This window comes from Dioscorea cayenensis, chromosome 10, assembly GCF_009730915.1.
Source record: "Dioscorea cayenensis subsp. rotundata cultivar TDr96_F1 chromosome 10, TDr96_F1_v2_PseudoChromosome.rev07_lg8_w22 25.fasta, whole genome shotgun sequence".
Classification (NCBI taxonomy): domain Eukaryota; kingdom Viridiplantae; phylum Streptophyta; class Magnoliopsida; order Dioscoreales; family Dioscoreaceae; genus Dioscorea; species Dioscorea cayenensis.
In genome coordinates, this window is record NC_052480.1 from 5,665,538 (window position 1) to 5,736,346 (window position 70,809).

The following is a 70,809-nucleotide window of genomic DNA, read 5'->3' on the forward strand; positions in this document are numbered from 1 at the left end:
ATATTACTTGTTTAATAGAAAAAATAAATATTTTTTTAAATAAAAAAATTTACTCATCGGAAGTTTGACGGATCTCCGACGAGAGTTGTCAATGGATCATGGGAGATGGGAGGAGGAGACAAAGCTCTCACTGTTAGGGTTCAAGTTTTTTACCATTCATTCCCACCTTGTAATAAAATGGGATGTTAGGTCATTACAATATTGTAGTAAGGCCATTTTTGTTTTAAAAAAATATTAACCTCAATTGGGGGATTGAGAAGTGAAGGTAAAATTGAGTGTTTTCAACCAACCATTTACCTCCCAACCCCTTACTCTCTTAAACCCTCCTCAACCTTTCTCAACTTTTCACCCCAAGCAAAGCTTAAGGGTTCATTTGATTCGTATAAAGGTACAACACAAGTAGTATGCTATTATATGAATGGTAAAAGGGTGTTGTTCCATATTTACTATTCAATGAATAATACATAATATGACTGAAAAAAATAGTAAAATTATTATAATATCCTTTGTACTATTTTAATGGTTAGCTTGGGTTGGTGACTTATGGCCAACTAGCAATGATGGTGGGATGATGTTGGTGATGGGCTTGTGCTTGTCGATGGTGGCTAGTTGCAAAGAGCAAAGATAAATAGTAGTCAGCAAAGGTGGACAGCGGCTGAAATTTCAATGTAATTTTTTTTATTTTACTTAAGAGTAATAATGTCTTTAGTTGTTCTGTCTTCATTTGAATTCTTGTACCATGGTTATGGTGGGACAAAAATAAATAAATCAAATTGTGTTGTCTCTCAATACTTTTTTTTTTGTACTCAAACCCTATTTACAAATCAAACAAATCACAAAAAAAATTGTGGTGTACTGTCCTCCATTTTTTTTCACAAATCAAACGTATCCTAAAACTCTAGGTCTGATTTGGTTTGGATCCACTCACAACTTGATAAATGACTTTTTTTTTATGTTCTTATTTGCAGATGTAATATTATTTGAGTTTTTTTAACTTCATGATAAGATAGTGATAGCTTATGTTCTTCCAAATTAAAAAGGTTGAGAGTTCAACTCTCTTTCTCTCAATAGTTGATGGCTATGTTTGTCCATATTTATTAAAAAAATAGATAATTATTATTATTAATAATTTTTGACGAAAGTGACGAGCGCTGTATACATCAAGGGATTGCGCACACAACTGAAGAGCTTGCACTCACAACTGAAGAGCTTGCACCCACAACTAACGACCTATTACCATTATTGCTTCTAAAAAGTTTTGAACTCGAGACCTTTTGAATATCTCACCCTCGTTTTCCGCAATAAATGACAAGTTCCACTAAGGTATGAGTTATTTGGTTGGATAAATAATTTTAGATAATTATTTTTTACTAGTATTTATTTATTCACATAACACAATAAAAGTGGAACAAGTTATTTCTTGGACTAGATTCGGTTTGTTTTACAATAATTCTTTCGCTAAATCACTCATCTATTTGTTTCACAACAATTCTTTAACTAAATCACTTCCCCCATCTTTCACAAAGAGCTCATATCTCTTTATCACTCCAATAATTTAAAACTTAATAGAGAAACTACTAACTATAAATTAAGATAAACCGTTCATCTAAAAAATAAACTTAACATCTTCGCACAATGTTAGTTGTGCACCACCAACCTTGTGAAAGAATGCAACAAAGAAACAATGCTTCACTAAACAATCAATTAAGCTGCATAATGTAGCAATGAATAACAAGATTGCTGTCTACAAGCTTATTAATGAGAGGAATCGGCAAAACCATATTTGCACAAATATGGAGAGATAGAAAAAAAAATTAGAGACATTGTATGGTGGACGAAAAGTCTTGGAGATACTAAGTGATCTATTAGTATTTGGGTTTTCATTAGAACTATTTACAAGTAGTGAGAGTTTAAAACACAGGTGATCTTAGTATCTATATGTACGTGAGCCCCTACCCTTATTTACTCCGCCGAAGTTTACTGGAGTTTATGTATGACACTGTTTTTTTTAAGTTACCTAGTCACATATTTTTGAAAAAAAAAATACTAGAATGAAGATGAAGTGACCTAGCGGCTGATGTTGGCAAGGAAAAAAAAAGAAATGAAGATGCTAAGGAAGATGATGGATTATGGGAAGGTAAGGCCACTTGGATTTGATTGGTCAATGCACATCCAGAAGAAGAAACGAGATTAGAGGCTATGGAGGTGAGGCATTATCTGTGGGCACACTTAGTTTTATGAAAGAATATATCTCATTTAAGGTTGTCAATTAGTTGCAGATGTATGATATTTTTGCTTAGAGAAAAAGCTAGTAGCATTCATATAAGTAATTAGGTTTTTTTTCTACAAAACCTACTAATTTTAGTGCTTATTGTAAAAGTGCTTTGGAGACAAAAGAAGAAAAGAGAAAAACACATAAGAATCCTTTGTTTTAAAGAAACTACATTTTGTAATTTAATACTGATAAGCGCTTATGTAATAATTTGTCCAAATAATAGCTTTGTTTTAATTATAAAAATAAGCACCTATGTCAGAGGGTAGGGTTATAAATGAAACAATGCGTTCATTGAAAGCTTGGAGTCTCAACTCGCAATTCTCAAAACTAATTAGTGAGATTGTAATATAAACAAGCTAAGTCTAAACATCACCAAGCTCGGCTCGTTAAGTCTCATGATCAACTCGTTTATTGTATCGTTAACTTTTTATATGAATTATAAAAAGACTCGTTTATAGTATCATTTATAAGTTTATTTACAAAAATCATTAATAGAACCATTTACAAATTAAGGGCATGTTTTTTAAATGCTTTTCTTGTGGATGGTTGACATGGATGAATATGATGAATGGTTTATGCTACATGGATATAAAAAATTATGGATAATTGTATCCCTATATTTATTTTGTTATTATTGTTATTTGTTAACTTGCTTGATGAGGTTTTTAACGAGCTTGAACTCAAGCCAAGCCTTCAATGATTCTACAAACAAGTTTAAATAATTCTTTTACTAAAATTATCGTAAAGCTTAAGCCCAGTTAAAATAGTAATGATCCGAGCTTGAATATGGTGCTCAACTTTGCTCGGCTCGTTTACAACCCTACATAAGGCTTATAAAAAGCACGAATTAACATTTTTTCTTAAGTGAATCAAAATGGATCAATAAGAGATGGTAATATACATTTAACTCTATTTCAACTGTTTCATTTTTGTACTCATATAACAGTAATAAATTCACATTTATGGACAAAAATCACAATAATTTAAATTTATGCTAATGATAATACTTCAAATTGATGGATTGAGAGATGTCAACAACTCAAATAAATTAAGATTTATGTCAACAGCTTTATATGCAATTAAAATTATGGTTAACATATTATCATCATCATGTCATGATATGAAACTACTTTGCCAAAAAAAAAGCATGATATGAAACTAGATGTTCTCATATAATGAACTACATTTATAGGGTGTTTCGTTAGATGATAAAAGTCTAGATTAAGGATTTTTTTTTTCATATGGGGTGAGAAGCAAACCAAACTTGAATTTAATAAGTATTAATTAAAATTAAATATTTTAAGTTTACATATGTATATTTTTCTAATTAATATAGTCATTTAATTAATAGTGTTAATATTTTTTTTTAAAAAGAACATTAATATAAACATTGAAATAATTAATGTTATTAAAGAAAAAGTTGGTAGAATAATTTCATGGTGTTTAAAGTTGGCTGTTGAGAGTGTTTGGTTCTTGAACCTAATGCCCTTTTTAGTTTAATTTCCAAAATTCTTAGCGAAGTGCTTACATGTATACACAAGTCATTTAAATGAATATAAAGATGGAATTTTGGATCATTTGAAGGAATCCTTATATTTCACTTTCATCTTATTTGAAGGAATCCTTAATATATTTTTGTAATATTGAGAGTAATCTCAATCTTGTTTAATAAGCACTTAAAATTCCAAACAATTAATTTTTAAAAAAAGCTAACTTATAATTATTATAGCCGAGTAATTACTCTTACTATTATAAATGATAAGTTACCGTCATTATAGAGATATATTGAATTTTTTAGTATATACAGGAGAAAGTAATAATACATAGTCAACATGATTATAAATGTTATTATTTTTTTGTTTGCTTTTTTTAGACACTTTCAGTTCGTTATATTTTTTTACAAATTTTATTAACTAGTGAAAGTAATTTTCATCACTGCCTCCTAAAATTAGGAGTGTATTTAAAATTGAAAAAGCTTTTTAGGAAAAAAAAATATATAATTTCATAACTCAAATGCCTTAACATTTTATTACAATATTTTCATATTTTTTAAATACCTTTAATAAAAAAAGTCCAAAGATCACTTGTTCAATTTTTTCTCCCAAAAATCATGAATCATCAAGTAGCTGAAACAAATATCTAATTTTTCTATTTTATAAAACTCCATTATAATCTTTTTAATTTCTCATTATTTCTCCATTTAACTTAACTCCAGCTTTAAAAAAAAACATATAAACATTTTACGGCATGTTTAAATCAAGAAAAGATGTGATTTAATTATAGTGCTTATATTTTTTACTTTAAAAATTGTGTTTTTGGTTGTATAATTAAATTTAAAGTATAATTCTCTAAATAGTCATTCTATTTTTTTTTTTATTGTGCCTTTTAGGTTCCCTAAACTTAAAACTATAACATTTTAATTACAATATTGATTAAATTGAGCCATATTAATCTCTATAAAGATTATGATTTAGGGTTTTGAAGGACTAGCATGGCTCATTTTAAGCAATGAGACTAAAAAATTATAGTTTAAAATATAGAGATCCAAAAAACACGTTTGAAAAAGTAGATGAACTATTCAATTCAGAATAATCATAAATCCAAAAACATTCAAGGGCATTTTTACAATTCTGGGTATATTTGCAAATACTTATTATTGCAGGGGTTTTACTACAAAATTGCCCTTTCTAACCAAATATATTTGCAAATCACACACTCACTTCCATTCGCTTTCCTCGTTTTCCAAGTCTTCCCGAACTTCTTCAACGGTGACGGTTCCCCTTTTCCTCTCCGCCGCTCATCGGAAACCTATCCATCTCGCCGGAAAACCTTATTCCGGCACCGACAGTTCCAGTCTCCAATCCATCGCGGTTTCTTGACAAGAAGGGTTTCCGATCATTTGTCCAGGCGTTGATTCTTGCCGTACAAGAGACGGTTTGGATCCTGGGTCGGTTTCTTGGTTTTAGGGTAATGTGATTGCAGCTTTGGGGGAAGGTGCTGGGGATCATGTGGATATTTTGATTTGGTCGATGATTGAAGGATCACTTATCCGGGATCGGCATGAGATGGTGAGGTGTTTTTTCTCTCGTTTTATATGGAGGAAATTTCTTGAATTTTTCAGTGTTTTTTTTTTTCTTCGATTTTAATTGATGATGGCTTGTGAGAAATTTCTTTGAAGGTTTCGAAATTAGTATTGGATGAATTCTTGAAACATAAGGCAATATATGAACATAGCCTGCTTGATGTGTAGGGGTAGTGAAGGTGGAGGAATATGCATTGAATTTGGATATTGAATACATGATTGTTGCTTTTTAAATAGGATTGATGTATGTCTCAAAAATCTCATCTATGAAGTTTGGGGTAAAAAATTAAACCTACATATCCTGCAGGCCCCCATGCTATTTCATCTGTTCTAAACTATTTTAGATAAATTTTAAGTTTTGTAAAAGATTTCAATGTCACTCACTTTTTTCCTGATCATTTGTATAAATTTCAATTTTAGCAAGACTAGTTCAAAGTTTTGATTTTTTATCACCTTTTGCTTTATATATTTGTAAAATAATATGTTGATGACAATTTTTGTTAATCATTTTGGAATTATTTTTTCCAAAGCTATTATGCCTATATGTCTAAAGCACTTAGCCACATGTTTTGAATTTATCTTAGCATGATTTTATGGCACAAATTTGATTTATGATGCTAATGCCACTTCATCTATTCAATATGCAGCCACATTCCTAATTGAAGGGTATTAGAATATTGTTTTTCAAATGATTATTTGAGTGCTAGAAACCATTAGACTTTTTCTCTATTGGGATAACCTATTTTTTTCCCATTTCTTTAAGTTTCACTGAAATTCATTTTTCTAAATTTTTCAAAAAAAAAAAAATTGAGATTCTCTTTCTGTCCTTTCTATTTAGTGTAGTAAATGATCTCGAAGGAAATTTTAGATTCTCAATAACATCTGAATAAGAATTAAGATCTTTCTCTCCATGTGTGGTTGTAACACTAAACACTGTAACCACAGGCTGCACAGTCTTCTAGCACACACAGTGCAACGTAGATAGCTGCCCCATAGTATTTGTACTTGGGGGATATGATGTCAGGCGGGATCGAGACGGGCCTTCTCTTTGAGAAGGCCAAGGAATTGGACCAGCTCAGGAAGGATCAGGAGGAGGTCCTCCAAGACATCAACAAGATCCACAAGAAGCTCCAGTCATTAAGTTAGTTTTTTCATTATCATTTTATTTTTTTATTTTTTATTTTATTTTATTTTATTTTTTTGAAGCTCTATTGACTAACACCTATAGCAGTGATAATGCTTTCCATACTTGACTTTGTTAATATGATGCGCTCATGCACATGTTACTTGTATAATGCAATCTACAAAACAGGACATAGAAAAGTACAATGCTTATTTTGTTGAATTGTTGCACCTGTGATGTTTTATGATGGTTGCAGGGGTGGATGAACACAAAATTTTAGTGTCCAGAACACATGTGAATAGGCTTTCAAACACTAGTGCCTGTAAATATCTAGGTTGAAAATTAATATAGAGAGAACGTTGACTCTGACCAAGTTCTAACAACTCATGAAGTTTCCTTTAAAGAATTGAAGAACAATGCCAAAAATTTGAAAGAAAACATGCTATAAAGTAGTGACAAAAAATTACAGAAAATAATGAAAAACAAGTAACTTCATTCATCAATCTGATTTTTTACGGTAATATGTAGTCCTGTTTATAGGTCTAAGAGAAATCTTAAGCATCACAACTTCCTCATATAGGGAACCACTATTGTAGCATGATCCGAACTCTTACCTCAAATAAAACTAGCCTTAGACAACAATCTTCTTATTGAACTCTTACAAAGAATAATAATGTTCTATAATAGCAATGTGCCTAATTGGTGGGAATGATTTTGTATCCTAGTTTGGTCTCTTCCTCTTTTAGTAAGCCTTTATGAATTTAAGACAATCGTGATACTCCGAATAAGTTAAGATAGGAATGTACTTAATCAATGTTAAAGGTCCTATATCCCTATTTAGGGTTTCCTTCCCCTTGAGTAAGTCCTTTTCAATTTAATAGAAACATACTGCTTCAAATAAGATTTCAACCATGTCTTCGATATTGAAACTTCCCTTTTCCTGCACTTTGCAATTATGTATTCTGCTTCCTGTCAAATATGAAATTATGAAGGAAAATTCGACTTTCAACTGCAGAAAGTTAATTAGTCGGTAAGGCCACCATCAGGTTGAAGTTCTTAATTTGATCCTTCCTTCAACGATGATTGTCTCTTTTGGTAGTTATTTGAAAACCACATTGTGATGAAGCTCCAAACCTGAAAACTGTGACTCATACAAAAACATAGCATAATTGTAGTGCACACGTTAAAATTGTGGCTCACACATACAAGCTACTTATTTATTGTTCTTGCTTAGATTTTGTTAAAAACATGCAATTATTATTATTATTGGTGTTATAATAAGGTCCTAGATCTAGGGATTCTCTCTTCAAAGATAGGAAAAGAGTAATGAAGAAATAGAGAATGAGAATCAATTGGGAATAGACCAAATATTTATTTGACCTGTCCTCTAATGGCCTATGTTCTAAATGGTAAACACGTGTTCTTACTACAGCAATTTTTTAGATGGCATGATGTTAGGATTTAGCCAAAGGTGTCGGAAGAATTAGGTAGTGATTGCAGCTGTGTGAATATAGTTCATTACTGGATCTTTGACTACTAAGTCTGTAGTATGACACAGATGTGGGTGTCGAGTGTCCAAGTATTGCATAGTATCTGACACATGAATTTAATGAAAACGAGATACGTGGACATGGTGATGTGTATATACATGTAAATGTGCATATATAGTTAGACATGTAAATTTCGTTGGTTTTTTTAGAGGGGTGGAGAACATTTTAGTAAAACAAGTTTTTAGGTGTATGCATATAGACATATATATATATATATATATATATTGTGAATGATGAAATCATGAGAGTGATATTTGAAAGATAAGAAACAATTTATAAAGATATGATAAATATAAAAGGATGGAGTTTAAAAATAAGAAAAAGATGAGATAATTAAAAAGAAAAAAATATTATTGAGATTGAAAAGGTTTAAAAAAATTTAAGATCGACAGTGAAATGAAAAAGTGATGCTTGAAACTAGAACATTTTTTCAAGTAAATCAAGGAAAAATAGAACCATGTGGGGAACATGTGATTCAAATGTTTTCCCTACTTATGTACATAATTTTATATAATTTTTCCTTGGACATGCTAGGTAGCATTGGTCTAAAGATTCTAAACTTGATGATTTTTTTCTTAATGGATCTACACCTCCAAACCCAGCAAACCTCATTTTTACTTACCTTAAATCAAGCTAATTTGCACTTTATATTATTTATGGTGGTAAGAGGAGCCCTTCTCTTGGAAATATCTAACTTGTGGTTTTGGTAAGATTGATGTTGATGAAAATTAAATAAAACTTTGCTGCTAGTGAAAAGTATTAAAAGGATAGTGACTTTCAACAATAGCTCATGCTTGTGTGTTTTCCTAAAGTCCAAATACAACATTCTCAAAATTGCATAACCCATGGTTGTGATAAGAGGACCCATTCTATAATACTCTTGTTATGCAGTATGCTTGAGCTAAAAATATAAGGCACCATAACAATGCCTCAAAATTAAAATTGTTATAGTTGAAGCTCTCCCTACATACTTGAGCTTTTTAATGCAGAGAATGGAGAATGAATATGCATGTCACTTTTTTTTTCTTGAAGATTAGTTATGATTGATAGGCCATGATTAATATGTCTAGAGTTGAAAATGTATTTTTTATTCTTGGAGGCTAGCTATGTGTTTTACAAGCGATATTGCAGTTTATTACTGTTTTATGATTATTAGGAGGGAATAATCCTACTTGGGTACCTTTTAGAGGTGCAAGATAGGATCTGGATTTTCTCATAGTGTTTTTGGATGTGTATTTGTCATATTCTAATCATATGCTCATGTTTGATTAGTTTTTAGGCTCCGTTGGAGTCCTTAGCTTCTCTGGAACTAACTTTGTGTTGTATTATATTATGCCTTCCCTTTTAGCTTGAAAAGCTGCCTCCTCAACATAACTTGATAATTTCAATTATTTTTGGTAGTGATGCTAGTGCATACATAGCATGTGTCTTATCTTAGGAAGCCATCATCATTATTCATGTGTAATCCTTTGTTTCATAATTTGTGATCAGTATCTGTATCATGTACCATGACACTATGCTTCAGTCTCTTGCATGTTACTTGTCTCTATTCTTTTAAACTATTCTGGATCATTAGATGTTATGCTGCCTTGGATGCTGGTGAATTATCTAAGATATTTTTTGTTGTTGTGTTTATCACTCACAATATGTCATCTCAATTTAGCTCCTGAGCTAATTGAGAAATCAGGGGATAACATGTTATTTCGCCTTCGAAATCTATATAGTCAGGCAAAAGATCTTTCAGAAACTGAAGTGAGGTATGAATTGACAATTTGGATATGTCGTTGCTACCTTGTTTTGGTACTTCTATGCATATTATTAATGCACAAATGAAACACATTACTGTCTTCAAATGATGCATGTTGGACTTCATTTTATAAAATATTGCTGTGGGAATGCATTATACTGTTTTAAAATGCAATTTACTTTATTAAAGAAAATAAATAAATAAATAAGTATATCCATGGAATAACTTGTTAGAATGCTGTGCTCATTTTGGGAAAGTTTAGGCCATTATTTTATAGTACACAGCTACCAGCACAATCTCAGTTCTTTTTCTTCAATAAGTACGATCCATTTTCAAGAGGGAAACTGCACTTTTTGAAAAGCCTCATTGAAGTTTTCTTGCTTCTATTTTTGCTCTTATTTCAACTTTGTTGTCCTTGCTCTAGCTCCTAGAATACCTTTAATTTTGTATGAGCAGATTGCGCCTATATTTGAACTGCTGCCTATGCTCATTTGTGCTTTACCCAATTTTGGATGTTAGAAATTTCACATCCTTGCTAGTTTTGGTCTAATTTATAAACACATAGAAATACTTTAGATATGTATTTTCTTTCTTTTACATATCTATCTTATTTTTTCCATTCAAACAGACAGAAGAAAACAGTTTTCCTTTTTGGTTCGTTTTCTTTCCCTTAGTTCACTCATTGGCCCAAATCATAAGGGAATATCATGCATATGCAAGAGAATCACAAAGGAACCCCAACCTGTCTTCAATCAATGTAAACGATATATGTATTTCATATTAGATGTATAGGTTATGTATGTTTAGTAGTTCTACCTGTGAATATTCAGTGAACATGCTCTACTGGAAATAGCATCTATTTCCAGTAATTTAATATGGTTGTCTTAAAATCAAACAAAATTCATAATATACAGTTATTAATTATATCGCTATTATTACTTTGAGAACCCAATGGCATTTATCGAAATTTGTTACTTGTTCTCATCTCTAGTGTATCAACTGCGTTGTTGAGCTATTTGGATGCTTTACAACAATCTGGACTTTCAGCTGCACAACGGAAAAAGATAGGTGAATTTCTAATGCAAGCACCATGATACTTTAGTTTCTTTTTATGTAGTAGTTACTGTCTGGGAAACAAATTACATTGGTTGCTGAATTCAAGTAAATATTTTGTAGACAGTTTTGGAATCTATTTTTCTTATCTTGTTAGAGTCTTAGGCATCTGTTTGTTTGCAGAAGTTAGTGAGCAGAAGAAGAAGAGGTTGAAGCCTGATCCTGAGATTCCTAGATTCACTCCCAATAGATTACTTGATCATGCTAATTTAAAAGGAGAACAGGTAATTTTATGCCTACTGAAAAGCAATGGTCCATAAACATGTGAAACTCTCTCAATTTTTTGTTGTTATTAAGTATAAATTTTTGATTGTATTGTCTAAGTAATGATATTACATCTTTATGCATTCATCCTTTTGTTATTGTTGCTAAATATTTTTGTCTAGACTCTAGATTAAAATCTTCATAGTTTTCGTCGGCAAATTTTCTAATGATAGATACCTCATGGTATAGAGTGACTGGTGGAGGATGGAGATGGAGGTGGGGGAGAAAAAGGAAATAGAAAGAGATGAGAAGGAGGCCATAGATGAAGATAGAGGTGGAACAAGAGGAAGGAGAATGAGATGGAGGATGGAGAAAAGGTGTTGAGGAGGAAGGAGAAAGAGGTGGAGGAAAAAGAGGCCGTGGATAGAAGAAGGGGATGGATGGAGAGGAGGCCATAGATGGACATGGAGGTAGAGAAGGAAAAAGTTTTATGCTAAGATGGTGTGAAGAGAGTTATTGAAAAAAAAATAAAAGAAGTAAATTTTTAAAAATATTTTCCTTGTGGCCACCTTTGCCACATGGACCAAATATGTTAGCAACCACGTAAATCATTAATATCCACTTTAGCATGAATTAATTTCCAAAAACACAAATCCAGTGTGGTATTGCTAAGGGGATGCCATGTCAGCTATACGGGCCAATTTTAGCATTATACACCGTATAGGGACGAGAATGAACAGTTTTAAAGTAGGACCAAATGGAAAATATGGCCTAGTATAGGAACCAATAAAGCACTTAAGTCTTTGTAAAGAAAATGTTTTTACACAAAGAAAAACCCAATCCAAATGACCCTTATTGTTTCAAGATAACATTTTACATTCCAAATTTATGATATCACTTATGTTGTTTTGGGTGTTTCTTGATTTTCACTAAATATCCCTGCCATTACATTTCAACAGTTATTATAATGTTTTGGTTGTCAGGGGAAATATCCATAATGTTTCTAGCATAAGGCCTCTTTTGCTTGTCAGTAGAGATCTAGATGGGCAAAATCATTGAATGGCAAATCTTTAGCAAAATTATTATTAATTCTGACAATGAAAGAATTGAGTGCTTTATAGCTGCAGGTTTTTCATAAGATGAAATTCATTTTGTTCTTTATCATCATCATAATCATCATTATTATTATTTTTATTATTATTGAAGAAGCTATATTTGTCAAACCTTCTCTATTTCTTTTCTTGTGCTTTATCTTAACATAGAAACTTTCATTTTTTTTTTCTCTCTTTAATGTTCTTATATTAGGGCGAAGGTGATTGTTAGAGGCCCACAAGTTGCTTCCTTTTTGAATATGAAGAAATCAATACATTTGACTCTTCTTTGTTTTCTAAAGATATTTTTTGTTATCAGGTAGCAGGTAGGGTCAACCCAGATGAAGCTGACAAGGATGAGTGGTTTGTTGTGAAAGTAATCCATTTTGACAAGGATGCTAAAGAGTAAGCTTGCTCAGTTTTAATATTCACAAGTTAGCTTAGAACTATGTGTTATAAGTGGCCACAAAATTTTCCAATTTACTTGCAAGATTTTCGGAGAGGTCAAAGTGTTCCAAAAATTACATGCACAATATCTCATAATGGAGTTTGTTTATGGTATACAATGTAATTGTATTTTCTTTATCTCAGTTGAGACATCAAAATGTTGTTGTATTTGAAACTTCAATGATTGGTTATTCTGGCGGTTGCCATTGCATCATATTGCAATGATAAATTTTTGTACATTATTATTATTGTTGTTGTTGTTTATTTATTTATTTTTTTTAAAGTTCTGGTATCTTCTGAGTTTCACCTCAAATGTTGTTTTAACACTTCTAGTCCACTTAGATAAATTTAATCTTTTGTCTTTGAGATCATAGTCTAGTCCTTTGTTGTTGTTTGTTTATTTATTTATTTATTTTAAAGTTCTGGTATCTTCTGAAATCAGAGTGCAGTATTAACAATTATTGGATCACTTTATCTTGTATGATGTCTAACACATCTTTTAAAAAATTATAGGTTTGAAGTGCTGGATGAAGAACCTGGTGATGATGAAGAAAGCGTTCAAAATAGGTTTTATGCTAATTTACCATCTTTTTTTGCTTGTGTTAATTGTGAATTTCCACACATTCTTGGAGATAATTTTGCAGTGTTGTTTGTTCTGGGGAGATTTTCATCAGTTCAAGAGCATGAGCAAGAACACTATTTTCTCACTTTGATTGAATTAACAAAAGTCCATAGGTGCTATTGTGTATGTGGATTTTGCATTGACCAATTTACCTCTCTGGGAAATTACTCTTGGAAATGAGTGTTTGTGCATACATGTGTGCTTGTGGTTTAAATATGCATTTAAAGAGCAATTAATTTATGCAGTTAAAGAAGATTTCATACTATGCCTCCATCTTTTGTTTTCTTTGTGTTATATTTGGATTTTCAATGTTACCAATTTGTATGAAAATTTTTATTTTTTTAGTTTTGTAACTCATGGATAGCGCATATATGATTATGACCTATTCTTTTCATGTTTAACTTTCAGAAAGTACAAGCTTCCTTTGTCACGAGTTATCCCTTTCCCAAAGAAAAATGATCCTTCTAGCGCTCAAGACTTCCCCCCTGGAAAACATGTTTTGGCTGTGTATCCTGGAACCACAGCTTTATATAAAGCAACTGTTGTGAATTCTCACCGTAAGGTATTGCCAAATTTTTCTGTTTTCCTCTAGCATCATGCGCCCTATCAACAAAGAAGTTACCATCTGATGAGTAACAGTGAACTTCGAGGCATGTTTTAGGGATATTATATTTTTTAATGTTTTGTATTGGCAAGTGTGAGCAATGTGTGTTACTACATATAGGCCCATTTAGATAATGAGCAAGCGGTTTTTATTTTAAGTAAAAATATATTTATTTTTTTAATTTAGAATGTTTTTACTTGTGCACCGCTCAAAAATGGATAATTATTATTGTACATGTGTAAAAAAAAAGAATTTACTTGCTTATATACCCTTGTAAGTCATTGTTATTTGCTTTTATACCCTGTCTGACCGCAAGTTAACAAAAAAATTTTTATTAAAAAAATGGGACTACCCTTCGCTTGCTCATATTCATCCATCTTGGAAGAGGGGAAAGACTATAAGAGTCTGGGATAAACATGTCTTTTACAGGATTTTTTAGTTGGCGTTTATCCATAGGGGTATATAGGCAAATAGAAAGTTTTGTGGGGGTATATACGCCAATATGATTTTTTACAAGGGCACATTGGCAATTTACTTTTTTTTTAGGGGCATACAAGCAATTTTCTCTTCTGCTTATACTTATGTTAGTTATCTCTAGTAGTTGAAAAAAAAATCCAATTTTTATTAGGTAAAGAAATTGGGAATTAAGTGCTAAGCATTTGGCAGGTGTTTAGCAGTAAGGATTTTTAATATTATTTGAGAGTTAGCTGGTAAACAACAAACCCAGAGATAGGTAGGGAAAACAAATGATATATCGGCTCAGAGCAGTTCTTGTGTTTGGTGGAATGAGGATGACACGTGTTATTGGATGAAGGCAGCTGCCTCCTTTCCTGCTTTTTGATCTTGCTTTGTTCAGAAAAAATTAGTTTCTTAAAAATTAAAACTCAAGTAATCTGAACCATAGACAATTAGCCCTGCCAAATGCGGCTCATTATTTGAAAGGTAAGACTCTTAAATTGGGAAAGGGTACCAAGAGACTGTAGAATTGTCTAAAAGAATCGTTGCTGATGCAACATAGGTTTGAAATTATAGGTGTTCTGAATTTAATCATCCAGATATATAATAAAAATAGAGAACCATGTTTAAACATCTCTGCCAATATGACATAGATTGATAGTTTAAGATTCTGTTGACTAGGTGCACTCTATTCTGTTTTGGTTTTTGATCATTCAAATTTGACTCTTAAGTGGATTACACCCATAAGTTTGGTTTAGAATTCAGGAATGAGGACATTTTGTAATCCTTTCTTTACCTTTTCTTATTGTATTAAAAATGGTTAGATGAAGTGGGTAGATCATTATATCCTTCAGCTGGTGAAGGATACCCAGAATACTTTCAAGTTTACAATATCAAAGTGAATTTGATCTAAGAAAATAAGAGACATTTTATGGTAAACTGTGTGCCTATTCTTGCCCACAATATTCCTTATCAATGAGACAAGAGCTTGTTAATTTGTAAGGAAGAAGACTGTCTTAGTGCAATAGTTCAAGTGGGATAAGAAAGTGTTCTTTCAGTGGATGCAGAAGTTGATCTTAGTAGAACTCGAGTGAAATGGATTTAGATTATATCTTATGGCGGTGAAGAGGAACAAGATGATATGCTTCATGGATTAGAAGGCCAACCGTAGTTTATTGCCACAGTTGGTGTTCAAGGTGCAGTATTATGCAACTGTCTCTGAAAGATGTTTAGTGTTTTTGTGAATGGATTTACGGCTGAAGCTGAATCATAGACAAAATAAACCATATTACGTCAACACTGATGCATACTTGTTTTGTTGATATTAAAACCAATTCCATTCTTGGTGTCAAGATTGAACTTATGTTTAATTGCATTTCATTTTGCAGATCAATGCCGTTGATTACATGAGTTTTCACTTAGTTTAATAATTACTGTTTCACTGTCTTCACTATAGCTTTGTAAATTTGATGTACTATTGCCTGAACTGTGCTTGTATTGATAGTTCACATTGCAATTTCATTTAATTTTACTTCGATCATATAAAAAATGGCGTGGGATCTTGACCTCTTGCAAATTGAAGTGCTATGCTCCAATTGTTGCTTTTTAAAAGCTGGAATTTTTGTCCAATATTCAATCCAAGAATTGCAGTAGTTTGCGACTTCTTATAAATTTGAGATTTGTTGACAGAATTATAACTTGAATCTTATTCAAATGTCAAAATATGTGCCTTTTTCCTTTACCTCACAAAGATAAAACACTTGATTAATGAGGAATATCTGCAACAAATGGTACTAGCAATTTCTTTATAATGTTAAATAGTAATTTAGTCAATATGCCTATATAACTGGTAGCAGACTAAAGGTTTAGACGACTAGGAGTTTAGTACTAGGCAATGAGAAGTAATGTTAGTAATCTTATGATGGTTGCTTAGAAGCTTATGCTTAGGGGACATGGTATATAATGTACGGTGTCGAACATTACTCTAAAATCTTGTCGAGTTGCTTAGTTAGAAGCTCATGCTTAATCACTGTTTTTCCAGCGATCAAGTTGTCCATGAGCAGCTCGAGCTAGGCTTGAAATTTCGCGTTTTCGAATCAAGCTCGAGCTAGAAATTAATTTTAAGCGGAGCTTGAGCTGAGGCAGGCTCAATTGAGCTTAATTCAATATAGCTCGAAATATATAAATATATTACAAATCTATATATTTATGATAAATAACAGTATTGTATGATTTGTTCTTGTATTGAAAATATTATATGATTTGTATTGTTTATCTTTTATAATAAAATAAAGATATAAACAAGGTTTTAGTTTCAAACTAAATCTACTCTGATTTGAACTCTCAAAAATAAATCTATTAAATTTCAATTCCAAGCTAAATTGAGCCGAACTCAAGGTTTCAAAATTAAAATCTAGCTAAGCTCGAGCAAGCTTTTTTTGAGTTAACTTCAAGCTTGAGCTGAGCTTGAGCTGTGGCCAGCCTAATCAAGCTTGACCAGTTTACAGCCCTATGCTTAATGGACATGGTACAAAAAATAGGTGTCAAATATTAGTGGGAAATGTGTAAAATGCATACAATAAATGACTGATAACTAGTGTCATACTTGAATACCGAAGAAGAAACACATTTGAGGTTATTGGTTCCATTTCCCAAATCAACTTAATTTTTCAAAAGAGCAATGAAAATGGAAGTGCTCACCTTGATAGGCTTTTTGTTGATGCTTGACTGAGGGCTGCTGAGACTTTTTGCATGCTTACACTGCCTTTCAACTCCAGTCATTCTACTTATGGGTCTCTTCTCTTTAGCAGTGGCCATCGTGTTTTTTACAGCTAATCAAAGACTCACACAATTGTCAATGTATCTTTCATAATATATTTGAACTCAACTGCAGTTATAATAATCAGCTATACCCTTAAAATGGAACTTGGGATGGCATAAAATACAGAGTAGTAGAGGGACATGGTTCATAATTTGTGAAATGTAATTCATCTTTTAATAATTTAACATCTTTTAAATACAAACCTTTAGTTTATCATCCTATCATCTAATAAATTATCATGGGCAAGATTTGATGTGATTATCAATATAAATGGTTTAATCTTGCCTTTTACGAGCCAGTAACAATCTGTATGCACTTTTCATCTGTGATATGCTATGCTAGTAAAGTAGCTACAAGTTGCATTTTGCAGTTCTTGCAAACCTGGCATTCATGTTATTCTGCTAACAAGGATATCAGTTTGGTGGATGGAAACTGTGGTGACTCATTTGTTCTCTTCATATTCATTGACAATGGGCATTGACTTCTGTGCATTGAGATAGTTAAACCTAAATATTTATGAGCTAACTTAATGTTGGGTTTTCTTCTTGCATGATTATGATGATACTTTTATTTGTCTTTGCAAGCGTAAGTCTATGTTTCTAACGAATCTTTTTTCCTTCATGTGATGGTTGGTTGCATCAAATTGGTACCATATTTCAGAGGAAATCTGATGAGTAAGTTGTTGACCTTCTGCCATCTGTCTCACCTTTTCATTATCTTACAGTAAGTTGTATTTCCTGTTAATGCCAATTATGGTAAGCAATACTTGGATTGGCTTTTGTATGGAATCACTTATTCTCAAGAGGACATCAGCCTCAGTAGTCAAAACCACTTCTTAGAGAAAATGAACAAGCTTGTAGTAAAGATATACAAAAAAAAAAAACCTAAACTGGCATGACCTTTAATCCTGAAATACTTGGTATGTGACTGTACTAATTTAATTTGTATGTGGTTGATGGTGCTCTATGTATGTGTTTTTCTCAGTATTAAAATAATAATAATAATTATTGATTTATCATTATCTTTTTGTGAACAGCTATTTGCTTGAATTTGATGATGACGAAGAAGATGGATCGTTGCCACAGAGAACGGTTCCATTTTACAAGGTCGTCGCTCTCCCTGTAGGCCATCGTCAGTAAAATTAGCATATAGCTATTTCGCCGACCTCATATGTCGATGTTGGATAATGAAATCTCACATCACAGTGCAGAATGATTCGCATTATGTACAATCTTGTTGTAGTAGTTTCTGTTGTAAGCGTTGTATCATAACTGAATGTCATCATCTAGTTTTCTTCGATAGGGCGTTTATTCTATGATGGCCTACTAGCTTTCTTAACATCATCGTCGTCATCGTCTTTATTATGCATAACTAGAACTATTGAACTTAATACTAATTATCTAAATTGTGGGTGTTATTCTTGACTTCTTTTTCCTTATATTATGTATGGATTCTAGTTAATGAAATGTATAATGAATTTATCAGTCTTCCCCTGCTTAAGAGACCAATTGGCTTTGTATTGATTAACTTTTCATTAATGTTTTTGAAGAACCTCTCAACTAGAGAAGCTATTTATTGAAAGAAATAGAGCAAGAAGCAACTAAGTTACAAGATTCCCAAAAAGAGGAAACAAGAAACCAACTTAGAAACTAAAACCAAACTTCCGAAATGAATTCATCAGCCAAGAAGGGAGGTCTTTTCCAAACAAGAAAAGGTTGAGATGCTGGTGTTGGTATCCAAGAATAGCTAAGTTGACAGCCGGAGAGCTCCAACAGGAAGGAGTGATGTGTATCTGAGGATGGTCGCACATGTCCAATAAGAATTTCAGATTGTTAACTTGAGCTTCAAACCTCCAGGAAGAAACATGATCAGGGCATTGAAGAAGCTGGAGGATTGCATGTTGATCACTGATGATATGCTTGACAGGGATGTGCAAATCCAACGCAGTGTGAAGTGCCACTTCGACAGCAAGCAACGCATCAAAGGAGCTCTCCGAACGCAGTGTGAAGTGCCACTTCGACAGCAAGCAACGCATCAAAGGAGCTCTCCGAACAACTTTTCATTGATGTTGATCATAGTAGCTTGGCTGCAATTCTGTTATGTGACATGTCTATGACATAATTGGCTTATACCTCTAAAGATTTTATATATACAAAATATAGGAAAAATGCACTTTTATATATATATAAATAGGGAATTAACGTCCACAGGTGGGGAAAAAATTGAGATAGATATAGACACAAATTGGTGTAAGAACAGTGATACAAATAGTACTCGAATCAAATACTTTCATGAAGAGTGGATAGTTGGGTTTTTTGTTGGGTTTTTATGCATTTTTCGCAAAGGTGCTATTAGAAATCAAGTTGGATAGCTGTGATTGATTGAGTTACTGTTACGATCACAATTTGACGGTTCAGATCAAAATATTATATTTTTCATTGTGAAATTGTTTATAGTATTATACGTCTTATTTTATATTATTTATTGTATTGTTGAAGCTATTGTGTTTATATTATTTATTGTACTGTTGAAGCTATTGTGTTTGAGCCACTGTACACAATCACTATTTGTAAAAGATACGTTTATAACAATTGAATTAAAATCTAATGATTGTGCATGAATATCTGTAAAATTTAATTCTACTAATGTTAGTAAAAGATGCAGCCTCATATATATAGATTGTTCAATCACATTAAATAATCAAAAATATAATTTACCATATACTTGGATAAAACCAATAACAAATGAAAATTCTATAAAATTCTTATTAGGCATGAATTTTATTAAAAACCAAACAGGAGGAATATTTATTCAAGGAGAAAAGGTAATGCTATTTAATAAAGTAAATCATTTAGAAACAACAACAAAAATACAATCTTTAGCATATCTATCAGAAATTGAAATTCCATTAGATGAAGAAATTGAAGTAATAAATTATATTGAATTAAATCAGATAACTCCTTTAAAAGATAAAAGATAAGATCTGAAGAAAGATGGAACCATAGGAGAAAATCCAATTAAAAATATAGACAGAACAAATGATCCCACCATAGCAAGAACGCGAATGGACCTGCTGGTTTTTGCAGCCACAGTCTTACTATGCAGATGGACAAGTCTTTCGTGTTTAATTAATAGACAGAGCCAATTTTTTTAAAGAAAAAGAAAATCATAAAATTGAAATAGATAACCTATGCAATCAAGTAAAAAATATTCAATTAGGAACGAATCAAAAGATAAGAAAACAAATAACACCATTTAAAATCTGGACTAAAGAAGAATTATTAAAACCACCAGAATATAGATTAAAATATCCAAGAAACCATCCTTGAAACCACTCTTAAGGTCTCATCCCTTCCCTTGTATCCATCATCCCAAGCATAAATGAAATAAAGAAGTCCCTTCTTTAGAATACATCTCTTGTCTCTTGTCTCTCTTGTTTCTAGCTTTCATGCTCTCTTCTCTCTAACTCTTCTTAGCTTCCGCCCTAACTGTTATTTCACCCCGGATGACCCCCGGAGTAAGTTGAACGGCATCCCGAATATCCACGTCTACAGTACGACGCTGTGCGCTGTGGATCTAGAGGGACTTCTTTATTTCATTTATACTTGGGATGATGGATACAAGGGAAGGGATGAGACCTTAAGAGTGGTTTCAATGATGGTTTCTTGGATATTTTAATCTATATTCTGGTGGTTTTTTACTATATATATTCACTTGTTAATCTAAAATACTAAAACTAGATAAATAAAATTTAAAATAAATCAATATATACATTACACATGTCTTTTAATCAATCAACACTCAACAGTCTAAATCAAACATTTTTATTAATTTTCTTTTCAAAATCCAAAAAATAAATATATGGATACAATCAACATAGAACTCTGCAAAACCACCAACAATGTTCTCACAATGCTTGCCTTCTCATCAATTTGGGGTTGTAAATGGGCCATGTAGCCTTCTCTTCCTACATAACAAACCCACCCACACCAATACCTTCTCAATTCCACTCTTTATTATTAACTCGTCCCCCAAATCCAATGGACCAAAATCCACCGCGCCAACCCTTCTTCATCCCCAAATCCAGATAAGATCAAGAACCCCTTCACCTTCTCTTCACTCTCTCCCTCTATCTCCACTCTCTTCTCCACTCCTCCCATCATGGCCTCCATCACCACGGCCTCCCTCCTACCTTCCCCCTCTCTCTCCTCCAAACCTAAGCCTCGTCTCCTCTCCTCTCTAGCCGCCTCCTCTTCCAACTCCTCCCCCACTCTCAACCTCTCCCGCGTCGCTGCCGGAGCTGGATCCCAGACCTTGCTGAAGAAGCGCGGCGGACTCTTCGTCGTGCGTGCGGCGCGCGGCAAGTTCGAGCGGAAGAAGCCCCACGTGAACATCGGCACCATCGGCCATGTCGACCATGGCAAGACGACACTGACCGCCGCGCTGACCATGGCCCTTTCCTCCATGGGCAACAGCGCCCCTAAGAGATACGATGAGATTGATGCAGCCCCGGAGGAACGCGCTCGCGGTATCACCATTAACACTGCCACCGTTGAGTATGAGACTGAGTCTCGCCACTACGCCCATGTTGATTGCCCTGGCCATGCTGACTACGTGAAGAATATGATCACTGGTGCTGCTCAGATGGATGGTGCTATCCTTGTTGTTTCCGGCGCTGATGGTCCTATGCCTCAGACGAAGGAACACATCCTTCTCGCCAAGCAGGTCGGGGTTCCTAACATGGTTGTGTTTCTCAATAAGCAGGACCAGGTTGATGATGAGGAGCTGCTCCAGCTTGTGGATCTTGAGGTTCGTGAGCTTCTCTCCTCCTATGAGTTCCCCGGTGATGACATCCCCATCATCTCCGGCTCTGCTTTGCTCGCTCTTGAGGCTCTGATGGCCAATCCCAGCATCAAACGCGGTGAGGACCCTTGGGTGGACAAAATTTATGAGCTCATGGACGCTGTGGATTCCTACATTCCTATCCCGCAGCGCCAGACTGATCTCCCTTTCCTGCTCGCTGTGGAAGATGTTTTCTCCATCACAGGGCGTGGTACTGTCGCCACTGGACGTGTTGAGCGTGGCACGGTCAAGGTTGGTGAGACTTTGGAAATTGTCGGCCTTCGTGAGACCAGAAACACCATTGTCACTGGTGTCGAGATGTTTCAGAAGATTCTGGATGAAGCCATTGCTGGTGACAATGTAGGCCTTCTTCTCAGAGGCATGCAGAAGGCTGACATTCAGCGTGGGATGGTCCTTGCTAAACCGGGGACAATCACTCCTCACACAAAGTTTACTGCTGTTGTGTATGTGCTCAAGAAGGAGGAAGGCGGCCGGCATTCGCCTTTCTTTGCTGGCTACAGACCTCAGTTTTATATGCGAACTACTGATGTCACCGGGAAGGTTACTTCCATCATGAACGATAAGGATGAGGAGTCGAAGATGGTGATGCCCGGTGACCGTGTTAAGATGGTTGTTGAGCTTATTGTGCCGATTGCTTGTGAACAGGGAATGCGTTTTGCCATCAGAGAGGGTGGCAAGACTGTTGGAGCTGGTGTCATCCAATCCATCATTGAATAGAAATGGGTTAATTCTTTCGAATTTCATCAATGACTGTGGCATGTAGTAAGTTGTGCCCACTAAAGTTTTCCTGGTTGCATTTCAGTGTCCGAAAGACAACTAAAATTGCAATGCCATATAATTTTTCAGTTTTTTTTTTCCCTTCTTCCTTTGTAGTGATGATCCAATTGTGTTTGGGTAGGTGGTTCTTTAATGCATTTTATAATGTTCTTCTCATTGTGATTCTAGAACTCTGCTTTAGTTGTGATAGTTTCTATATGGATAGCAAATGATTAATTTTACTGATTCTGAATTATTCAACACTGACGTAATGGTTGTCAGAGACTCAGAGCAGGCAGGCTTGTTAGTTATTTTTTCCTTTGATGCCATTGAAAAGTATTTTTGTTGAAAAGTATTTTTGTTGGCTTGTCTGCAGGTGTTGTTTACTGGATCCTTTTCTTTATTTTTCATTTTTTTTTTAATGTTATGCCCTTTCGATTTCATACATACATTTCACGTACTTCTTTATTTCATATCCTTGTCTTTGTATTCAACATGTTTAACTATAGTACGTGCAACATTTTGTTCTTAATCATCTACTCATGCTTATTGTTTTCAATACTACTCTCTTTTTTGAGTACAAGTTATATTCTTCTTTATCGATGACTGTTTATCCTGTTATTAGTCATAAATTCTTTGACTACTAACAAATGGTTATGCTGCATATATAGATTATAAATTTTTACCATGTGTGCATGTTAGAACTTTTTTTTTGGTCGTAAATTTAGAGGCTTTTGTGCTTAACTTTTATCCATGCTGAAGACTATAGCCTCTTTTATTTGTTTCTAATATTAGTTTGTAATGTTTGTGTTTAATCTGTCTAGTTTTCATCATATTGTCTTTATCTGGTGTTGTATTGTCATTCGTTATTGCATGGCAACTGCTAAGCAAACCATGCCCCCATTTAATTCGTCCTGTTAAATATTTGGCTTATTGTAGCCAAAAATCTTATTATTTGAGACTAATGAGATTCGTAATGTGAAATTCACTAACTGAGCTAAACGTAATCCAATTATATTTCGTTTAAGACTTTTCAATGCTTTCTGGTTACATCAAATTCTTTTGCATTAAATGACAATCTCTCTAGCTAATTTTTAGCGCAGATTCAAATGGGAATAATTATTGATTGAAGAATCTTTTGATGAACTTTTATCAAATAATGCTTATGGTGAATGGATTACTTGAATACTTCCTGGTTGTAGGTTTTCTCCAAAGTGAGGCCCCATTTGTTTCCTCACTTGAAGTCAGATTAGAGATCCACAAGATTATTATGCATACATATCCAGAAAATTATTGTGTGTGTGCATGCGCGCGTGTGCCATAAAAACTTGTTTCTTCTGTGTAGGGTATAGTTATTGCTCATTGGCTGGTGGTATCAAGGATCTGTCCAATGTAGCCAAAAAGGATGAGTGGTTTGTTGTAGATGTAATCTACTTTTACAAGGACATGACAGAGTAAGTTCTTCCAATTTTATGCTTTCTTGACTTTGTTATCTATTATGTTATTTGATGTCATGGAAATTATACTGAACCTTCTTGAAACCACTAAAGAATGTTGTTTAACCTTTCTAATTTCTGATGAGATAGATACTAAAGCATGATCCTGAAACTACCCGACCAAAACACTCATTGAGTAGTGTATTCATTTACTGCTATGGTATCATGATATATTGATGTGCTGATAGGTCCTTCACATGTTTTAACTAGATTATTGAGATGTTCAGAATGGACATGTGTAAAATGCTTTAGAGGATAACTGTTGAGAAAAAGTGGAAGATGTTTCTGCCTTGACTGTAAAAATCTTGGTACATATATTTGAGCGGTCACATTCGCCTTCAAATAGGATATTTTATTTGTGTATAGATCCACCTTCAAATGTTGCAGAACAAAGAACTACAGTTATTTAATTTTGCTTAACTGCTTCCTCGGTCACGGTTGATCCTTGTTTAATCTGATTTGAAATGTCTTTTTTTGCCTTTTGAGAGTCAGGAAGATATACTAAATATGTATATGATCGCAATCGATGGCATCTGCTTGTAGGAAAGTGGTATCTTGTGTAATATCTCATATTTCAGAAGTTAGCTTTGAGCTACATTGTATTATGAGAAACACATTCTTCCAAAGGTTTCATTAATTAACTTGAGATTTTTTATCCAAGTGGTTGAAAATTTCCTATTGTAAACCAACTTGATTACATCATTTGGACAGAGATCTGGCTATTGCCTTTCCTAAAGATTCCATGCACAATAGATCACGATTGAAATCGATAATGTTACGCAACTGTAATTGGTTTATGTATTTTCTGCCAAAATAAGTTCAGATTGAAAGCTTCAGTGATCAGATATTCAAAGCTAAAGCAGTATTCAGTTATCTGTTGCATCTTGAATGTTTTAGCAATCCTTTAAGAACATTTGGTTTTGCTTAAATATGATAGGCTTGTTGCTTGTTTGTGTTCTTTTGAGTTTTCAGGTTGTTGTTCCCAAGCTCGTATTCTTTAGGAATTGTTATTTATCGGCCCCAAACAATGTTAATATTACTTATCACACATCGCCGTCTAGAAATTGCTTATCACTTCCTCCTATAACTTTTATTTGTTTGTTGCCTCTTCTCTTGGTTTTCATTTGAATAAAGTTGATTTGCAGCCATCTCCTTTATTCTTGTCAGATTATTATTTTATCTATATACGTGTACTATGAATGTAACTGCCACATTTGAGTATCAATACTCTTGATTGTTTTCAATTAGATTTTGGTATGTTTTTTTTTTCCTATTATTAGGTAGTCTAGGTGGTATTTACACTAGACCTCTTGAAGTATCTTGAAATCAAAGTTTGAAGAGAGACCATTTCTAGATGTTGGATGAAGTATCTCAAGGTGGAGAAAGCTTTCAAAATAGGTATTTTGCAAGATTTACCATTTTACTATATTTTTGTTTCCTTTGGATCTACTACACAGCTGTACCGGGACCATGTCATGTTGTTCTTTTGAGATATTTCATTAGTCTAAGAACATGACCAAAATGCTGAAATTTGATTTAGTTTTGTAGAAGGAATCATGAAGAGTCTGTATGTGCTTGTGCATTTGGAAAGATATAGTTTTTAAACTGAGCTTGCAAATAGTCTCTGTGCGGCAAATGTTCATCGATCCATTTACATCAAAATAAATAAACAAAAAACTATGTCCAGTCTTCATCTCGGTTACCCTGGCTATTATCTTTATATAAAGTTCAGGAAAAAGACAATAAGATTAATAATCAAACCCGAAAAGATAGATGAGTTATTTTGTGCATTCAAGTCAAGCTTGATACTCCTTCTTGGCATAATATATATATATATATATATATATATATATATATATATATATATTTTTTTGAAAAAGAGCTCAAAGAGCTAATTTATTGAAAACAAAAGGATTACAATAAAAAAAGAAAACAAACCAACAAGACCTGGAGAGAAAAAGAAAGAACAAAGCAGAAGACAAAAACTAACAAGGCTAAACAGCTAAGGAAAGGAAAGAAAAACACAACAGAACCAGCAATAATTAAAAAGAGAAACCAGCAGTGGAAATGCATCTCATTATCCATCTTGGGAGATCCTTGCCAGAATGAAATAGAGAAGTGGCGTGAAGGTTGGAAGCAAAATAAGCTAATTTGTGAGCAGGGGACATCCAATCCTTGGGAATGACATGAATACGAGGCTGATTTGAAGCAGAAATTAGATGAGTAAGCGTGTTGATCCGACCACGGAAATGCCAGCCACATCTAGAGTTGGTATTTGAATATAGCTCCTTGAGATCAGGGCAAGAAATGAAAATGTTACGGACTGGAATATGTTCATTCAAACAGACTCTGATCGCGAAAATAATCGCCTGAATGCCAGCGTCCAGCATTGAAGAAGCATCCAAAGGACAGCAGCCTACAAGAGATAAATTATACTCAGAATTGGAAATGAAACAAGCAGCAGAGCTTACCTTGGTGTCCGCATTCCAAAAGGCGGCAGAAAACAGGAAGAGACCGTCCATGTCAGTGAAATTATTCAACAAAAGCTTCCTGCCAAAGAAAGTAGAACGAGAAATGAAATTGTCTTTGGCAAAGTGAAACGCCCTGAAAGAAATTAAACGAGTGTTGATAGGTAAATCTCGAAAAATGGCGTCACAGCGGGCTTTCCAAATGTGCCAAGCAACAGAAGCAATAACAGCTTTAGCAAATGAAGAGATAGAGTGACCAACAACCCAATTTCCAGAGGTAAATTCTCTTAACAGGATAATGTCAGAGCCCATCAAGGAAGCAGTATGTTGCCAGATAGCCTGAGTCTTACAGCAAGTAAGGAGCAAATGTTCAGCTGTTTCCAACTCCAAGCCACAAAGTTTGCACAAATTCCTGGGACCCAACGTAATAGCATGAAGGAAATCACAAGTAGAAAGTCTTCCATGAAACACAAGCCACAAAAAATGCTTCACTCTAGGAGCTGTCCTAATGTTCCATAAATTTTTCCAGCCAGACCAGAAGGGGAGGAATCTTTTGCTATTGAGAAAATGATATACATTGGAAGTAAGCTTAAGATTGTTCGACTTGGGAATCCAGACCCAATGGTTAGAACCAAGAGGATCAATGGAACCAAGCCGGTTAATAATATCAATAGCATGTAAACCAAAAAGATCACCTAACTTACGACAATCCCAACAGTTATTGAGAATAAAATCATTCAAAGACATGGAGTCAAAATCCAAATCAATATTAATAAAAGTGGGTTTGTAGGCCAAAGGAATGCCAAAACACCAAGGGTCATTGAGTACCGAAGTAAAGCCGGGATTAAGAATATTGATCCAGCAATCAGGTTTCAGAACTTGAGCAGTGTTACAAAGACCTCTAAAGAAGGTCGAACTGTTGGAAGGAATAGTATTACACCAAAAATTCAGAAGGCCATATTTATGAATCAGAATGTCAACCCACAAAGCATTATCATGGTTCAGATATTTAAAAACATTCTTAGCAAAAAGAGAATGCTTAGCAATAGAAATATTCCGAATTGCAAGACCCCCCTCACGTTTACTATCAGTGATACAACTCCACCCAACATTGTGGATGCCCTTTCCATTGCCACGCCTATGCCAAAAGAAATCCCTAGTAATCCGATTAATGTCGTTTAGAATAGATTCAGGGATGGGGTATACTGATAAGTAGTAGTTAGGAATGGAGAGAAGAGAGGAATTAATCAGAATGACTTTGGCCGCCATGGACAAATTAGAATGTTTCCAACGAGTACAAGTACGACTGATTTTGTCAATTAGATGTCTGAAAACAGCAACAACAAGTTTCTTGGGAGAGATCAAAATGCCAAGATATTTGCAAGGAAAGGAAGCAGATTTAATATTCAAAATGGTGCAGATGCTTGCCTGAACTCTTTTATTAAACCAAGTAGGAAAATAGATAGCTGATTTGTTCACATTGAGATGTTGACCAGTAAGGTAACCGTAGAAATTTAAACATTGATTAATATTACGGGCTACCAATCTGGATGCTCTAGTAATGAGGACAAGGTCGTCAGCATACATGAGGTGATTGAAATTAGAATTGAGATTGCTATTAAAACCTGGAATAAGACCAGTCTGAAGAGCAGAATTAAGAGTAGTGGTCAAAATTTGGGAAACTAGAATAAAGAGATAAGAGGAAATGGGATCACCCTGGCGAATACCTCTACATGAGGAAATCCATCTAGAAGGACACCCATTAATCAGGAAGGAAAAGGAGGTAGAGGTTAAACAAGTTTTAATCCAAGAAATCCAGCGACTAGGGAAGTTCATTTTAGCTAGCGTGGCAAGAATTGCACTCCACCTAAGAGTATCATATGCTTTTTCAATATCAATCTTAATTTTCATCCTAGAGGGGTCATTAATGTCATGCTCAATAGAATGGGCAACTTCTTGCAGAGCAATAATATTATCAAAAGGGCCACGACCTGCCACAAACCCCCGATCGCTTCTCGACCAATAAGTTTTTGGGAGAACGTAATGTAGTCGATTGGCGAGAATCTTAGAAATAATTTTAAAGCAAACATTACAAAGAGAAATTGGGCGAAAATCAGAAACCGATCTGGGATTGTCATTCTTAGGAATAAGAACAACAAAGGTCTTACCCCAAGAGGCTGGCATGACAGAATTATTGAAAAAGAACTTGATAGCAGAGCAAACCTGATCACCGATATTATCCCAGAAGAACCTGAAGAATTCAACGCTGAATCCATCAGGTCCGGGGCTCTTACCCAAGGGAAGATTAAAAAGCGCAAAATAGATTTCTTCCCGAGAAACATCCCGCGTAAGAAGAATGCCATCATCTGCAGTTACTTGGGGGAGATCATAAGGAAGATCAATAGCAATTTCAAACGGATTCCTGTCCACAGTCTCAGTCCAAAGATTAGTATAAAATTGAATAAAAGCGTCTTCAATATCATTGCGATCCGAACAACAAGAACCATTGGAGTCGATGACAGAATTAATGGAATTAAAGTGATTTCGAACTCGAACCATATTATGAAAAAAAGCAGTATTCTGATCACCATTCAGTAACCAATTAAGATGCGAACGCTGTGCCCACCTGGAAGCATTCTGAGATTGAAGGTCAGAGTACTTACTATATAGGTCCGAGAGATTAGAGGAGGCATCAGAATCATAATACTCTGCATGTTCCAGAGAAAGGATTTCAGCTTCAATACTAAGAATAGCAGAATCAATGGAAGTGAGACCTTCACTCCTCCACAGGTTAATTTTAGACCGAGTACGAGAAAATAGATGAGTTAGGGCATGCATAGGGTTACCATGGGGGACAAAATTCCAAGCATCCCTAACAGCATTAATACAACCAATATAGTTAAGCCAATGATTTTGAAAACGAAAAGGAATTTTAATGTGAAAAGAATTAATATGAATAGAGAGTAGAAGAGGGGCATGATCAGAAGAGATTCTAGGTAGAAGATTGAGGGAATAATAACGATACTTATCCTGCCAAGCATTGTTGATCAAACACCTATCTAATCTGGCCCAGCGACGAGCCGGACCGTATTGATTATTACACCAAGTATACCTGGAACCAGAAACTTGCAAATCGAACAGATTATTGATTTCAATGAAATTAGCAAATAATAAAGCTTTACGATAATAATAAGCATACATACCACCTCTATGCTCCTCACGAGATAAAATGCAATTGAAATCTCCCACAAGCAACCAAGGGAAAACACAAGCAAGATAGATGACAGTCCAAAGATAAAATCAGAGTTCTTGTTCTTGTTAGATTTTATTTTATTTTATTTTTTTTCAAATGGAGAGCACAGTCCAAAGATTTAAGGTTGACTGAAAAATCAACCTTTAACATTGATGAACAAATATATTGGTATTCAATTGCAGCAATAGCTAGCTATTTTCTTATACTATTGTAACATTAAAATGCAGGTTTCTACTCAAAGTGCATCATACAGTAAATGCGAAGTGCATTATATCAAAACCACAAAATGTGTAGTGTGGTGTTGATTATGAGTGAAGATATATTTTCAGCCCTAGGTGTTTATCCAGTGGTAGAATTAACCTAGGTTCTTTTTCCTTTCCAAATTTCTTTTACAAAATTTTATAATTTAAAATTTATTTATTTATTGAGAACACGTTAATTTTAATAGGCAACTATCATCCTTTAAAAAATCAAATTTTCTAGTTTTAAAGTATTCATTTCAATTGCTGTTTGGTTAAATCTGTGCACAATTTTTAAAAATTTTTAAATCGTTCTGATCCATAATACCACAAACGTAAATTTTTATTCTTTCATGGAAATGTATTTTTTCAGGAGCACTTGCAAATTAATAATTTAAAACTAGATAGCCAACCAAACATAATAAAGAAAAAAAGAAAATAATAGTATACTATTTGGAAGAAAATGAACAAAATACAAGCCTTTAAAGGACAAAGTAACACTTTAGCCAGTACCTCAAAAAACATAACTAGTGAAAATAGTAGTATAAAGTAACACTTTAGCCAGTACCTCAAAAAACATAACTAGTGAAAATAGTAGTATATCTTACTTTAGAAGAAATAGTGGATATAGATAAAGATATACAAATATATAATAATCATCAAATAGAATTGTTAAATCCAAAAGTTTTATATAAAACAAGAAATTTAAACTTTAATACTCAGTTATTAAGAATTAATAGGGAAGAAGAAATATTTGTATCAACAGAAGAAGTAAACATTCCCTTAATAAGTAATGAAAGTACTAGAAAAATAAAGGAATCAGGTAAAAGATTAGTTCATTTAGGATTAATTGTAATAGGAATCAAAGGTTTAGTTAGGAAAGAAATCCCTGGTAAAGTACTAGTTACATTAATGGACAAAGGATGGCAATCTAATGCCAAAAATGCTTTAATAGCAGCTATTGAAATAGATATGAGTAATAATTTTGGCTTATTCTATTGTAGTCCAGATTTTTCAGTAAGTGTTAAAGATTTAAATCTAATAGAAATAGGAATACAGGCAAAAGGATATGAAGATTTAGTTAAAAACAACAACTTTTTATAAATGTAGGGTTCATAGGAAAATTAACAGATAATAGTACTACTAAGTATAAATTAGATATTAATGGAATCATAAGTGCTATAAGTAGTAAAGGTGTTAAGATGATAAAACCTATGGTTAGTGATTCTAGCAAATTTAATGGCTTAGAATGGAACTTATTTAAAAACTCACCAAGAAATACCACCATTCTTGAAACCTCTGTAATTTATAAAGACCTAAATAATAATTATAGCATTAGGTTTGGTAGTTATAAACCAATTCAAATTAAAAATAGCCAATCTGATGAAGAACTAGATGATGAATAGACTTCCTGATAAAACCATAATAATCCAAAAAGGAATTTCTTTATTAGATGAAGAAATATTAAGACTAGAAATAGAAATGGTAGAAAAAGGGCATTTAAATGTTTATGATACATTAGAATATGACACAGATCAAAACTTAGTTGTAGATTATTAAATCTTACTGCCCATGACCCCCAAAAATGGACTACTATTATTGAAATATAGAGTCAAATGGTATGTAGAAAGTATGATGAGTTAGATTATACAAAAACACTGGTAGAAATGTATAGTTATCTAGAAAAAGTTTTAGGAGAATCTGCTACAACAGTATGGGAATCGTATGGGAATCGTATAAACATAATTATCCTCAAGATTTTGCAAGAGATCTAGAATTAGGTGATAATCCATATAATTTTGTTAATAAAATAAGATTATTACTTCTAGGTGATTCACCAAATGCTAATTATGGTAAACAACAAATAGAAGCTATTAAGAAATTAGAACAAATACAAATAAAAAATTGGGCTTTTATTAAACCATTCTTATTAGATTTTATGTATTATAGTTGCATTGCTGGATGTTTTTATGATAAAACTATAGGAGATAAGTTATTTATGAAATTACCTGAACCATTAGGAACATTAATCCATAAAAAAATATAAAAAAATACCAGTCTTACCCTAATTAGATAATATTTCAACTAGAATAAAATTTATTATAGAGCAACTAGTAGAAAAATGTACTAAAATTCAAATAATTAAACAATTTAAAGGAAAAGGAGAGTTTAGTTTTTGTAAACATATATATACACCCCAAAGGTATGACACTATTATTAAACCCAAAACAACATTTAAAAAGAATAATTATAAACCTAAAAAGAAATACCATCTTAGAAAGAGTAGCTCTCGAAAACCTTATCTAAACAAAGAAAAACATGTTAGAAAATTTGATAAAACCAGAGATTATAAAAATAAGTTAAGTTGTTTCACATGTGGAAGTAAAAACCATTTAGTTAGAGATTGCACTAAAAGAAAAAAAATTATCATAATAAAGAATCTATATTAATAGATTGTGTAAATGAAGATTTGTTACATATAGATGAACATGTAAGTGATACAGAAAGTATATATAGCATGATTAGTTATATTGATCCCAATGAAACTAAACATGATACTAGTCATGAAGAAGAAGAGTATGAATTCATTGATGGAATATTAGGAATAGAATCAAATAAAAAATACCAAGATTGGCACCTTAGAGATCTAGATCAATTAGACAAAATTGAAACCATGTTAGCTGAATTAGGATAAGAAGGCCTCCAGCTTACCATAGAGGTAAATATCAGACAATTAGTAAACAAGACCCACAAAAACTTGAAAAAGAAATAAACATGTTAGAATATATGTTAGAAAAATTTAAAAATATAATTAAAAATAATGACCAAATAACACTAGTCAAAAGTCTTATTTTAGATAGATTAACAAATGACATGGATTGCCTTAGGAAACATAGAAAAAGAAGTAAAATGAAAACTCCTAGAGAAAAAACACCACCTTCTACAACCATTGATCTTTTAGAATTCTTAATTTCTGAAGCAGAATTAGATAATCTTGAAATCAACCTTTATACTAACTCCGAACCTTATTTTACTGACCTTATATCTTTAGAAGATGAATAATTCATGTAACCATAATTGGATATCAAATAGTGGAAGTAGTGATAAACCTTGTAACTTTTGTAATAAATATCCTTCTTTAAAATTACGTTATAGATGCAATATTTGTATAAAAGAGAGTTGTAGGTTTTGTTTAATAGATAACCACCAGTTACCCCCTGAATCCTCTTCAAATGAACTCCCTAAAATAAATAGATATGAAACTTTAGAGCTCCGAATTTTATATTTAGAAACTCTTATCCAATCATTACAAGAAAAAATAATAAAATTAGAAAATGGAACTTGATAGATCTATATTACTAAATCATCCTTATATTAGCAATAGTGTAAAAGACTCTTATAGAAAAATGTGGGCAAACCAAGATGTTTATCTAGGAAAAATCAAAAATAAAACACAAAAAACTGTGAAAACTCTTGATCAGCTTAAAACAAACAATATACAAGAACAACTAGATAAAATAGAAGAAAACCTAGGAGAAATATCTGAAGATAATTTGGCTATAAAACCAAGTATGAATAACACACCTTTATATAGTATAAAAATTCCATGCAGGATTCAAATAGATGAATGGAAGCTAGATATTTTAGGATTAATAGATACTGGATGTTCTAATACAGTTCTAGACAAAAACTTAGTTCCACCACAGTATAAGAAAATCCTTCCTTTAGAAAATCAGTATAAAGAGAACAAATGGATGGCCAATTATTTACATATACTAAACAATTAGCACCTTGCAAAATTAGTTTTTACCAAGGAACGCACCTAATGGGAACATCACTCTGCTGCAGAAGCATTTTGGGAGACTGAAGAACTTCTGCCCACTCGCTTTCCTCACTTCCACCTTGAAGGCAAGCTGGGAGTCCAAGAGGGGACTATTGTAGCAGTTAGCGTCGTCAACAAAAGTAAAAGAATTAATAGGAGAAAAGAGGGAAAAGACCAGAGCAAACGCACAGAAGAAGTGGATGAAATACAAGTTCCAAAGAGAAACGTTTGGATCAATAGGAAGTCAACAAGTGTTACAAAGTTCAAAGATTTTGTAATGTAACTATTGGCTGGGTGTTAGCACTAGATGTTGTATCATGGGAAAGGGATAAACACGAGGTAGTGGGGATGACAAATGACCAATGAAGCATCACAGTTATGTTGGGTTGTATGGCCTTAAAAGCCAGCCATTATGAATAAAAAAAGGGAAGAATAACATCGATCCCTTCTTTTTCCCTTCTTCTCCTTCTCTCTTCCCTCTTATCTCCTTCCTTTCCCTACTGAAACTCAAGGAAACCTCACAAGGACGTTACAAGTTCCCTTCACTTTCGATGCCACTTGCACCACCAAATCGTCCAGGTTTGTGCTTTGTCTTTGAAATCTATTCTTTGGATTTATGGAATATATACATTGTCTAGTTTTTGGATGAATATGTTAAATATTAAAGCATAAGCATATGTGTTTGGTGGATTAGTTTATCAATTAATGTATATAAGTTCATATATTATTATACAATATTTATATGATCTTAAAAAACAAGAAAGGCATAATTAATCCATTTTTCCTGCTGAGAAATTATTTGGAGAACAAACTCATATTGTTGGTAAATATTATATAATTATATATGTATATACTTTTCCAAAATATTAAGGTAAGACAAGTCCAAAGAATAATAGAAAGTTTTGGAAGTGTTTGCTTTAGACATGTAGCCATGGTATCTCCAAATCAACATAAAAAATTGTGGCTGCAAGTACTCATCTATAATGGACCTAAACTTTGTTATATTTAAACTGAACAGGGAACCCATTGCTTTTGATCCATAATTGCATGCTTTATAAAAACAAGAATTTCCTCAATCCCCTCCATAATTGCACATTGTCTTAATGAATGAGCTAAAGTGAAAAGTTTGGGGGGACTTCATGTGATTTGAACATCTTTGTATGAGTTTAGGTGAATAGGTTAGGACTATCACCCTTACAATAATACCATATTTGTGATTGGCATAAGACAAATTTGAATCTTAATGCTTTTGATGTTTTATTTCATGTTTCTGACAATCGATTTGCAACATATATTAGGTATTTCATTCTATATTTTGCTGTTTGATATTAATTTGCATTTAATAGATAGAAGCAACCACCAGAGTTGCTTTTGAAATAATTGAAAATTCTTTTTCAAGAGGCATGTGTAGGCATCTGTTGATTGATGAGTGCAACTGATCTAATTATTTTCAATGTCTGTTACTACACATGTTGCTTTGTCATTTGTAAAGAAGTGTTTTATTTGACACTTTCTCATTTCTTTTATCGTCATGTAAATCCACTTATACCTTCTACAGCTTCGTGGTAGAGCTGGTTGACAAGGTGATCCATGATCATTGAGGTTTATGGTGATGTACATATGATTAAAGCAAGCTTTTCCTTCATTGCATCCATTTGAATGCAAACTACTTCTTTCTCACTCATATTTATTTTTGTGTGAATCAGAATACCCAATCAGATAACTCAAACCATTATTTAAACATGTTTTTTCAACATTAGAAGTTCATCTAGAAGCCAGAAGAATCTTGGTAATTCTGCAACATGATCAAATAGAGTGATAGTATGTCCTCTTTTCCTTCCGTTAGTCTGGTATTAAAACTTTGATTGCTCATATGCCCATGATAAGATTTATTCTTACAAGGTTGACATATTATTCATACATTATAGGGATGAAAATAATAGTTGTAATCATGTGAGCATGAATCTCTTTGACTTTGAACTATATTATGTTTATAAGAGTGATATTGAATTTGGTACAAACTTTGTGATTATTGCTTTAGCTAGCCATTGTACCTATAAAATGTTCCCTTTGTTTATGTGATATACTACTCTTTTTTTTTTAAGTGTTACCATTTTCAAAATTTGTAAATGGGACAACTTTCAGGATGGAATGTTTTAAAAATTCAACTTTCATACTGAGTGGGCTGTAAAGTTAATATCAAAATTAAGGACCACACTATTGTAAAACAGGTCTATTGAGCTACCATTTTCCTATGAATGAGTGTATATCATTTTTATTCAATAAAAAACGTTTTAGTCCTTCCTAATCTGATTTGGTTTGTGCAGCTTCTTGGACTATAGATAAATTCAGAGAAGTATTACTTTGGAATCATAAAGAACCTTGTTGAGTTTGATGAAATCTTAGAAATTTGCTTATTACTTATAACAACACAGCAGAATCATGCACTTGTTAAACTAACTCTATTGTTTTGTGTGTTTATTTTGTAAATTTGTTTTCATTTATTTTTTCTTATGTTATGCATTTCTGAAATGATATACTCCATTGTTTTTTTATGGAGTATTTCTTTAGTATTTTTTATTTTTTTTATTTTCCGGGCTTAGTGATATAACAAATCTAATTTTTGTTTTGTTCTTTTTATTCTTGTTAGTATTTATGATTGCATTTCAATTTTCTATATAATATTCTTAAATTTTTAGCAGATTTCTTAATTGTTTATGGTGTTTATGGTGTTTGCATAAATATCTTTGTAGGTATTGAATTCTTAACAGAAGATATTTTAGAGCTGATAATTTGAAGAGGAAGATAATGCAAAAGGGATATCTTTGCAGGTATTGAACACAAAACTATTGTTCCTTGATTTAAATTACCTCCTTTCCATCTCTCATTATTGTTCATCTTGTTGGTTTTGTTATTATGCTTAGAATCTAATTGCAATTTAATGGCCAATAGCCTTTTATACAATCATGAATATAGCAGTGCTAGTGGTTGAGATTTCCGTGAAGCTAAAATGACATGCCAATGAACACTCTCCAATGCCAAAGAGAATTCGTATTTCTCCGTCTACCGATAATTCTCTTGAAGGCTCAAAGGATAATTTTTATGGGTTTTTGATAATATATATGGTCTTAATTAATAGCTTTGTGAAGTTCTGTAGATTAAACCTTATTATTATCATGATATAATTGTAATAACAATTTTGCTTTTTTTACAAATATTGCAATATATATTTTGGTGAAATTAAATACAAATTCTATTATTAAATAAATCCATTTGAAATTTTTTAAAGAAAATTGTAACAAATTTCATGATAAAAACCATGCCTACCTTCTTACTAAATTTAAAAATGTGACAAAAAAATGGGCCCACTATATTACATTTAAAATTGTGCAAAAAACCATGACAAAAAATATACCAAAAATCATTTGTGCCAAAAACCGTAATAAACTTAACACTATAAACCGTGACAAAAATTATGACAGAACAAAACCATTCCAAAAACAGTGCCAAACAAACCATGCTAAAAACCATAACAAAACATAACCGTACCAAATAAATCGTGCCAAAAACCATGACAACACTAAACCATGCCAAATACGGTGACAACACAAAACCGTAACATAAAACCATGCCAAAACCATGGCAAAACAAAACTATGCCAAAAACTTTGACAAAACAACTGTGCCAAAAAACGTGACCAACAAAAACCACGCCAAAAACAGTGACAAAAAATCGTGCCTAAAACCATGACAAAACAAAACCGTGCCAAAAACGATACAAAAAAAATTGTACCTCAAACCATAACAAAATTGGCACGGTTTAGTTAAAGCGTGACAAAATTTGACATGGCTTAACTATTCCATGACGAATTATATTTGTCATGCATACTATAAGCACAGTTATGTTTCTGTGGCAAAAAATGTGCCAAAATCCATTTATCATGGTTTCTTGGCCAAAATCTTTGCTAAATCTACCGTATCAAACTCCTATTTTTCTTATGGTGACAATTCCCTAGTAAAATGACCCACCGTTTACAAAGTCCTCTGTATGAACTAAATATTTTGCAAACCTCATCACTCCCAAAACATCCCGAAATATTTCCCTAAGAATTGTTGTTAAGTTGCATCATAAATATAATTTTAAATCATTAAAGAAAACTAAAAGAACAAGTGATGTTTAAAAAGAAAGAAAGAAAGTAGCTCCACTGCAAGCAAAATAAGCTGCCAGACTTCCAGGACTAATTAAGTGAGAAAACACAAATAATTCCATGTCAATCAAAGTGGTTGCATGTAAAACACATTCAACATGATCAAACAGAATGAAGTATATAGCAAATCAACAACTGATGGTAAAACCACTTTGCAATCATCCAAACCAATGTTAGCATGATTGTCTTCCACAAGTAGAATTAACAGTTCCTCGCAAAATGAGTCTGCGACGGCAACATTAAAGCAGAAAGTGCAGGCATAGGTCTCTAAAAAAAATCGCAGCAATTCGCCTCAAACCTTCATAGTTTCTGTTCTAACAATGGTGTCGACAAGGGGTAAAACTTGGACCTGCATATGGTTTGGTTCAACAGATATTAAGAGGGTGAGGGAAAATAGGGCGGAATACCTGCTCAGGAACATGGCATAACGGCTAATTAGGTATAGGGGATAAGGAGCTGCTGCTGCGACTGTTGCTGGTGCTTCTGCCCCTGGCTCGTCTGCATAGACAAAAAGAGTTGCAAGGATTCAGTACAGCCACAAGTGATGACATGAAAATGATCAGTTTTGTTTCCTTGAAAGAAAATGCTTCTTGACAGGATTCACCCTTGGTGAAAAGCACACCCAATATGAAGATAGTAGGAACAAAGTTAAGATTGAAGCTGGTAAGCCCGGTCATACTAATTTCACATATATCATAGTTCTACAAGTGTGAATAAAAATATGACCAGCTTCGTCCCTTTAATGAAAATGCTTCTTAGCCGGGATTACCATATAGGTGAAGCATACTAACTGATGCCTATCGTGCACTGGTAACAATAGCAAATTCCAAAATGTCATAGTTGAGGATGCAGACAATATAGAAACCAAAGAAAACTTCTAAGTGAAGATGTCACCTTTTAGGGCTGCGACTTTCTGGAGCTTTGCGTCCCTGTAATACAAAACAAAGTTCAATTTTCAGCATATACCCTTTATTCAGGATACATACAAGAGTAAGCAAGAGTATGCAGACCCTGCGAGGACTGGGGGATCCTGACAAAGATGAGCTTGATCTGACACGCCTTTGAGCTGGTGGGCCTCGGCCCCTGTTTTAGTTGAATCAGCACAGTTAAATAAACTTAATTAAGAAAATCTATAATTAAAGGCAAAATAGAAAATACTACTATCCTAGGATGCCTGGAGAAAAGTTACAAAATGCCAACAGCAGAAGAACAATTCATACATATTTAGTGATGACTAAAAGTTAAAATCTACAAGAATGAGATATTAATCGTTCACCCAGTTGCCAGCAAGTGAAAAGTTCTTAGTATCTATATTGCAGAAATTGGGAAACACCTATTGAAGATATAAATAGTAAATCCTCACAGGAAAACTTAAAATAACTAGAAGAATGGCAAAGAAGAAAAAAAAAACTAGTCTGATAAATAAGATCAGAACTTCCCAAAAAGTTCAGCAGCCAATTTATATTTTATTTGTGATAGACTCCAGTATATGCATCAACCCCACTTCCCAAAGGTATATGTGAAAATTCACAGGATACCTTAATAGTCATTGCTACATACCAAAAAGTATAAAAGTCATCCCACATAAACACCGCTCTCCTGCTTTCTGTGTTAAAATCCTAACATCAAAATTTGAAGCCGATGTGAAAAGATAAAGATAAATAAATAATTAAAGAATCCTTAGATAAGCAGATAATATCTCATCTAAAATTTGTTCAACAAATTGTTTCCTTGTAATCTTCCTAGCCCTAAACCTAACTTAGAAAGAACGAAAATGTGTTGATAAACTAGGCAGAGAATTTATTATTTTAATAGGTATGGCTAAGGGTGATACAAGAGCAGATATATGCTGAATCCTCATACAATGGCATCCAATTTCAGGCTATTTTCATCTCTTCCTTTCTTCCTCCTCAACACTCATTCCTATCCATTAATTACCAATTTGACACAATGTCCAACCACCTCCCCACATTACCACTACTGAAGAATAATCTGAGGTCTCACAAATTAAACTCACTGAGCCAACTAGGGGAGGTAAATTGACATGGTCACACCTGATTTTACTCTAAGCAGGCCCCTGAAACGTCTTTTGAAACACTATTACGAAGTATAGGTTGACAAAAACTCCAAATGGAATCAAAGCAATTTACTTTCATTTCAAGTCATAAGATTTCTTATAGAAGTTTATAACAGAAATGGTTTTTTTATTCAGCAATCTGGAAGCAATATTACCCCATAAAAATTGGAAGAATTAAGGTCAATAGTAAATAGGTTTTGACACTGACTCTAACAATGTTAAGGTAAGCATATTATTCTATGCATTTCCACATAGAGCATTTAAAAAGTATCACAGCAATAGAGTTAAAACGACATCATCTGAAGCTATTTAAATTTCTCAGGTCCAGTAATCTTGAATCATTATAGCCAGTAAAATGCCTCATAAAAACTATGATTGGCAGAATATTATAGGAGTTTTGGCACCCAGACTTCATGGTTCAAGTGTTGAAATCAGTGTGACTTTCTAAAACACTATGTTCAAAGCAACCTTCATGGATTGAATTAGTATGTACAATTCCAACATCTTCAAAGAAGATAGTTTCCTTGTAAAACAATAGACTTAGTTCAACATTAGGTGGTGTATCAACAAGCATAAAACCCAACAATCTTATATAGATATATATATATATATATAAAAAGCTGCAATTATAAAGGGGAAAATATGAAAAACAGTCCAGGTAAAACAATAGCGCAGGGCAAAATCAAGATGAATAATTGGAAATTAATCATAATTGTACATATGGTGCTGAAGTCACCTGCGAGGAGAAAGTGATCTAGAACGCGATCGAAAAGGCCTCCGGACTGGTGAACGGCTACGACGCCTAGATGGAGGCGACCTTCTTGGTGGGCTCCTTGCACGTCTTGGAGGTGATCTAGGAAAATATTCAATATGATAAAACAAATTGGTGTGACCACAGATTGGAAGCAGATTCATCTGAAACCATCAAAATCAGGTACATATACAGAAAATGAAACAAAAAACATATGGCATAAAACTCAAGATTGTCTGCTGTCTCAAATATTACTGCTCCAAGACTTAATATCTAGTTCATCCTTAGTTTTCAGAGGCAACTAAAACCAAATAAAAAGAGGCAATTTGCCTCTTGGGCCATTAAGTTGATGCTTCAGGTCACAACAAGAACCAGAGACATGGGATGATGAAACAAAAGGTTGTCTAGGAACCAGTGCTCAAGCTATCAGCCAAGCGTGACAGTCTAATTATGCAAAAATATAGCGTGAATAAAAAAAATGAGGTAGAACTGCTTCAAAAATATAGCATGAATAAAAAAAATGAGTTAGACTGTCACTCAGTTCAGGTATGTTAGGATCATAATCATTAGTTCAATTGTATCTGTAATATCACTAGTGAGGAAATTTATATTGTTATACAATACATCAGAAGCTTCGAACAATAAATTTATGTAAAGAAATTAGTTATCTGGATTTAGAAGACCAATTGTTTGGAGAAATTCATCAGTACAGAAACCACTGATCACAATGAAAACACCTGCACAAGAGGTACTGTAAACAGAATAAAGGCTATATATACTTCAATGTTCCAAAAAGAAAAATGCTACTTCTTTATCTTATGTTAGGTTGTCTGACACTTTGTTTATTTATAACACCCTGGGCAGCAGTAGGCCTGTCATTTTCATGCTCTTCAAGAATTTAGCTTCACTTACTCTAATTTTCATGATGTGAAATGTGCATGGATAAATGACAGCATGCCAATGATATCATTATCTAATAATTTTTGCTGCTAAAATGTGAGGCAGCAAAGGATATTCATTTATATCAACAGCCTTGTAAAACCTAGGCTTGTGACATGTGCATGGAGCAATGATGGAATGCCCATGATATTGCTATCTTATGATCTTTGCTACTAAAATGCGAGGCGGCAAAGAATAAACTGGTGAATCTTACCGCCTCCTCAGTGGAAAGGGTGAGCGCTTACGCACAGGACTTCCACGTCCTCTGCGTGGAGAAACTCTGAAAAATAGTAGTTGACCACAGTTATTGGCTTAATGTATTCATTGAATTAAAAATCTATCTGAATAGTTATACAACTGAGTAACTGACCGAGCAGGCGATCTTGCCCTCCTTGAAATTGGAGATGGAGAACGTCTTCTGGCAGGAGGTGTCATCCTCCTCCGTGGTGGTGTATCATCACGACGTTGAGGAGAATCTGCTGGACGGCGACGAATGGGAGAATCACGACGACGAACAGGTGAATCAGGTCGACGCCTAGGAGAATCAGGCCTTCGATGGATTGGTGATCTCTTTCGTGAAGGTGATAGTTTACGCCGCGGAGAAGCTAAGAATACAAAGGTGATGACACTACAGTCAAACAATCCTTAACGCTTTATGTTTGGCATTTTTCAGAACAAAAGCATGAGTGGAATAGAGAAAAGTAGAAGTGGTTTCCTTGAACAAGAAATGATGAATACACTTACGCTCCCTTTGCCTCTGTCGAGCATCCTTTTCATTACTGGCACCGGTCCTATCACTGGGAGGGCCTTCACGTTTTGGAACAGGTACAGCCTTTGGTGGAGGAGAAACTTTCAGGCGTTGTGGTTTCGTGAAGTTAACTCGAACAACATTCCCATCAATTTGCCCCTGAGGTAAGATGCATCACAGTGATATACCACACAGACTGAAGACATCCGATACAGTTTAGGGACAAAAAAGACTTACACCATCCATGTGAAGACGAGCCTTGTCAGCATCAGAATGTTTCCGAAACTCAACATATCCATAACCACGAGGGAGATTAACCTGGAACATTCACTTACATAATCAGAGTCAATCAAATATAATCTCCATAATCTACAAATCCAGAATGTGAACTTACAGTCCTGTCCATTACGAGCTCCACATTAACAACTTCACCAAAATTGCCTGAGATAAACATACTATTCAATCATCAGAGTAATAAAGAATTTAGCTGAAGAAAGTCGATATTAAGATTTAAGAAATGGAAAGTAGGGAAGCAAAAACAAAACTGTCCATGAAGTTTTAACTTTCCGAATGAAGAAAGCCACTCACTAAAAATTTCCTTCAGATGGCCTTCATTAATGTTCCTTGACAGATGATCAATGTGAAGAACTAGTGACTCAACCACGGGAGACATTTTCCTAAAATAAATTATTTTAACAGCATGAGATAATGAATAAGAGGAAGAAAACATGCTTACAAATTCATGAGACCATTTCCAATAAAATATCAGTGAAAATGTGAATTCGAGCATATTGTTGTTATTTAAAATGTGCTAGAATTGACAAAGGACTACACATCAAAAGCAAGGCCCTTAAGAATAAAATGCCATCAATCCAGAAACCCAGTATAAAAGTCATGTAAATAAAACTAAACTAGGCCGGCCTTTTCTGGATTAGGGGTCAAAGCAGATTACTTTCTTAGGCATCATATAATTGAACAACATTTTAGACCATGTTACCAAGATATGCCAAAATTTACAGATCTTGGCATTTTCTCCATTTCGTACTTGTATACATGGAGGGAAACCCTAAAATTTATGTATCCCCCTTTTCTTGTTGGATAAGTGGACACTTTGAATCAAGTGTACCCACATAATCTTCCTTAATCCTTTTCCACTAACTATCTTAATTTTTAGTTTAATACCAAGTCTCAAAATTCTAATTCTGAATGTTATCTTTTTCTTTTATATTTTTAAACTCCATAAACCTTTTTAATCTTTTTGATATGATGTAAATCCCTTCAGTAATTCTATTCTGGAAAACACAATGTTTTCCATTTCCATAAAAACAATGTAATTCACATTCAGTGTCCACCAGTTCTCACTAAACGCATCGCATGACCCCAAAACATGTATAGTGAACTAAACCCAGACATTAATCTTTTATTCTTGATTTAAATCTGAGTCCCATTGGAATCAATCAAGTCCTTCATGACCTAGAAAACATTTCACTTCAAAGAAATCGTCTAATTGCCAGACTGCAAATGAACCTAGGTTTCCAAATTAAACAGGTCATCCTTAGGTTTCAACCTAGGATTAGGTCTAAATTGTTCATTAATCATAATATCTTTTGCTTGAATACTATCATTTTGGTTTGGGCTATTGCTTTTTGGTACTTTATATGCAGATGGTTGGAATTCATCATCAATTATATATAAATATTTGAAGCATTCTAGAAGAAAAGTGATGAAAAGAAATTGTGGAGATAAGAGTATAAAACAAGAAGACATCAAGGAACACAACCTGCTAGTGTCAACCACCAGGTGCATGGAGCACAATGCAGGATCTTAATTCAAAGAGGACCATGACCCACCCATGGTGCACACCACACCATGGCGCATGGGCGCAGAGAAAACCCTAGCTTATTTCACCCTATACAAGACCATGGAGGGTTTTCAAAGGGGGGTCTATCAAACCGAGTCATTCTTTATTTCTTTTTATTTTATTTATTGATGCTTAGTTTGAACATTATGAGTTGTTACTCGAACATGAGTGAGTAGATCTATCTTTCTAGAGCTAGGGAATTAGCCCCTTGATGAACAAAGAATCTTTATATTGACTTTTCTTTCTATTTTAATGCTTAAATTCCGTTTGATTCAATCCTTTGATACTTAATGTTTGTGAATATGATGGATTTTATATTTGCATGATCTTAGACAGCAAAGGAAGGACCGAAAGATGGACTGCAGTGTTAGAAACCCTAAAATTAAGCCTGAAAATATAGGTTTGGATTTCATGAGAATTAATGGTCATCATGGAACTTAAAGGGTCTAATTAGATAAGTGGGAGTTGACCTAAGTTAGATGCCTCGCTATATTCTGAAAGGAAATAGTGAGTATTTTAGGATAAGCCACCTTCAAACAATTAAATTTAATAGTCAATTTGAATTCTGAATCTCCCACCTTACCACTAGCTATATTTTAATAGTTTTAACTTCAATTACAATTAGTTTTATTTATTTTCTTTATTCTTATTTGGATTTGTCTAAATGACCTTTAGTTGCAAGAAATTAGTAATCAACATCATAGTCCTCGTGGGAATGATATTTTAATTACTACTTGACAACGCGCGCACTTGCGGTACGCATCACTGCTTGGCAAATGAAATGGCATATTCCTTGAGAATTATGTCTCTCCATCTTTAGTTCAGGTAAATACACCCGAACACAATTGCTACTCTATACAACAATGAACAATGTGGCAAAACCATACTCTAGATTTGTTTCATGCTCCTAAAAAATGCATGAAATGTTGAAGAAATGGAAGTGCCAGGATATATTGCTTTTATGCTGGTTTTTTCTTTTTTAAAATAAATGGAGTATATTTATTAGTACATCAAGAAGTCAGTCAGTTTAAGAAACATAACATAGGGCATGATCACCACGAGACACCTTCATTCCTGACAAATTTTGTTGCTTGGATAATCATAATCCTGCTACTACTATCATCATTCTTTTTAAATTGAAGCAGTGATTCATATGATTAAATCAGCATGAATTTTCAACAAGGTCAGGAGAATGACAACCCTCTGCCCACTGGCATTGTTAAAATCATATTCCAATACAGGATCTTATGAGTTCTCTTTACACATGCGACAACCCATCCTTTAGCAACAAAGGAAACTCTATTATATATACCTCAAATTTTTCATGATATAAAGCAAAATAATAAAGTTCAAGGTCATGTGAAAAATAAGTGAAGACTGATGGATTGGAGAAGGCATATAAAGAGTTATTAAATTGCTATTCTGTTAGCTTTATAATAATTGGTCAAAAAGAGTCAACAAAAAGCTACTCTGTTAGCTTTATAAGCAAACACGGATATCTACAAACTACTGTTCGCCTGAATTGCAACACTTGCTAAATTAAGGATTAGAAATGAACAATACATAAATATGCCAATTGAGTTCACATATAGAAAAAAAAATACTGGCCATCTGATCATCATCCAATTATGATTGACAAAATTAAAGTGGTAGAATCTATATTCATGTTAGTGCCCCTAGAGAGAGAGAGAGATTCACACTAAACATGGCTTAGAACAATACACAAGGAATAATAAGTATATCATGATGGGAAAGTTTAATCAAGGGTTTGAGATGCGACAGGAACACAGACTAGAAAACATATAAATATCTAGCATGGTTATCGGTCTACTTAGTTGGACCTCGCAAGACTAACAAATCAGTTTTCTATGGTCAGATTGATGCAACAAAGCAGGCCCCTCAATTGTGAATACAAAACAATATTGTTCATTGGAACTTTGAACATAGGCATTGAAAAAGTTAAGAGTTTTATGGAAGTACAAACAGACTTCAATCTTATGTCAAAGGAGAAAGCAGATAATTACAACTTCCCTCATTGAATTCCACAAAAAAAAGGGCCCTACTAAGATGTGCCATGTGCTTTAAACTTATTCAAAGAATACTTGGAACCTCTACACAAATACTGAGAAAGCTACCTAAAATTTAATAAATTCACAATTTTTTAAATGTAAAATTTTTTAAGTATATTTTTAATTTAGGTATGTTTTGTTCCAAAACAATGATATCCATGGAGGCCAGTATGTCCTATTCAGATATTCACGACCAAGAGGTACTGGATTCTCTTTCGGATAGATTATGAGAAAAGAAGGGGGTTTGGGATGCCAATCACAAGACCTGATAGTACCCATTTGTTCGAACGTCTTGTGATTGTCCAGAAGGGGAGAAACTACCCAAATGGATTTTTTTTTTTTTTTTTGAAAAAAATAATCAAAAACAAAAACATGAATTGAACATCAAAAGTTCCATCTCAAAGAACTCCATACCAAATGGTTTGTATTATATAGGAAATATTTGAGAAAATCAAACCTTGGCGATGAAAGTCTTTTGGATGGTGGTGATGGAGATCGCATTCTCCTTCCCGCTGAAGATGGACTGGAACAAAAATGAGACCAAGATCAAAGATAGATCTTTTTCCTCTATAGTAAATCCCAGAAAACAAAGGAAAGGACAATAAAATTCCTGGATGAACATGGTCGGATGTACATAAGCCTTTACAACCAATATGACAGCATTTGTTAAAAGATAGAAACATTCTCACACCAAACAATGATGAAGCTTCATATTAGAGTTGAAATATAATCAGTTGGGCAAATATTGGATAAGTCATCAGTCAATAAAAAGACAATAGAGTGCTTTACCAATGTGTTTTAAATGAAATATTAAGTGCTACATAAATATGACAATTCCGATAAATGCCAGCCAATGCATATGACCATGCAGGGTACATCTCAAGAATATCTTCTAGGCCAGCATACAAAATGTTCTTTTGATCTATCGTAGAACTCGGCTTATTCTTGCAAATATTCAAGCAATGAATAACGAAGCCCTTTCAACGTGCTATTAAGACGGGTCACATTCAATTAAATTATATCTTGAATTTTTTTTTTCAGGAAAGTGTAGTATTCGCCGTACCTTTCTTAATCAGAATTATTAGGGTACACTGAATTCTATAATTATTTTTAACACATTCTGGCCGAATTGCAGTCAGTTATGTGATAGGGCTTAAAAGATTACTTATTTTGAACTTAATTCCAGCCCAACAAAACAAATGCACCCAAAATCCAATGACTAAGTTCCAATCATTTAAACAAACTAAAGAAATTAAGATATTAACATCACTGAGGTCTCAACTGAATTTTAATCCCAAATTTTCAAGTCCGACAACACAAATGCACCCCAAACCCAGTGACTGAATTCCAACCATTTAAACCAGCTTCCTAGGTCGTTAAATGGACGTCATAACCAAGATCAAGTCAATTATACAAAATTAGAAATCAATTAAACTGAAATGAACTCAAGAAATTTAGTCACCAACATCACCGAGGTCTCAACTGAGTATTGATGCTAAATTTTCAAGGATGAAACTATAGTTGGTACATGAAAAGAAGGCTAAATAAAAATTCATTTATCTGTTTCAAAACAGTGGATATAAATCCTTTTTATTTTGTAAATATAATTGATTGAATAGTGTGAAAGTATCTAAAAAATAGCTTCATCGAATATAATTAAAGGCTTTTTCTTTGTTACCTAGGTAGTCAGATTTCTTTATCCTTCACACTTAACATTAAATTCTCTAATAAACCCAAATTATAAATATCCAACATGTGATAATTATGTCAACATCAACCAACCTACTTTTCTCCCTTTTCCAATCTATACTGTAACATAAGAGTTTAATAGATCAAAAGCTTCAGCCTTGGAAATTAGCCCTCTCCAAATTATATTAGAGAAAAGACGTGTAAGCAACCCCTTTGTCTGTGGTCATGCATGCGCTTAAAGCAAGAAAAATGCAAGGATTGAAATTGCAAAACCAAACAGTAACCCAGCAGCAAAAGATTACCACAACAATATGTGATTTAATCAAGGAATGAAATAAAAAAAGGAGTGTCATTTTCAGCCAAACACAAAAATTAAAAGTTTTAAGGCTTTAGGCAACCTTCATGCATGGCAGATCAACAAAAACTGAAGAATTAAAAAACACATAATCAAAACACATTCCAACAATGAAGACTAACTACAAATTTTTCATTTAATCATGAAAAATAATAGAAAAGAGTGTTTAATTAAAAACCAAACATAAACCAAAACTTTTCACAAAGCATTCAGCGAAGTCACAGTAAAAAATTTAATCGTGGGATAGATTGCTACCAAAAAACACATAATCCCTCAATAATCATGACATTTCAGTAGCATCATTTACCTAGACTAATTTTGGCAATGAAAATATGCGGACAATGTGATGCCTTTGGTGATGAAATTTCTATCAAGAATTATAAAAACAAGCAACAAGAATACCAAAAATGAAGCAGGAAATCCCAAACATCAAACTCAGGATCATTTGTCTTGCAAACAACCACAGCAAATCCCTAACTCATATCGCAAATAAAAACCAACCTTTTCCCAAGAGGCGGCGGCGGCGGCGGCGGCGGCAGCGGCGACTTCCTGGAATTCGGTGAGGACTTACGGGGAGCTGGAGATGACCTTCCTGGAGGCGGCGACGAATCCCTGGGAGGCGGAGAGGACTTCCTAGCAGACGGGGGAGAGGATCTCCTCTTTGGACGCGGAGAACGGCTCCCGGAGCTCACGCTGCGGGATTGCGAAGATGAAGAAGAGAAAGACCTGGATCTGGATCGAGACCGAGACCGCGAAAGAGAGCGGGAGCGGGAACCCGAGTCCGACGAAGAACGCGACAGCGAACTAGACCGGGATCCAGAATCCGAGCGGTTCCCCCGCCGAGCTCGGCCGGGCTTCGCCATGGCTTCGATGGAGGAGAAGGAGAGAGCTTGAGAGTTGAAACCCTAGGCCCAATTCGAAAAACCCTAAACCGAGTTCTGGGGTTTTGAACGATTGATTAGAGAGAAGAAGAGATGGGGAAAACTTTGCAATAGTCCTTAGCTTAGATACCATTGGATGTGAGCCACGTGGCGTTGAGATTTGAGATGAATGAATCAAAGCCGTTGGATGAATATTATGATTTTATGCTTTATTTGTTGGATAACATCACAACCGTTGAATGGACGTAATGTCAGGGCAGTGTGATAGATGTATAACCTTCTTGGATGAATGCCATGTGGCAATTGAATTTTTATTTTTATTTTTATTTTTTTAAATATTTTAAAATTTTTGTTATTTTGTGATTTACAATTAGTTTTTTTTAGTATTTGTTAACATTTTAAAAAATAATATAATTATTATAAAGAAAACATTATGACCACTTGTTGCATAAGATATTGCTTTATGGGTTTTATTCTAATATAACTCTCCAATTTTTTTTATTGTCAAAATAATCCATGTGAATTTTATTCATTAACATGAGTTTCAAAACATGTTAATAATAATAATTTTTTAAAATGGCTTAAAAACCCAAGAAAAAGTATAAATAATAATAAGAATAATAATGATAACATAATATTTCCTAAATAAATGTAGTTTAAAAAATAACTTTTACAAAATTAATAATAACTTAAAATTTGTTTAAAAAACAAAAATATTTATTTGTGTAATTTTTATAAAGAGAAGGGTGTTTATGACAAAAAAACCAATATTAGTATTTTAAAAAGGTCCACTCATTACTAAAGTAATGACTAGGCTAAATGTAATGGTATAAATTTTACATGAGGCTATTTTGATAATTAAAATAAAAAAAAGGGTTATATTAAAAAAAACCCTTCTATTTAGGGTTTTTTTTTCAATATGGTCTTTTTTTTTAATTATCAAAATGACCTCATATGAAATTTATTTATCAACATGGGTTTCAAAACATCACATCATGTCATATCGTCACTTAAGAACTTGCTTGGGAGTTGGTAAATGAAAGTATTGTAAGAGAAGGTTATGAACCAACCTTTATTTGGATCCAAGGTTATATGTAAGGTAAGGAATTTGGGGGTTAAATGGAGGGTTGAAAAACCACCATTTAACCCCCTTTTTCAACCCTCCAAATTGACTTTTTTTTTGTTTTGGTTGGGGGCATGCATGCCCAATATAATATGTATAGTTCTATATGGAATAAAATAGTAAAATATTGTAAATTATCAAATAAGAACATTTAATTTACAAAAATAATATTGTATGTGTAAAATTAGCATAAGTGATAAGTTAGTCATTTAGAAATATTAAGATATTGTTTTTTTACATGCACACCCTTCTTTTTTTGGAAAAATCACGAACATGAGATATTTAGTTATTTCTATGAAGTACATATGTGCGTGCTCCTATGACAAGAAATGATATGCATTGATGACACACCTTGTATGTTTCAGATGCAAGGGGAATCCGATTCGCCCTATAAAATAGGTGTGTAGATGGCCACATGATTAGAAATGACATGCATTGATGATACACCAGATATATTTCAAATGTAGGGGGAATCTGATTCGCCCTATAAAGTAGCTGTGTGCATGCTCTCATGACAAGAAATGACATGCATTGATGACACATCATGTATGTTTCAGAAGAAAGGGGAATCCGATTCGCCCTAAAGAGTAGATGTGTACATGCTCCCATAACAAGAAATGACATGCATTGATGGCACACCAAGTATGTTTTCAAATGTAGGAGAAATCTGATTCGCCCTATAGAGTAGTGTGTGCATGCTCTCGTGACAAGAAATTACATGCATTGATGACACACCAGGTATGTTTCAGATGTAGGGGGAATCCGATTCACCCTATAGAGTTATTGTGTGCATCTTTTAATGATAAGAAATTACATGTATTGATACCACACCAAGTATGTTTTGGATGTAGGGGAAATCCGATTCTCCCTATAGAGTAGGGGTGTGTGTGTGTGTGTGCATCCCATGATAAGAAACTCCATATATAAATCTCTTCCCCTACTCTTCCATCCTTATCAACTCTTAGACCCTCTCTTTCCCTTTTGCATAACCACCATAGGTTTGCTAACATCTATCACACGAGTTCTAAAACTGCATTAAAAAGGTTAATAAATATTTACTTGATGTATATATCATATATTGTTTATAATAATTGTCTTATTCTAATTTAATTTTTCCCCCTAACCTATCTATCAACTTGTTTCCAAGCATAGCACCAATAGATGACTGGTGCAATGCAACAGAGATAAATGATGCAAACTCACATATATACGCCGGAGATGAAGAGTTATTAAGCTTTAACAATTAGGTTGGTCGTATGTTTAACTCAAAAAAGCCCAATTAATTGACATGTTGAGCCGATGGTCTATAAAAAAGGCAGTTGCATTTATTCGGGTAAAGAGCAATAAATCGATTCTCACTATCAAATGTGCTAATTCAAATTGTACTTGGCGTCTTCATGCTTTAATTTCATCCAAAAGAAAAAACAATTCTCAACGCCCTTACGAGGTAGTGATGAGTTAAACTACTTATGTTGGCATGGAAGTCAGTCCGGTAAACTGATTCCATTCTGCTACTAGGGTTCTAAACCTTCCCCCCTCTGGGTTGTAAAAAGATGTCCGAGGCAGCATAGTTGCACCAATGAAAGAATCCAATCTGACAATCAGCATTGCATAGGAAAACTGATAAGTGAATTACTACTGCCAACATTAAGAGCTGATTTAAGACTGAGCATAGCACAAGTGCAAGCAATGGTGAAAGACATGTACCATGTGATATCAGTTATGCAAAAGCTTGGAAAGGAAAAAAATAAGGCTCTCAAACGTATATTCGAATCGTGGGAGGAATCTTATGTTGAATTATGTATGTATTTTAATGCTCTACTCAATTCTAACCCAGGTACTATTGTTGACTTTGATTATAAGTGGGACATGGGTGGGAGCATTTTAAGAGAGTATTTTAGGCTTTTGGGTCATCAATCATTGGCTTCAATTCTTGTCGTCCTATGCTCTCTGTAGATGGGACATTTTTGCATAGGAAATACAAAGGAACTCTATTAATAGAGACTAGAAAAGATGTTGAAGACCACATATTTTCTTATGTGTTTGCCATAATTGAAGGTGAAAATAGAGAAAGTTGGTTATGGTTTTCAAATAATGTTTATAGAACATTAGATCCTACTCGTCCTATATGCATCATCTCAAACAGATTCAGAGACAATGTCAATGTCATTCGTGATGTTTTTCCTCCACAATATAGTCATGTTCATCGGTATTGGTAACAACATCTTACTGATAATTTTTTACAACATTGCAAAAGTAAATCTGGTGCAAATATCTTTTGGAGAGCATCCACTACTGTCCCAACACAAAAATTTGAAGAGTTGATCAACATATTGACAAAAAGATATCCCATGTTCTTTGATTTCACATCATCAACTGGGACAGGTAAATGTGGACAATGGGACATGATGGTGGTAGACGATGCAGGTGCCTCATCACCAACTTATTAGAAAGTTTTAACTAAGTTCTTAAAGGTGCTCGTGGTTTACCGGTAAGAGCTCTTGTATCATCCACTTTCCACCATACTGTGATGTATTTTTTTATAAAACCATGAGCGTGGTCTTGCTATGGATTGGACTTTGACAATAAAGCAAGAATCAAGGCTTCGTGATGGTATAGAGAAAGGCAGATATTTAAATATGTCACGCTTCAATTACAATGAATTTTAAGTTACAAAATGTGTTATTGAGGAGACAATTGACAATGAAGTAATTGTCGATGGCATGCACTCCACATGCATATGTGGATTTATTGTTGCTCACTAATTCCCATGAATACATATTTTGAAGGTATGTAATGTTACAAATGCAAATATTAACCCATATGTGTTATGCCCTCATTGGTATACTGTTGCGTCCTATAGACAGACATATGCTCCTTGTTTTCATCCAGTGTCAAGTTCACAGTTTTGGTAACTTGTGCCGACCAAAGATTAGATGTAGACATGCACATGGATAGAAACCCCCGATCCTAATAGGCATAATTTATACTCTTTATGTAAACAACCTGGACATTATAGAACCACTTATCCAACATAATATAGAAATATGTAATGTAGAAGAAGTGGTGGATGTATTTTCTATTTGTACTTGAATACAAATATTGCTATTTAAACTACAACCAACTTGTTCAACAAAAAAATAATAATAATAATAATAATAATAATAATAATAATGTCTTTTAAATAATTATTATTTAAAAATAAAAAATAATAACTTAACAACATTTAAACATTTTCACTTATTGTTTAAAAATAATAATTGTGTTAGCAATAATAACAATTTTTAAAAATGGCTTGAAAATAGGGATGTCAATGGGGCGGGGATTTACCGGGGGATACATTCCCCGGCCCCGGCCCCGATTTTCCACCCCTATCCCCGACCCCGGCCCCGAATCCGAATACGGGGATTTTTTTTCCCCGTCCCCGTCCCCGCGGGGATTTTTCGGTTTCGGGGATTCCCCGACCCCGACAAATAAATTAAATTATTATTATTATTTAATTTAAAATTTATATTATATTATAAAATTCTCATAAATATGAAATGACTATATCAATAATTTTCCATTAGATGCAAATGAAACATACATTAATGGACTTGAAATTAAATGACAAATTGGCTTTTGGAGCGTAATTCATCACATTTGATCTTTAATTCACCTGTCCACCACACTTAACCTATTTATGAAACAGTTTGACATGCGGAATTTGACATTAGAGTTCACACACCAAAGTCATTGCACAGAATGTGGAACTGCAGGAAAACATGGAAAGGTAGCATTAGTAATTTTAACTTGGATTCATTGAGCACTCTTCAGTTGTAGTGCAAGTACCATTTTGTAGTAGTAAACAACAAGAAACAAATTTATATATTTTAGTAATAAATTGTGATGAGACACAATAATACTTGATCTTATAATTCAAGGTCAATCATCTAAATGCAACACCCATGATGACCACATAGTATAATTAAAATATACCTTTATTTATTCCATCTCTTCTTCACTCTCAAAATCTTCATTAATAGTGCCATATGTATCTTCTTTTTTGGAACACTCACCTATAAAACAAAATAATATTCATTTAATACAAAATAAATAAAAGTTATAATTTTTTTCAAATAAATTTGATTACCTTCAATATCTTTCAACAACCAATTTTGCGTGCACATCAATGCCTCCAAAGTATTCGCATGAAGCCTACTACGATGAGGACTCACCAATCTACCACCAAGATCGAAAGCGATTCGAAGCCATCAGTAGAAATTGGAATAGCCAAGATGTCTTTGGCAATCATTTGCAAAAATCGGATAACGGAGTCCACAACTTTTCCACCAAGCTAAAATGTCAAAATCCGGAGTTCTTGGCAAGACTTTTTTTCCTCCAAATAATGATCTAACTCCGACTTCAATATATTTTTGTTTGAATCACTCACATAGGAATCAAAACCATCAAGGAAGCTTGAATTAATAATGTCATTCTCATTTGTTTCATTACATGAAGTTTGCCGAGTAATTTTGCTAATTTGTATAGAACTTTCATATTCATGTAACAAGTCATAACAATAACTTGTAATCCTTTGAATTTCATAATCGGCTAAATGCCCATAAAGATGAGGAAAAAAATATTCCATTAATTTCAACTTATATCTTGGATCAAGCACGGTAGCTACTCCCATAATTCCATGAACCGTTTCCCAATATTTGTCAAACTTTATTGACATACTTGTGGCCATATTTCTGATAGTTTCACTAGGAGATTTAACCCAAGTGCTTAAAGAAACTTTAATCTCACACATCAATGGAAAGAAAACATTGGATGTAGGATATTTTCTCCCCGAAAATACATTTGAAGCCGTATAAAATACATGCAACTTTTTACAAATCTCCTCGGCTAACATCCAATCTTCTTCGGTTGGTGTAGAACTAAAATGTGGGTCCGTTTGTTGCAAACGATAAAAAACATCTTTATATTCCAAAGCAACACTAAGCATCAAATATGTAGAATTCCATCGAGTCTTGCAATCAAGCATCAATTGTTTGGAATAATTTATATTCAAAATTTGCACATTTTCTTTGAAAGTTTGTAGTCTTTTTGGTGTGGCCGTCCAAAAAGAAACACTATCTCTAACCCTCTCTATTCCATCACCCATGAGCTTTAACCCATCTTGAACAATTAAATTCAAAATATGTGCACAACAACGCATATGAAGCAATTTTCCATGCAACAAGAGATGATTAAGATTGAGCTTAGACACTAGGATATCAACCATAGCATCATTAGTAGTGCAATTATCAACCGTCAAAGTGGACAACTTTCTTTCTATGTTCCAATCAAATATGCATTTCAACAATTTTTTAGAGAGAACGGCCGATGTATGTGGACAAGGCACATAAGAGAACCTAACAAGTTAAGAAAAATTACATAACTATAAGAAATATAATAGCGTATAAGCTTACTTTCATAATTATAACAATGCAAAATAAGATTAGTAAAATAAACTACTAGAATGTCAATAAATTAAACATACCTCAAAACCAAACTTTGCAAATTCCAATTGTTGTCAATAAAATGTCCCGTGATAGCCATGAATCCTTTCTTTTAATTTGAAGCCGTCCACATGTCGGTAGTTATTGCAACCCTACTTAAATTCTTCTTCAAAAGGTCAATGATCTTGGATTTTTCATTAACATAGATCTTCATTATATCATTTTTAATTGTATTCCGAGAAGGAATTTTGAACATTGGTTGAAGATTTGTCGAATATTTCTTGAACCCATAATGTTCAACCATTGAAATTGGGTATTCATGCATTATTATCATACTAGCAAGATCTTTTCTTGAAGATTCTTGATCAAATGTGTAATTGCTAACACACATTTTTCCATCCGCCTTCCATTGTTGTTGCACTAATGTTTTTTGTCTCATGTTGTTGAAAGGCCTCATTTTGCAAATTTTATGATGGTCATGCAAATGTTTTGTTCCATTTTTGCTCCCTCCACCAAGCAATTTCTTGCAATAATTGCATTCCGCTTTATCAGAATCACCAACTTTAATCTTTTTAAAATGTTGCCAAACAATTGATTTCAATCTCTTCTCACCAACTTCTGTTGTTTCTTCACTAACTTCAGTAGGAATGTTTATAGGTGACTCATTTGGTGACTCCATAGGAGAATCAAGTGGAGTTAGTGAGCCATCAATTCTTATAGCGGATTGACTACTACCAACCGGAGTAGAACAATTACCACCTTGAGATGCCATCACTTCTCTATACAAAATATATGCACATATGTTAATTAATTGTTTTAAGTAGAACTTAGCAACCAAAATGGATAAAATATACTAATCATTATGAACAAAATTAAAAGCATTCAAAGTAAATTATATTCATAAAACAATAAAAACAAAAAACTAGAATTCTAACTTCTATGGACCAATTCAAATATATGATACTTCATTCAAATCATCCAATCTACCAATAAAAAAATCTAGAATTCTAACTTCCATGGATCAATCCAAGTATATCATACTTCATTCAAATCATCCAATCCAAGTAAATTATATACTAACTATTATCAATCAAACTATATCATACATTCATACTTCATTCAAATCATCTAATCCACCAATAAGAACTAACAAGACTACATTCATACTTCATTTAAATCATCCACCCATTCATACTTCATTTAAATCATCCAATCCACCAATAAGAACTAACAAGACTACATTCATACTTCATTTAAATCATCCACCCATTCATACTTCATTTAAATCATCCAATCCACCAATAAGAACTAACAAGACTACATTCATACTTCATTCAAATCATCCAATCCACCAATAAGAACCAACAAGACTACCCTTTTTAAACCATAAAAAAAAACAAGAAGGAAAAAAAAAACACAACATCATATAACAAAATGCCTTCAAATTGAACCAATTAAAAAGGAATGAAATAGAAAACAAAAAAGAAAGCATGAGTAGCAACCTTGGGTAGTAGACTCTTAAGGGGATCGAGTTCTTGATGGTGAAAGTGTAGCCGCCGGTGGGTTCAAGGTTTGGAGATGGTGATGACTGATGAGGCAGACTTTGGAGGAAAGATGGTGATGTCTAGGGCTTTTAGAGAAGATTAGATGATGATGGATCGGGTATTTGCTTTTAGAGAATATAGTAAAGACTAAAGAGGCTAAAGGTAGATGTTGGATTTCGGGTTAACGGGTAAAGATCCAAAATTTCTCACATTTTTTTACATTTTCAACCTTTTTTTCTAAAAGTTTTACAAATGAATCAAAGATGAAAGATCTTTAACTTTTTTTCTTTTTCTTTTTATATCCATATAAAAAAATTCTTTTTTTACTTAATAATATCATTAGGATATAAATATATTCGCACTTATTAATTATGTTATATCCATTATATTCTTTTTTTACTTAATAATATCATTTATAAAAGTTTTACAAATGAACCAAATATATTCTTTTTATATCCATTGTTTATTTGATTTTTATAATTCAAATTTAATTATGTTATTAAAAAAATAGTTTGTTATTTCCATTGATCTTATTCAATCTATAATGTCTATTCATTATTTCATCTAGGTATTGCCTTATCGGCTTTGAAATGCTAAATTGCTAATTGCTAATTGCTAATCAATTCTATTTTTTAATTAATATAAATTATTTTTTAACTTTTTTTTTAAAGATAAATACATAATTTTCTTTTATTCATTAGATTAAGATCCTCTCTTCTCTAATCTCATCTGTTAATCTCATAATCCCTAATTCAATTATAATTTATAATTAATTAATATAATGAGATGTGTTTTGTTTGTTTGCCTTATCGGCTTTGAAATGCTATATTGTTGTATTTTAATTTGTTGTTTAGACAAGTATTCTATCATGTTGTATTTTATTTTATTGTTTGGACAAATGAATTGTTGGTATTTTTATTTTTGTTGTTTAGACAAGTATTATATCATGTTGTATTTTATTTTTGTTGTTCATGAAACAAGTATGATGTTGTGTTTTTATTTGTTGTTTAGATGAATGTCATATTGTATTTTTAATCCTTAAATGTTTTTTTAATTACAAATGTTTTTAATTATTGGGTATTTACACTTTAACCCCACATTTGTTTTTGTAATTATTTCAATAATTTGTTTGTGGTCTTTTTTAGGCCATTTTGTAAAAAAGAAATTGTTATTTAAATATGAAACATTATTTGAAATAACTCAATAAGAATTATTATTGGTAATTATTAAAAGCGGAATTTTTTTAAAAATTATTTTATTAATATTATTATTATTATTATATTATTAATATTTTGAAAATAATGTGGTTGCTGGTTGCCGGGGTTATTTGTAACCCCGAGCATCGGGGTGTAACCCTCGATGCCGGGGTTATTTGTTAATAATATTATTATTTTGTACAAATAACAACCCCGAATCCCCCATGCGGGGGTTGTTATGTAATAATAATAATAATAATAATAATAATAATAATAATAATAATAGTAATAATATTGTTATTAATAAAATAATTTAAAATAATTCCATTCTAATTTCAAATAATGTTTCATATTTAAATAACAATTTTTTTAAAAAAATGGCTTAAAAATAGACCACAAAGAAATTATTGAAATAATTACAAAAACAAATGTAGGGTTAAAAGTGTAAATAACCGGTAATTAAAAACATAAATGTAATTAAAAACATTTAAGAGATTAAAATGAAAATTTATAAAAATAATATAAAAAATAAAAACTTCAAAAAAAGGATAAAGAGCCGGAGAAAACATTACCGTTCTTGCTAAAAAACAAAAAATAAAAAAAAATTAAACAATAAAAACGGGATTTATTTTACCCTTTTTTTGAAAATCCTATGAAAATGGGAATAATTATGCCATTTTCCTAAAAAACACTTAAAACCGGTATAACAATTACCGTTATACCTAAACTCGTAAATAATTAAAAATATGTCTATTTTGGAAATTAAATAAAAAAATTGCATTTAAAATATTTTAATTCCTTAACTTAATCCATTTAAATAAACATAATCCATTAACTTAAATAAATAAAATATATTTAAATAGAATATTAAATAAATTTATTAAATATTAAATATTAAATATGTCTATTTTGTTTAATTTTTATTTAGATATTTCATATTTATAATATATATATATATATATATATATATATTAAATATTTATTATTTTTGTCGAGGCGGGCGGGGAGGGTATTCCCCAACCCCGACCCCGGCAGGAATTTTTTTCATGCCCCCGGACCCGGCCCCGACCCCCGAAAAAATTCCCCGACCCCGGCCCCGACGGGTCGGGGAATCGGGTTCCCCATCGGGGCCGGGGCTCATTGACATCCCTACTTGAAAACTAAGATGTAATAATAATAATAATAATAATAATAATAATAATAATAAATACAATTGAAAAAATTTATTTTTTTAAAAATTAATAACTTAAAAATGGTTTCAAAATAAAAGAATCTCCTCTATGTGATTTTTAAAAGGAAAGGGTGTGAATGTAAAAAAGAAAAAAAAAACAATATCTTAATATTTCTAAATGGGCAACTCATCACCTAGGCGATGACATGACATGATGTGATGTTTTGAAACCGATGTTGATAAATAAATTTCACATGGGTTATTTTGATAATTAAAAAAAAGGGAATGTCGTATTGAAAAAAGCCCTTGTATTTATCTACTAGAATTCAAAATTCTACATGTGATTTATTTATAATTTTATTTTTTTGATAAATATATCATAAACATATTCCATTGTTAATACTTTACACTTACCTTATGTGAGGCTTTACCGAGTGGAAATATTATACCCTTACCTTATGTGAGCCTTGGATTCGATCTCAAGTTCTCCCTGAAATAAGCACCCTATCCAATGGATCTAGTGCCAATGGCCTAATAGGTCATTGACTTATCCGCAAGCAATTCTCTATGAAAAAAAAAAAAAAAAATTTATTTTATATATGGAAATAGTCATTTTTATATAATTTAGATTTTAAAAAAATTATTTTGTTTTCAATAAAGTATTATAATCATTTTTAAAATAGAAATGATTGCATGTTTTTTAAAACCTATTTGTATTTTAACTAATTTAAAATCAATTTGTTTTTTTTTTTTAACAAATAAGCAATAAGTGCTCCCATTTAAGGGATATCAAGCAAGGGCGGAGCCAGGATTTAAATAAAGAGGGGGCCGAGATTAAAAGAGTTGAACATAATTTTTGAGTCAATTCAAAAAGTACATTAATTAATTAGATAAACTTACAACAAACAAGCATCACAAAAACAAACAAAAAACCACATTGCAACTTAATGGAACATCAAACCCAAACAAATTTTAGGCATAACACCACTAACATTATCTAGCCAAGGCTAACACCACTAACATTATCTAGCCAAGGCTATCTTGGATGCTCCACTTACACTCCACTAACTACTCCACTAGTGCACTACACTGAATCAATAGTTGCCACACAACCTAAAACAAGATAGTAAAATCACTCATTAAATTCAATCCAAACATCAAAACCATAACAACACAATAACTCTCATTAATAGCACAAATACAATCAAAACAAATCCAAGTATCCAATTGATTCCTATTGAAGCATCAATAGCAAATGGTTCCAAGCTTTCATAAACCAAAATCTCACCAATAGCATATAGACTCTACAACTAATCAAATGACAATTAGAAGTTTATAACATTAGCCAATCAACTTTACTCAATACCACACTTTTAAAGAGAATGAGTGCCTAAAAAATTTGCAAATTGCGATTGACATGTCATTGAGTCTACTCCAAATAAAATGGCTATATATTGAATGAAAATATAATATAAAAATTGGTAATTAAAGAAAAGTTCAATTGTTCAAACAAATATATACCTCATTTCTTAATTTGTGCTCGTCGATGTTTCATTGCATAAAAATCATCAATTATCATATCTATGGTAAATTTTTCTACAATCTTCTTCTCAATATAGACAATCATGTAATCAGTGAGAAAACCATCTTCCATCTTGTTGCGAAGCCTTGTTTTAATAATTTTCATAGCTGAAAAAGCATGTTCTGTGGTTGTTGTTGATACTGGAAGAGTTAAGACAAGCCGTAATAATCTGTCAATCAAAGGATAAAAACTAGACTTACCATTCTCTGCAAGCTTTTGACATAATTCACTAATAGTAGACAAGTTCCGAAAATTCGGATCTTTGGGCACATCAAACTCATAATGTTGTAATTCATATTCCAATTGAATCTTTTCTTGCTCAGAAAAATCTGATGAGTAAAATTGTTCAACAAGAGTACAAATGTCCCTAGCATCAAATGACTTGAATGCATCCTTAGGATCTAAAGTTGTACTCAGTATAAGAAATTATGTTGCTTGCTCACTGAATCTGCTATTTAATTCTTTTAACTGATAATATATAAACTGATAATCTATAACATTAGTAAATATATCGACATGATAATGATGCTCTACTGTCACAGAATCTTTATGCCGCCGGAATCGAATTCGAATTATGTCTGAATAAACACCATTCACATCAGGATTTTGAATAGCTTGTCTACTACAAAAAGAAGTAACTTTTTCTAAAAGAGGATTCCAACCACAATCTCTTAAATTTTGAATCAACGATTTTGTGGTAGAGACCAAGTACATAGCATTCAAAATATCTTGAGACTTTTGTTGCAAAGCTTGACAAAGTTTGTCGGCAATTCCTATAATTTCTTTCAATACATGTAAAATGAAAACAAAATCAAATGACACCAATGCTTTGAGAGCATATGTAGCATCGCCTCGTTGGGAGTAAGTAGATCCTTTAATAGCCAATTCTTCAAGAACCAAAGCAGTTACATTATACATGCGTAAAAGGCTGCATATAGAATTGAAATGAGAACTCCATCTAGTATCACCTGGTCTCTATAATGTGCCAATTTGGTTAGCTTTCCTCCCAGTCTCAATCTCATCATTTGCAATCAAATTAGCAATTTTAGATACATAAGCAGCTTGTAATTCATCATTACGTTTACATGAAGAACACACAACATTAATAATCACACTCAAATTTTGAAAGAAAGCATAGACATCAACTATTTCTTTAGCTGCAGCAACAAGAGCTAGTTGTAGCTGATGAGCTAAACAATGTACATAATAGGCATAAGGGCATTCTTGAAGAATTAAAGCTTGTAAACCATTCCACTCTCCACGCATATTACTAGCTCCATCATATCCTTGACCTCGAATATTTTGATTGTTAAGATTATGATGAGATAAGATTGAACAAATCTCTTGCTTAAGAGTGGGTGCAGTAGTATCTTTAACATGTACTATATCAAGAAAACGCTCCTTGACAAATCCAAGCTTATCAACAAATCTAATAACAAGAGCCATTTGTTCTCTTCTAGATTCATCTCGAGCTTCATCAACAATCAAACAAAACTTTGCATCACTAATCTCTTCTCGAACTTCACTTTGCACCTTTCTAGCAAATGCATGTAAAATTTCTTTTTGAATAGTAGGTGAAGTGTATCTTGCATTTTGAGAGGCATTCTCTAAGACAACTTCATCTACTTCTTTATTATAAGAAGCCAAAAGCTTTATCATTTCAAGAAAATTACCTCGGTTCTTTGATCCCAAGCTTTCATCATGCCCTCTAAAAGCACAAGCCTAAAATGTCAACCATTTAACAATATCTATAGAGCCTTTAAGGAGTAGGCGATTACTCATAATTTGTTGTGAGGTTTGTTTAACCAATACTTTGTCAATATGACATGATTGATTCTTCAAATCTTGAAAGCATTTAACTGCAATATTGTGAGGAGAATTAGGACCCTTTCCCACATAAGATAGAAATGCACAATCTTTTTCGCTATTCACTTTTTTCCAATTTCTAAATCCTTTTAAAGTGAATGAGCTCGATCTTTTAGAGAATAAATAACATGGAAAGCAAAAAGTAGCATCTTCTTCTGATGAATACTCTAACCAAGGAAATACTTTAAACCAATGAGCTTGAAATCGACGAGGATGATCATCTTGACCAGAAAGTGGATATACATCCATTATAAATTGGTATGGCCCAAACTTCATATATGCCCTACGAATTTCATCTTGTTGATTAATAGGATAATCTCAAATTTGTGGGCGTTTTCCAGGATCACGAATTAAAGAATCAATATTAACCTTTTCTTGTCCGGTTACTCCAATCTTGATAAATTTGGAAGGAGGTGGTTGGACATGTTGTTCCAACTCCAAGATTGGCATTGCAGATGGAGATGGTTGTGCATGGTTGATCAACATTTTCAATACTAGTTTCTATATTTGAAGTTGCATTTTGTGCACTAGGCATGGGTTGTGTTTCTTCATCATTTATGTCTTTCCTCTTGAAAAATGAATCAATAGTTTTCTTCTTAAACATCTTTCAATCCTAAAAGCAATATATAAAACTATATTAACAAACCATAGTCATTAGTCACCATGTGTGGATAAGGGGATTTGTAGTGGTACAGGTCGAATTTATATATAAGAAAGAAAATTAAAAGGGCTATCATGCACTGATGCACATGCTTAATGCTTTCACAGTTTCACCATTTCATATAAGTAAAAATTAACTATCAAAGAAAACTAACCTGTGCAAGAGCCTTCTTGTCTTGTGCTTTAGTTAGTGCTTCAAAACTTGGACAGGCAGGGCATCAACCTCCTCTTTTAAATTATGCAGTTTCACATCAATCTTTTTGACCAAAAGATAGTATATTAGTATTAGCAAATAGCAATTTAGCATCATATAGATTTTTTACATAAAAACAATCACTAAAACCATAATTTTTGCCATTAAATCAAAATCAAATACCTAATGGTCGAGATCAATGAGCTCTTTGCAGAATTGCAAGAATCCTTGAAGGCTTGAAGAGCACAACTGTGTATCCACCTCCAGCAAGACAGCAACAATGGCTTCAATTATCCTACACAACCCTAGAATTGAATGGGATTCTTTCACTCTTTGTCTCAAAATTGCTAAAATAGTAGTCTTGGGTGAATAATGACATGTGAGGGACGCTATGAGCTGGTGAAGTGATGTTAGTGTCATTGAGAAAAGCAAAAAAATGAATAAATTATTAAAACTTTATAAGGTGTTTGGAATTTTAGAATAGTCTGAATAGAGTAATACAACCACTGAATGGCCCCACCTACATGATTTTATTTACAACTTTGTTCTCATATTCTTAAGGGGTGGATGACTGGATGGTACTCAAAAAATTTTGAAAACTTTTTTTGTTTGGGGGGGGGGGCGTGGCCCCCACTGGTCCCTATGCCTCCGCCCCTGATATCAAGAATGTGCAAACACCTGAACACACCTGTGAGGTTGTGCCTTCACCAAGTTTTTTTTTCTAAACGAACGCATCCGATTATTTTTACTTATTTATTTTAACTAATTCACATGGATTAATAAAGTTAGTTAAAATTAGTTAATAATATAAAATTTAAAAAAAATAATTTAATTTTTTAAAATTACCCATATTTAAAATATGATTTAATAAAAATATGTAATTGAATATGATATATTGGAAGTTATAGAATTACATTAAATATAAGGATAAATTTGGAAAAATAATATTTAATGCTTTATAAATTTTTTATATGGATGAATAAAATGATAAAAAAACCTCTCAAATTAGACAAGTAAAAAAGATCGGAGGTGTGTTTTTTTTAAACCTGTTCAGGCACAATTTTTATAAATTTTTTTTTCTCACATGTAACATCAAGTGTTTAAAATAACATTGACAATTAATGTGGTTTAAAATGTTTTTTTTTTATTTTTTTAATGCATGGAAACATAAATTTAAAATAAATCCTGCCCAAACAAGTTTATAAAACATATATATATATATTTTAACAAATAGGGTTATAAAACACAAATACGTCAAAAAAAAATATTTGTTGTTTCAAAAACAACAATAGTAATTTTTTAAAAGACAAATAGATTTTTTAAATTTAATAGTTTCTTTTCAAAAATGATGGGCTAAAAACAAGTCCCAAAGGTTTTATTTTTTATTTTCGGCCTGCCCATTTGACAAAATCGGTGCATAAGATGCTCCATGGGCCATTGTGGTAAAATATTCGAAAAATAATTCCTTTTTTTTAATTAGTAATATTTTGGTATTAACTTTGTGATCCGGGCTTTTGACTTGAATTGCCTTTCAGATTTTTATATATGATTTTCACATTATAATTAAAATTTTACCGTAAATCACAAATATGGCCTATGATTCTCCCCTAACTAAAAAATTGATGGTTTAAATTCTCACGCGCTAAACTTCATTCTCCTTACTCAAAAATTTAGAGTTCAAATCCCCCGCGCACTAAATTTTATTCTTTCTCCTAACTCAAAAGTTGAGGGCCAAATCCCCCTAAATCAATAGTTGAGGATTTATATTGTCCGTTTTTTATAAATAAATCATAATTTGATCATCTTTGATTGAAAGTTCACTCAACGAGCTTGTTATCAAAAGCTTTGAATGATTATCGTAGATTTAAATTCATTAATGACTAAAATTTTCCATTAGCTTCAAGTAAGTATAATTTCAGAGTAACAACAAACTTACCCTTGAACATTCAATTAATTGATTGTAAATCCCCCGGTAAAATAACTATCATATAACCCCTTAAAATTCTTTATACACACACACACACACATATATATATATATGCTCCTCTGCACATATATATATAACTATTAAAATATATGGATTACATATTAAATGATTAAAAAAAGAAAAATTAATTATAAGTCCTGAAAATTTAAAAACTTCTCAGACATACCCTCTAATATTTAAATTTTTGAGACAGTTTCTCCTTTTTCAGTTTATTTTTTTTCAATCACTGTTTCTCACTCCGTCAGTTTATTCTATTTTACAATATGTACTTCTCACTTAATAAGTATATTTTTCATTTAACATTGCGTGTTTATATGTAACTACGTAAGTTTTCACTTAATATATTACATTTTGATTTAATATTTGTTTTTGATGTTTAATATCTGACATTTCTGTTTAATATTATATGTTTTCGTTTAAAAAATTGAGGGCGTTTTAGCCGATGTCGGCAACCTTTATGACAGAAGGACTAAAAAATAAGCTGTAAAAAAAGACTTTATTGGGAATACCTAAATCTGGTTGGACGATTTGTGTATGAGTGAAATTCGGAGGGACTTTTAGGGTATTTTCAGTTAAAAAAACCTATACATATATACTACTAAAATTTTATAATGGCCATTGTATCTAAATAAAATTTCACACTTCTAGCTAGGAATAATTTCGAAATTTAAATAAAATTTTTTATTGGTACTATTCTAAAAATTAATATTTATATAATTTATAATATATTTCAATGATGTATCTAGGCTAGTCAGGCATATATGAAAAAATTTTCAAAAAGCATTCATGATCCGCTTTATTAATGTTATATACATATTCAGTCTAGTTTTCAGACTTACAGAAGCGAATATATATATATATATATATATATTAAGAACATATTAATTATTTTAAAGTAACTTTATCAAAATAAGTAAATTCTTTTATTTTCTTAAACTTATGACAATAAGCTTTTTATAAAAAAAAAAATTTGATTATGTGTAGTTTGGTCATTCTATCGAATAGCAAAATCCACAATTCGAAATAATAAGAGTTCTAATCATAAAAAATAATAATAATTTATAAAACAAAAGTACATTTTATAAGAATAATTAATAAATAACAAAATAAGTCTTTGTTTTAATTAAGGACATGGTTTATAGTTGGACGCCATAACATTGTGTACCATGTATTTCTTATGCACAAGAACTCGTAAAGAATAAGTAATTATTCATGCAACCTTCATGCATTTAGCCATGCACGTCATTGAGACATTTACACAAATGACCCTATATTTTTTATTATATTTTCCCCAATGACTTGGGCCTGGTTTATTTTTGGGGTTTCATATAAAATAATGACAAATTTATAGAATTTAATCTTTATAACTTCACAAATATTAATTTTTGTCATAACTATATATATATATATATATATATATATTCATAAAAGTCTCAATTATAGATCTTTTAAATGACAGATATACATATTTATGTTTGCTTTATGGTTGTTTGCGTGTATATAGATATTATTAATTATTCTTTATTTTTAGATATTTAAAAGTAAAATAAAATAGTTGATGGGTAATAGGGTAAGGAAAAAAGTATAATTAACTCATAAATTAATATATATATACATATTTCCTAATAATGATAATTAAATCTGAAGAAAACTTTAATTAAGACGTGTGTTTGGTTTGTAGGTTGCAAGATGTACTTACGCAACTATATTTTTTGGAATTTTATTTAAATAGAATCTAATATCTAAATATGTTTAAATGCCATATTTCATTTATGAATACTTCGGCTCGAAAATTGTATACCCTTAAACAAATTATAATAATCTTCATATAGAAAATAGGTTCGTATTATATAATAAAAAGTTGTATAACAAAAATTCATATTTATGTATACCTTGTAAAAAAATATATTTATAAGAATGCCTTCACGGGCCTCACATACCATTTATATTTGTACGTGAACCACTAAAGTAATTATATATATATAAAACAAATTATATAAGAGAAAAAAACAATTAAGAAATGTTAGGCTAACTCACTGGTAATTATTTGTTTTTGTAATTGAAAGGTCTCAAATTCAAGTCTCTTAGATTACAATACATTTTTGGATCCCTTATGGATTTTTTGTGTGAGGAATACTCTTGTTCTCTCTTCTAGGATTATATGGCAAGATTTATTCTTTAAGAGGCCAGTTAAGCTACCGTAACTGGTGTACCTCCGTACTCATTTGTCTTTTACTTTGTCGATTATCAATTTTGTAAAAAAAAGAAGTCAATTATGAGTTTGAATGTATAGCCCTAAAATTTTGATTGATTTAACTATTTTATAAATAATATTTTGGATATTTCTTAAATAAATAGTTAAATTTATATACATGATGGGCATCAACTATTATTAAACATATATACATAAAAATTAATATTTTATATGAGTATAAACGTAAATATGACTTTAACGGGATATATATATATTTGCAATTTTGTGGTCTAGAGTATGTATATAAAAATCCCTATATACTAAAGAGTGGTCTAATAAATAGTAAAAAAAGGTATTTTAAGAATAAAAATATATGTTAATTTTTCTACCAGTATGGTATGGACTATGACATTACTCAAATATCAGGTCAGAATCACATGACCATAATTTACGGAAAAGTTAAAATTAGTACTTAATAAATACAAACATGCTATATTTCTTTATAAAATACTTAGAGAATTTGGCAAGATTTCTCCCAAGAATTTCAATTGCGTGCGTGTATTTCTTGAGTACTAACACAAAGAAAAGCAAAATTTGGTTGGCATTTGACAAATTATGTACTTAAAAACCGGTGAACCAAATCTCAAACAAGACAAATTCATGTACTTCATCTAACCATTTTGATTGATAGACTCATTGTCAAGAGTGCTCAAATCTAATTATTTGTTTATTCTTTTTAATAAAAGTATCTCACTAATCTCTCTCATAATTTTTTCCCATAAACATATAAATTAGATTGAAGCCAAGTTTTGTGTTTTGTTTTCTTTTACAAATGCAATAAGTCAGGAGAGTGCATACGGGCCAAGAATTGATTGTGTTTGCCTATGCGCTCTCACCCAATGACACAGAGTTCGAGCTATAAGTCCGCACCCATAATCTGGGATCCATTACTACTATTGTCTCTACTGAAACTTGAACTTGGGGCTTTTAAATTCTCTCACTAAAATTTTTTATATTGGGGCCAATGCTTGCTATGAATCCTTTGCCATGTACTCCTTCTCTTTTTTTTTTACTTGTCAAATTTACCTATTTCACACCCATTATGAAAATCAGTTGAAGTTAGTTGACAATCTAAATTTTATAAAAAATGTCATATTTTTCTAAAAATTACCCCTATTTAAAACTCCACCAAATGAAGTATATGAGTTTATTGTAATTTATTGAAAATTGTACAAGTACATTAAATTAAATGGTAAATTTGGAAAAAATTATTTAATGTTGCACAAAATTTCTAATATAACAAGTAAAAAGAAACAAAGAAACGCTTCAAAATGTGACAAGTAAAAAAGGATGGAGGGAGTACTTTTTGTTTATGGGATATTACATTTTTACCCCTCATATAATTTTTATTATGATATTTACTAATATACATTTTGTTATTAATATGTATTTTTATTGAGGGTTTGTGTATTTTAAATTCTTAGATTTGCATAATTATATATATTCTATCATAAAATTATATTTATCGTATACCTAAATGATTAATTTACTTTCCCATTTTCTTTTTTATCTCATTACAGAAATATAATGTATGACATGGTGAATAGTATAAATAGTTGTTTATCTGTTTTGTAAAAAAGAAAAATACGACATAAGAAAAAAATTTGTATCTACCCATAGGGCGAGCAAAGAATAAATTCACATTATCTATTAAGTAGCATATATTTTTATTAATTTAGTTTTTGTTTATATTAAATAAAGTATTAATAATTGAAAGTTTTTACATGCACTTGTATTTGTTACGGTAATAAACTTCAATAAGACTATTCAAAATTAAAGTATGGCAAACAATTTTCATTGTAAGAAGTTATTTAATTATAGCTTTGGAGTTTCTATCGTTTGTTTATTGTCTTAGGATCCCCAAAATTGTAAAAAAACCAGATGCTAATAGAGGCAATTTGCCTAGTTTAACATAATAACTATAGCAGGCCCTTGGCTAAGGAGAAAACTTTCATATGTTTTTTTTTTTTTTTTTTTTTTTTTTTGGTTAAATTTTAGATTAAAAAAGTGGATAAGGTTAGCAAGAAGAATTGTAGCTCAAGTAAAGAGAATTAATTATAATGCATAAATGCAAAATTATTAAACACTAAAAGAAATTCCTCATACATATATGTATATATAAATGTATAATTGTATA

General features: G+C 32.5%; 3 protein-coding genes across 5 annotated transcripts; 2 read left to right on the forward strand and 1 right to left on the reverse strand.

Moving 5' to 3' along the window:
- The first annotated feature begins 5,005 nt into the window (after positions 1 to 5,005).
- LOC120270184 (SAGA-associated factor 29 homolog A) lies at positions 5,006 to 18,564 on the forward strand. 2 transcript variants are annotated; one of them, XM_039277218.1, is made up of 10 exons: positions 5,006 to 5,343; positions 6,303 to 6,498; positions 9,694 to 9,787; positions 10,769 to 10,845; positions 11,014 to 11,114; positions 12,505 to 12,590; positions 13,146 to 13,199; positions 13,663 to 13,816; positions 17,796 to 17,809; positions 18,172 to 18,564. In XM_039277218.1, exons 2-10 carry the CDS (start codon positions 6,372 to 6,374, stop codon positions 18,272 to 18,274), a joined length of 810 nt encoding a protein of 269 aa, XP_039133152.1. In that variant the 5' UTR covers positions 5,006 to 5,343; positions 6,303 to 6,371; the 3' UTR covers positions 18,275 to 18,564. The 2 variants fall into 2 exon arrangements, with proteins under 2 accessions (XP_039133152.1, XP_039133153.1); XM_039277219.1 differs by having other exon boundaries at positions 11,017 to 11,114.
- A 2,595-nt stretch (positions 18,565 to 21,159) lies between these two features.
- On the forward strand, positions 21,160 to 22,996 carry LOC120270512 (elongation factor Tu, chloroplastic-like). The gene has a single exon (XM_039277547.1). It carries the CDS (start codon positions 21,297 to 21,299, stop codon positions 22,713 to 22,715), a length of 1,419 nt encoding a protein of 472 aa, XP_039133481.1. The 5' UTR covers positions 21,160 to 21,296; the 3' UTR covers positions 22,716 to 22,996.
- Positions 22,997 to 38,249: 15,253 nt separating this feature from the next.
- LOC120270543 (serine/arginine-rich splicing factor SR45) lies at positions 38,250 to 49,682 on the reverse strand. Of its 2 annotated transcripts, XM_039277576.1 has the most exons (13): positions 49,231 to 49,682; positions 47,143 to 47,208; positions 43,344 to 43,432; positions 43,150 to 43,196; positions 42,993 to 43,073; positions 42,752 to 42,914; positions 42,378 to 42,612; positions 42,222 to 42,287; positions 41,054 to 41,170; positions 39,251 to 39,323; positions 39,135 to 39,169; positions 38,648 to 38,738; positions 38,250 to 38,589 (listed from the first exon to the last, which is right to left on the reverse strand). In XM_039277576.1, exons 1-12 carry the CDS (start codon positions 49,590 to 49,592, stop codon positions 38,672 to 38,674), a joined length of 1,401 nt encoding a protein of 466 aa, XP_039133510.1. In that variant the 5' UTR covers positions 49,593 to 49,682; the 3' UTR covers positions 38,250 to 38,589; positions 38,648 to 38,671. The 2 variants fall into 2 exon arrangements, with proteins under 2 accessions (XP_039133510.1, XP_039133509.1); XM_039277575.1 differs by having other exon boundaries at positions 38,250 to 38,738.
- Between the last annotated feature and the right edge of the window lie 21,127 nt (positions 49,683 to 70,809).

Bases quoted from the DNA above. Each gene is read 5' to 3' on its own strand.
- LOC120270512 (XM_039277547.1), top strand. From the start codon at position 21,297: ATGGCCTCCATCACCACGGCCTCCCTCCTACCTTCCCCCTCTCTCTCC.
- LOC120270543 (XM_039277576.1), bottom strand. From the start codon at position 49,592: ATGGCGAAGCCCGGCCGAGCTCGGCGGGGGAACCGCTCGGATTCTGGA. The intron at 43,433-47,142 runs GTTTGATTTTCT...AATTTATTTTAG, and splicing joins AAAAGACTTTCATCGCCAAG to GAAAATGTCTCCCGTGGTTG. The intron at 42,915-42,992 runs GTAAGTCTTTTT...ATCTTACCTCAG, and splicing joins CTCGTCTTCACATGGATGGT to GGGCAAATTGATGGGAATGT.
- LOC120270184 (XM_039277218.1), top strand. From the start codon at position 6,372: ATGATGTCAGGCGGGATCGAGACGGGCCTTCTCTTTGAGAAGGCCAAG. The intron at 10,846-11,013 runs GTGAATTTCTAA...GTTTGTTTGCAG, and splicing joins TGCACAACGGAAAAAGATAG to AAGTTAGTGAGCAGAAGAAG. The intron at 13,200-13,662 runs GTTTTATGCTAA...TTTAACTTTCAG, and splicing joins GAAGAAAGCGTTCAAAATAG to AAAGTACAAGCTTCCTTTGT.